Genomic DNA, 72,089 nt, shown 5'->3' with positions numbered 1-72,089 from the left:
GATCCGGGGTGTTTAAATCAGTACCTAACACAATAAAATACTGAAAAATCAGCATCTAAACATCCATTTAAACCTTAATTTTATCAACTAACATATTTCTTAGTAATCAAATTGAAACTATACATTAACCCGCAATCAACTACATTTACGCTTCCCAATTTGTCAGATCTGAGTTGTCAAACAATCAAAGTCAAAATTTCCTAAATCACATATAGTCAAAGGCTAATAAGGAAGGGTTTTAAGAGGCCAAAATATTTTTGGTAATAAATGATAAAAAATTATAAAAACAATAGCCCTCTTTTAGTGCTTTTAAGCACGCCGCACCACCACCAATGGTGGCAATTTAGGGCTATTTTGAGAGCTTAATAAAAATGACTTTGAAGGTTGGAAAATTACCCTTTAAATCATTAAAATAACCAAAATTCCAGATTTGGAAAATTCGGTCTTTTACACAAAAATTTGATAAGAAAACGGAAGGAAATAGGCACTTTCTCTACCAAGATTAGATGGGCACAATGGAAATCTTTGTGGCAACAATGGAGGTCAATTTTTGAGTAATAAAAATATCAGACTTAAGGCTGAAAAATTAAAAAAAAATAACAATAGTAGAGATGCAGAAATCAACAAAAAATTCACTATCAACAGAGGAGGGAAGGATGGGAAGAAGAGAGGGCTTGATGGGCAACACTATGATGGAAAAAAGGAAGAAAACTAAAAGAGGAAAAAGGGAGAAAGAGGGTGAATGGCTAGGGTAGGGAAATTTTGACTTATGGGCTAAAAAATACAGGAAAATTTTATATTTATACTTAGGGTTCAAGGCTTGGGCAACAAAAAATAAGGAGAAAGAGAAATTTTAGCAAAATTTAATCAAATTTGCAAGGGAAAGGAATTGAACTCAGGTTTCTAAGCATATTGCACTACCTTCTTATTTTCTCTTAACCACTAGGTCAATTACTCATTAATGTTATAACTTTACAATATTTATTTTAAAAACAAGGCGTGTTACATACTAGGGGTTTGAAGAAAAATTTACAAAATAATAGAAATGGTGTGAGAGAAGGGATTTGAACTTGGGTTTCAGAGACCATTCCATTAACACTTAACCATTAGATTTTTTTTAATGCACAAATAATTTCAAAAATCAAGGTGTGAGAACTTTCTCTTTATTAACAAACCAAATTTTGCTAACCCCCGATTTCTGGGATGTGACACAAGCCATGTGAGTCACACAACTTTGTGACAAATCGTGTGCTAGGTTCTGTGAGCCACACAAGTTGGGTTAACTGGACCGTGTGGGCTACACAGGCGTGTGCAAGGTTATGTGGGCCACACGGGCGTGTGGGCCCATTTTTTATAAATTTTAGTTTGGGCCATGTTTTGAAGTGCATTTCATGGTCAGTAATTCTGTAAGTTTGTTAAGTGATATGTATGATGTTAGCTAAAATAAAATTGTTATTCTAATTTGTTTGCATAAATTCTAGGGCATGTTGCCTTATACAATGTGTTTCTGATATGTAAATTAGTGAGCATCATTGGTATGTTTCTGATTAGTTTAGTATATACAATTATTGATAAATTATGTTTTGTTCAATTTCCCATAGCATGTGTCATTGTAGGTTTTTTTATTTTTTATTTAAGTGCTTTGTAATTATTGAAATATGATAAATTTGTTCTGCATAGCATGAAATTGCGTGCTTACTGGTTTTTGTTAAAAAAACAAATGCATGTTCAACATGGTTACTATTTTGATTCTGTATATGCATGGCATGTCACATTGCATAGGGTTGGGTTAATATAGTTAGGTGGAAGTTCTGACAGTTTAATGATTTGTACTATCTGGTGGATTAACCACATATTTGTTTTGGCAACTTGACTGCAATTTAGTAACTTGACCACATATATCTGATTTGACAGTTTAACTGCAAATTGATAAGCCATCGTTGTTGGGTAACTCGGGGTGGTAGGTCATCGTTTCCTGGAAACTCGGGATGACTTAATTGGTGTGTTTTTTGAGGGACGAGTTCCAAAGAACTCTAATTTGGTATGTAGCAGAGTTGGGTAGGAAGTTTTCTGAAAAATCCACATTTCGTTTTCCAAAAATATAATGCATTGACATAGCCATTCATGCACAATTTTTGCTCATTTGAGTTCGATGAAATTATGTTCGATGTTTTGATCTGTTTATTAGGTTTTTTGTGTTTTTGTTTGAGTTTTGTTATACACTGAGCTTTATAGTCTCACCTATTTCATTTCACCATTTTAGGTAATCGATAGAATTAGGAGTGGGCGGTATCTAGGAATAGGGGTGAGAAAAATTCGATTCGATTCGAAAAAATTGTAAAAAATTTGAATTTCGAATTATTCGAATCGAGTTAATCAAATCAACTCAATTTTTTTTTCGAATTTCGAGTTCGAGTCGAGTTAAATTTTCGAATTCGAATTACTTGAATAATTCGAATAAACCGAATATAAATTATATTTTTTTAATTTTTTAATAGGCTTTTACTTAATTTAATTACTTTAAGTCTTTAACCCAATTGCCAATTGCCAATTTCCCCAAGCCCAAACATTTTATTTTTTCCTACTTCCCCATGCCCGTCTGCTCAAGCCCCAAAGATTTATTTTCCCAATTCCTCCCCCAAATCACCCCCAACAAATTCCATCGTCCACCGAACTCCCATTTATTTTTCTTCTTCTCTCTGTTTCCATTCCATTCAAAGTTCAAACCCTAAAATTTATTTTTCTCAAAAAACCCGAAAGTAAACCCTTCTTCCTTCTTCTTCTTCTTAATTATTAGTTTATTCAAACCTTCAAATCAAAATCCTTACCTCCAAACCGAGTTACTATTCCTTCTGACCGAGGCAATCTGTTCTCTTCCATTGTAAGCTCGAATTTTTTGCATCTTTAAAGTTTTTCTTGAAATATTTTTGAATTATTGAATTATTTTAGCTCTATTTGCATCTGTTTCGCTCTATTGAATGATTTTCCACTTACCTGTTTGCTGTTGTAGAATGGGCCACAGCACAATCATCATCGAGCTAATTTTTTAAAATGAAAGAATTTAACTTATTTTATTTGAGACTTTGAGCGTAGCTACTGAAATCTCTTGGTAAAGCCATTTTTGGCTTTAAAATAATTAAAAATGAAACATTTAATTGCTATTTGCCTTTTTTTGTTTTGGAAGATGTAAATTTTTTTATTATTATTAATAACTAAGCAGGAGCCAGGAAGCACTACCTAATATAATTTTGTAATAATGTAATATTAATTAATAGAGAAAAATGTTAGCCAATTAATTTCCCAAAGTAATAATATAATATTAGTAACAACGTAATATTAATAGAGAAAAAATGTATAAAATGTACTTCTTTTTAAAGGATTTTGCAGCTTGCTAATACAATTCAGTAAAATAACATTAAATGATGAATAAAATATTCGATTATCATATTTAAATTATAAATAAAAATTAAAATATTAAATACCAGACCTTATAAATAAAATAACACTCAACCAGATTTTTATTAATTAATTTAAGTTGTTGTACTATTATATTAATTTAGGCTTCAATTAACTAACTTTAAAGTTTAAACTGTGGTTTAACAGACTTTTTTTTTGTTTACTTTATGCTATTGTACTATTATATTAATTTAGGCTTCAATTAACTAACTTTAAAGTTTAAACTATAGTTTAAGATACTTTTTTTGTTTAATTTATGCTATTGTACTTGTACTATTCTATTAATTTAGGCTTCAATTAACTAACTTTAAAGTTTAAAATGTAGTTTAACATACTTTTTTTTGTTTAATTTATGCTGCTGTACTATTATATTAATTAATTTTTAATTTAATCGATTTATTAAGTTTGATTTTAAATTAATTTTTGGTCATGGTTAGTGATTGCAACAAATGTGTACTTGTAGATGATTGATCCAAAGCGAGATGGTTCAACTCAAAGTTCACAAAATTCTTCCCCAAATACAGATGATCAAACAACAACCAAGGAAAATGTTCGAAAAAAGATTACTCCAAGGGCAGCTTGTTGGAACCATTTCACCAAATTTGTGACTGAAGAGAGGGAGAAGAGAGTAAGGTGCAATGCATGTGATGTTACTTACACAATGGAATCAACTTCGGGTTTTACAATGAATTTGAATAACCATTTGACAGCATGCCTGAAAAGACCTCGAGCTAATACTTCTAATCCGAAGCAATCAAAATTAACATTTGTGAAGGTTAGCTAAGAAACAACAGATTTATCAACTTGGGTGTTTGATAAAGATGTTGTTAGAAAAGCATTGGTTCGTATGATAATTATGGATGAACTACCTTTTAAAATTGTAGAGGGAGAGGGTTTCAAATACTTTCTTTCTATAGCATGCCCACGGTTTAGTCTTCCATCTCGTTGGACAATTAGAAGGGATTGTCTTGATTTATTTAACTCCATGAAGAGTGTGATGAAGAATTGTTTTGAAAAAGATATAAGTAGAGTTTGTTTGACGATAGACATTTGGACTTCATTGTAGAGGATATATTATATGGTTTTAACAGCACATTAGGTGGATGATGAGCGGAGGTTGCAAAAAAGGATTATAAATTTTTGCCCAATATATGCTCATAGAGGTGAAAGCATAGGTCAAGCCATTGAAAAATATATTCGAGATTGGGGGATTGAAAGGGTCTTCACTATTATGGTTGATAATGCATCCGCCAATAATGTTGCCATTGAATATTTGAGAAAGAAATTGAATCATCAAAATGCTTCTATTGCAAATGGAAATTTTATTCATATGAGATGTGTTGCACACACACTTAATCTCATTGTGCAATACGGTATTAAGGATGCTTCTGTGTTTGTGGATTGAGTTAGAGGTGCTGTAAGGTATATAAGAGCATCACCATTGAGGTTGACAAAATTCAACCAATGGGTAAAAGAAGAAATGATAGATAGTAAGGCTCAATTGTGTTTAGATGTGCCTACTAGATGGAACTCAACATATATGATGTTAAAGGTGGCCGAAAAATATGAGCGTGCATTTGAATCATATGTACGTGATTACCATAATTTTTTTTCTTAACCTTACTGCTGGAGATGGAGTTCCTGCATTTGATGATTGGGAAATTGTTCGAAGAGTTATAAAAGTATTAGAGCCTTTTTATCATCTTACATTGAAGGTGTTCGGATCTTTGCATGTTACCTCTCATTCACTTTTTGAAGTATTGACGGATGTGCATTGTCTTTTTGATGGGTGGCAAGATTGTGGAGATCTAGACATAATTTCTATGACTTCCAAAATGAGAGAGAAATATAATAAGTATCAGGGTGAAGGAAACAAAATCAACATGCTAGTTTACTTGGCAATCATCTTTGATCCGCGATGTAAAATGAGTTTTTTGGACTTTGGGGTCAACTTGCTTTTTCCTAATGTTGTTAATGACATTATGAAAATGATTGATAAAGAATTACATTGCTTGTTCAATGAGTATTCTTCTAATGTCGGGAGAATTGAATTATTTGAAGGTTGATCTAGTTCTTCGACAAATATTTACAGTTCAATGGAAATAGATCAGTCGAAAATGAAAACGGGCTTGGCCAAACAAAAATACCTTAAGGAGAAGAAACAAGTTGGATTAGAAAGCAAATCTGAGTTGGATAGATATTTGGATGAGGATGAAGAAGTAAACAATTCAAGTTCATTTGATTTACTATTGTGGTGGAAAATGAACAGTCCTAGATTCTCTATTCTTGCACAAATGACTCGAGATATTCTTGCTATTCCTATCTCAACAGTTGCCTCGAAAAGTGCATTTAGCACGGGTGGACGTGTTCTCGATAGTTTTAGAAGTTCCCTAACTCCTTTCATGGTCGAAGCTTTGGTTTGCACACAAGATTGGCTTCGAAAATCTAATGATGCCATCAATCTTAAAGATTATGTTGTTTAACTTCAAACCATGGAAGATGGTAATATATAAATTTTAATTTATAAAATAAACTTTTGTATTCTTTATATTAGTAAGCATTCCCATAATTTAGCTAACACTTTTGTTTTTAAATTTGCTAGACTTATCCAAAATACCCGAAGATTAAGAAGGTAATATGCTTAGCATTAGTTTATAAAGTTAAATGTTTATTATTTTTTATTATTTAACTAACTCATTCAATACTTTTACTAGATGATTCAAGATTATCAATGGTGTTTGAAGCACAAGAAGAAATTTAAATGATTCTATAATGGTTTTTGAACTGATGTGTTATTGTTATTAGTTTGGTTTGGTTTGTTATTGTTGTTGGTTAATTAGACTTTTGTTGTGTTCTTTTTTTTTTGTTTGGACTGGTGTAGGTATCTATTGTATTTTGGACTTTTGCTTATGTTTTTTTTTATAATGTCATTTACTTCGAATCATGCTATTTACTTGGCCTTTTACTTATATTTTTTTTATTATAATCTTGTTGTATTATTTTTGTTGTTTATTTGGAATCATGTTGTTTATTTGGGTTGATGTTGTGTTGCTTTCAAACATAAACTATCACCTCTTTAAATCATATACAAATAATTGCAATGCATGAAGCAAGTCAAGAACGTGTTTGGCTAAGGTTATTGACCTAACATATCTAGAAGATATGTGATTTGCTTTTACAGGAAAATATGTCAACTATCTTATATGAAGATAATATAGCATATATAGCTAAATTGAAGGGTGGTTATATCAAAGGTATTACCAATCACAGCATTTGAAAGACTAGTATACAAGATCGAATGCATCAACTCAAAGATGTAATGTGATGTTGCCATAAGGGGGAGTCTAAAACACGTTGTACTCTTTTCCTTTAGCCAAGGTTTTGTCCCATTGGGTTTTCCTGGTAAAGGTTTTTAACGAGGCAACTTGTAATAAGAGATTGTGCACTCTTTTTCCTTCATAAGGTTTTTATCCCACAGAGTTTTTTCCAATAAAGTCTTAACGAGACACATTTTTATTGATGGACACCCAAAGGGGAGTATTGTAAACCCCTTGATAAATGGATGTCCATAATCCCCAAAATTATCCTTTGTAACCCTTAAAATATGAATGTCTATAACCCTTAAATTCATTATATTGTAACTCCTAAATCATTTATAAGGTACCTTAAAATTGGTCATCAATGCTTTGTAACTTATGGTTTTTGAAGCCCTACAAGTAAAGGGCATGTACAAGCCTACTGGATGCCAATATGAAAGTTGAATCATCTTTTTATCTTCTGTTCTTCTCTCTTGCTCATTCTATATTTATTTTAAATTTTATAACAATTAATTTTTTAACATATAAACAATGTTAATTGTTTCTTTAACAATTTTGTAAATGATACATATTGCCATAAACATTTTATCAATATTTTAAAAATATTTTTAATTAATATGTTTAAAATTTTAAATTAAATTATTTTAACATTGTTAATATTGTTAACATATTTCTAATAGAATTTTAAAAAAATATTGTTTTAACAAATGTATTTAAAAAAATTAATTTTTTTTAATTATTTGAAAGACTGTTAAAATGTATACAAATTTAAAATTATTAACATCATATTTTCAAATTTTTTAAAACTAATTATATTTATAAATTATTTTCAATAAAATAGTTTTTTTCAAAAAAATAATTTAAATTAAAAAAGTCTATATAAAATGTATGTAAAATATAATTAAATTTAGAATAAAATTTACAAAATATTGGTGTGTAGGGATAAAATGAACTTATGAGAAATTAACGAAGGCTTAAAGGTTTGTATCAATGCCAATTTATTCGCCTCCACCTATATTATGGTGTGCAAAAAAGTTATTGACAAATGAACCTTGAGGATACAATGAAACCCAATGATTGTCAATGTTTTGCATTGACGGGAAAAATCCACTAAATACTGAACAGAGCATAACAATGATATCAATTTCTATAAAGAATTTCTACAATAATTCTTTATATACTAATCTAAGAATATAAAAGATGGTGTAATTCTTTATAGAACAATCTAAGAATATAAAAGATGGTGGGAAAATAGAAAGAAACTTTGTTTCTATGTTTTTTGGTATGTCATGTAACAGCCTAAAATTTCAGTGGTGTCGGAATAATTGTTCGAGATCACTAAATTCGACAATTGGGATTAGGAAATTAAAATAAAATAATATTTAGAAGTGAGATAGATGTTACAAATATTTTAAATAGGTGAAATTAAAATTTAATGAGAAATTATTAAATAAATTAAGTTGAAAACGAGGTATCGAGATCTCGATCTCGTAAAACCAAGCCAAAAATATTTTTATAAATATTTATGGAGTGTTACTAATATGATGTTAAAATTTTGTTAGAAAATTTTATCGTTTGGATGATTAATTAAATAAAAAGAACTAAATTGTAAAGGTGTAAAACTTGTGAAAGTGATTAAATAGCTTAAGTGTCTAATGAGGAAGGACCTAAAGAGAAAATTTTCCCAAGGGAGATATTTTGGACGGCAATAGCTGAGAAAAAGTCAGGAAATTAGTGAAATAAGGGAAAACTTGGAATATTGCTAAGACTAACTAAATAAAAGTTAGGACTAATTTGGAATTATCTAGGTTTTTCTTCATTTTTCTTCTTTCTCATCAGCTAAAAACGCCATAGGAGGCCTGGAATAAGCTGGTTTTTCATATTTTTGCATCATGTGAGTTTAATTCTTGCTTTTTCTTTGTAATTTTTGTATTTTTAAGACTTTTACAACTAGGTCCTACTATTAAATTCATTTGTTTTTTATTTTATGAGTGAAATTGAAAGTTTCCATGAATAAGTTCTGTAATTTTATGATGATTTAGCATGGATTTGAAGTTTTAATCTTATTATATGATGATTTTATTAAGCAATTTTAGTGGAAATTGATTTTTTTTATGACCTAATTATGAAAAAGTTTGGAATTAAGATCTAATGCTGAAATTCTGATTTACAAAGGTTATTAAGTAGTTTAAAGTAATAGACTAAAGTGTTAATTGAGAAAAATTAGTTCAATTGGAGGGTTAATTGAGCAAGGACTAAATTGTAAAAATTTTAAAATTTGACGTAAAAGTGCAATTTTAAAAATTAAAGTGCATAAGCTGTAAATTAGAGTAGAATTTGAATAAATACTAATGAATAAATGGAAAAATTTTATATTATAGATAAAGAAATCGAGGATAAACGAGGAAAAGAGAAAATTTCGAAATAGTTCCAGAAATCTCTACAACTACTGCAAATTGTTCCGGGTAAGTTCGTACGGTTAAATTATTAAATTTCAATATTATTTTATGAATGGTGATTAATATTTATGTATGTTAATTGTTGAAAATAAGTAAATTATGTACAAAAGTTATGAAATTGAACTGAGTATTTCGGAGGAACAGAACGCAGGAAATGAGTACGATCGTTCAGTGAAAAAGATGAATTGAAGGTACATTGCCCAAGTAAACTGAGATTCAACATTTGTTGAGAATTATCGTGTTTGCTTTCCGTTTAGCTCTTATGAGCTTCCGTTAACTCATATGAGTTTCAGTTAACCCTTTTGGGGCTTCAGTTCAGCTCTGATGAGCTTCAGTTAGCCTTCGGGATTTCGTTTAGCACTTGTGTGCTTCAGTTAGCCTTCGGGCTTTCGTTTAGCACTTGTGTGCTTTAGTTAGCCTTCGGGCTTCCTTTTAGCACTTATGTACTTCAGCTAAACTTCGGGCTTTAGATCACGATGTACTTAAATCCGTAAGTCGTTCCTTGAATGGACAAGTTGGTAAGTCGTAAATGTAACGTGTGAAAAAAGAAATGTAAGTAATGTTATCATTATTTTTATTGACCTCAATTAAGTAAATTTTTTTAAAATGAGATTATGACTTACAGGATGAAAATAACTTACTTGAAATGTCCGTATGATTTAAATTTTGGAAAACTAATATTTGGTAAGATTTATAGTTAAAGTTGACGAACTTACTAAGCTATAGTCAGCTTACTTGTAATGTTTATTGCTCTTTGTAGATTAACGGGAGGGTCAGAGGATCGGATCATCACGCTCAAGTCACACTATCTCGATTTTCTGGTAGATTTTGTTATAAATACTTTAAATGGTTTATATGCCATGTATAAGAGCTTATATGACTATGTTTTGTATTAACTCATGAATATATTAGTTAAGTTAATATAAGTTAATAAATGATATGAATGGAAATTAACTAAGATGTTTAAATACTACTTGAAAGTATGAATGGATATAATTAGATAAAATAAAGACTAGTGATATTGTTATGAAACGAATGTGATTTGGATGAATATTGTATTTATTGAGTTGATGTTTGTGTTGAATTGGTTCCAAATTTGAAATTACAGGGAAGGTTAGATGTTTCTAAAGGGGTTATATTGAGTTTTTTTAAATAATAATAATAGGATGAAAAAAAATTTCTGGAGTACTTGAATAAGTCTCTATTCATTTATAATACGTGATTTAGGCCTTGAGGGTTCATAAAAGAGACTTAATGATTTAATTTTAATATGTTTGTTGTTTATTCATGAATTGTTTGTAAATTAACCAATATGTTTGGTAATGCCTCGTAACCCTATTTCGGTGACTGTTTAAGGTTAAGGGGTGTTACATTTATTGGTATCAGAGCTTCGATTTAGCCAATTCTCGGAATGGACATGATGTGTAAAATGTTTAAAAATACGTGCCATATAAATCTATGATAGTGTGATGTGTATGATCCGATTTAACCCTTATTTTTTTAATAGACTGTAAAGATGTCGGATAGGCCTGAAAATTCTGAACAGGAAAAAGCAAATAGTAGAGTACAGATATCTGAACAAGGGACAAGTAGTGATATTCCAATTTCCTTGTTGCGAGAACAAGAACTTAGAAACATGACTATTGGAGTAATGAATCAGTGGTATATTGAGAGGATGCAGGAAAGAAATCATACCCAGCAACCTCCTCCTCCTACAGTACCACCAGTAGTACCATCGGTTGCTTCTCCACCTCTTCCTCCGGTAAATGAATCAAGTACGAGAACTCTGGTAGAAAAACTCAAAAAATTTAGGGCTGAAGAATTTCGGGGCAAGTCAGATGATGATCCAACAAAAGCTGAGTATTGGTTGCAGAGCACGATAAGAGTTTTTAAAGAAATGGCTTGTTCTCCAGATGACGATCTAAGGTGTTCTGTTTCCTTGTTAAAAGAAGAAGCATATCACTGGTGGGAGACAATAGAAGTTGTGGTACCAGCCGAGAAACTTACTTGGGAATTTTTCCAGGCTGAGTTTAAAAAGAAATATGTTGGTAAAATATATTTAGACAAGAAGAAGAGAGAATTTCTTGATCTTCGACAGGGAAATCAGACAGTAGCTGAGTATGAGAGGGAGTTTGTATACCTTAGCAGATATGCTCGAGAGATTATTCCTATAGAAGAAGACATGTGCGTTCGATTTGAATAAGAGTTGAATGATGAAATTAGAATGATGATAGGTGGTACGGAAATTTGAGAATTTGTAGTTTTATCAGGTCGAGCTCAAAAGAAAGGCGTCTCGCGGTCCTTCATGACGCTAGAGTTGGATTACACTTTAGAGTTGACGGGTTTTTGGAGTTAGCTCACCCTTGCGGGATCGCAACCCTTTGTCTCGTCTATTGTAGCACATGTGTCTCCCAGGGCATAAGGGGCATGATGACTTGATGTCATCCTCACCTTCCTCCGGCTTATCACCGGCAGTCTGCTCAGGGTTCCAAACTCAACGGTGGCAACTAAACACGAGGGTTGCGCTCGTTGCGGGACTTAACCCAACACCTTACGGCATGAGCTGACGACAGCCATGCACCACCTGTGTCCGCGTTCCCGAAGGCACTCCTCTCTTTCAAGAGGATTCCTGGCATGTCAAGCCCTGGTAAGGTTCTTCGCTTTGCATTGAATTAAACCACATACTCCACTACTTGTGTGGGCCCCTTCAATCCCTTTGAGTTTCATTCTTGCGAACGTACTCCCCAGGCGGGATACTTAACGCGTTAGCTACAACGCCGCATGGGTCGATACGCACAGTGCCTAGTATCCATCGTATAGGCTAGGACTACTAGGGTATCTAATCCCATTCACTCCCCTAACTTTCGTCTCTCAGTGTCAGTGTCGGCCCAGCAGAGTGCTTTCGCCGTTGGTGTTCTTTCTGATCTCTACGCATTTCACCGCTCCATCGGAAATTCCCTCTGCCCCTACCATACTCCAACTTGGTAGTTTCCACCGCCTGTCCAGGGTTGAGCCCTGGGATTTGACGGCGGACTTAAAAAGCCACCTACAGACGCTTTACGCCCAATCATTCCGGATAACGTTTGCATCTTCTGTATTACCGCAGCTGCTGACACAGAGTTAGCCGATGCTTATTCCCTAGATACCGTCATTGCTTCTTTTCCGGAAAAGAAGTTCACGACCCGTGGGCCTTCTACCTCCACGCGGTATTGCTCTGTCAGGCTTTCGCCCGTTGCGAAAAATTCCCCACTGCAGCATCCCGTAAGAGTCTGGGCCTTGTCTCAGTCCCAGTCTGGCTGATCATCCTCTCGGACCAGCTACTGATCATCGCCTTGGTAAGCTATTGCCTCACCAACTAGCTAATCAGACGCGAGCCCCTCCTCGGGTGTATTTCTCCTTTTGCTCCGCAGCCTACTGGGTATTAGCAGCCGTTTCCAGCTGTTGTTCCCCTCTCAAGGGCAAGTTCTTATGCGTTACTCACCCGTCCGCCATTGGAAACACCACTTCCCCTCTGACTTGCATGTGTTAAGCATGCCGCCAGCGTTCATCTTGAGCCAAGATCGAACTCTCTATAGGATTATGATAAATCAGACAAAAAAATGTAGAAAGAAAAAGCAATACAAGAGCAACACGGAAGCAGAGCTTGACCAATTACCAATTTATGGAAAAAAAAATCAAATTCAAGTTTGCATAGGTAGATAAAATGGGTTTTACACTTTTTATTTTGATGTAGTTTTCATGTATAGATAGAGATGTATAAATTATAAATGTAAGACAACAAAAAACTGGGCGGAGATAGAAAAAGAAAGACTTTTTTTTACGTTTTTTTGATTTCATCAATTCGATTTATATATCTTAATAGATATAGATCCTATTCTATCCTATAGATTTGAATGGAGATATAAAAAAGAAAGGTACCAATAAATTAAATACAAATTCTTCTCTCTTTTTTTCTGGATAGTGTATAGAGTATAAATAAAAAAAGGGTTATATCATATTATTTTTTTGTTCTAGAATAGAAGCATTTTATGGGATTTTCCCATCTTTATTCATTTTTTATGCAATTTGTATTGTAGTATATATATAATTATAATTTACAAAATCTATAGGAATAGATAAATAATGACATCAAAAGACCGATCGATTTGTTTTAAAAATAGATGTCTTTGACATCCAACTATAACACTGAATAACATTTTTTTGAATGGCAGTTCCAAAAAAATGTACTTCTACATCAAAAAAACGTATTCAAAAAATGTTTGGAAAAAGAAAGGATATTAGGCGGCCTTGAAAGCTTTTTCATTAGCCAAATCTCTTTCTACGGGGAATTCAAAAAGTTTTTTGTACGCCAAATAAATTTGAAGTAATCTGAATTGGTTTAACTCGAATAGGATACAAAGGTTTTACTTTTTTGAATTTTTGAATATCATTTTTTATTTCCGGGGGGGGGGAATTCTTATTTTCCCCATCGCCCATTTGTATTTGTTATGTATCTTTGCGTACTTACCCCTAATAGAATTGTTTGGGATTCAAAAGTGAAAGAAATCATTTTATCTACTAATAGTGGACAAATTGGCGTATTACCAAATCACACGCCTATTGCCACAGCTGCAGATATAGGTATTTTGAGAATACGCCTTAACGACCAATGGTTAACGATGGCTATAATGGGTGGTTTTGCTAGAATAGGCAACAATGAAATCACTATTTTAGTAAATGATATGGAGAAGGGTAGTGACATTGATCCACAATAAGCTCAACAAGCTCTTAAAATAGCGGAAGCTAACTTGAGGAAAACTGAAGGCAAGAGGCAAAAAATTGAGGCAAATCTAGCTCTCAGACTAGCTAGGACACGAGTCAAGGCTATCAACACGATTTCATAACGAGTTGGTTAATCGAAAGAATTTCTGTAGAAACAGAACTTTCGTTTATACATCCCATTTTAATTCTGCCGATTAAATAGAATCAAATACAATCAAAAGTGAAATCAAATTTTGATCTAACGAAAAATTTGAAAATTGAAAACGGAAATAGAATAGGATGAAAAAGATAGAAAATCAATAAAAGAATGTGGGTAGAAAAACTTATTAGACACCGAGATCGATGGTATCTAATAAGTTTTACCTACTATTGGAGTTGAACCAATGACTACCGCCGTATGAAAGCAATACTCTAACCACTGAGTTAAGTAGGTTATTTATTATCATAAGGAATCATAAAGAGAAAGAAAAGGGACCTATTACATCGATGGATTATAAATCCAATATTACTTCTAAGCAATACCAATCAAACTGACCAAAAGGGTATGATTATGATGTTGGATCATGTAATATTCATCTTGACAAGAAATTGTCTACATAATATGATAAAATATGTATCACAAACACAAGGGCTATAGCTCAGTTGGTATGAGAGGGAGTTTGTATACCTTAGCAGATATGCTCGAGAGATTATTCTTACAGAAGAAGACATGTGTGTCCGATTTGAATAAGAGTTGAATGATGAAATTAGAATGATGATAGGTGGTACGGAAATTTGAAAATTTGTAGTTTTATCAGATCGAGCTCAAGATAAAGGCATCTCGCGGTCCTTCATGACACCAGAGTTGGATTACACTTTGGAGTTGATCTAACTCTGGCTCACCTAGAAAGGCATTCTTACTGGCCGAGGATAAAAGCAGAAGAAGTGTACAACAGAAAAATGCAACGAGAAAGAAGAAACAAAGAATTTTATAAGAGAAGCTCTTCCAAATCATTTTCAGCATTTTCGATTAAAAAGTTTAAGGAGGATTCCATTTGAGCTACATCGGCACCTGAACGATCGAAGACTAGAGTAACTCAACCTGATTGTGGAATATCAATCAGATCAATTGCCAGTGAAGCTAGTGTATAAAATACTCTCAAGTTTAAATGTCAACATTGTAGAAAATACCACTTGGATGAATACAGAGGTAAAGTAAGAGCTTGCTACAAATGTGGAGCCACTGATCATTTTATCCAGAATTGTCCTCTGTTACAAAAAGATAAAGAAGAACAGAAGGAGAAACAGATGGCTACTTCTTAGAGAAGTAAATGTGCGAGTCAAAGTAATGCTGCAGAAGCTACTCGTTCGAGTGTAAAAGATTCTGTTGCTCGGTCAGAGGTTAGAGCACCAGCACGTACATACGCCATCCGAGCTAGAGAAGAAGGCACTCCTCCAAATATTATTGCTGGTACTTTCTATCTCTTTGATGTTATTGTATATGCATTAATTGACTCAGGGTCTACACATTCTTATATTTGCACAGTATTAGCATCAGAAAATAAATTGTCTGTTGAACCTACTGAGTATGATGTTCAAGTTACTAATCCGTTAGGACAAAGTGTGATAGTAAATTTAGTGTGTCGAAATTGTCCATTGAAAATAAAAGGTTGTGAGTTCCCTGCTGATTTAATGTTGCTACCCTTTTGGGAATTTGATGTTATACTGGGAATGGATTGGTTGACAAAACATGATGCTGTGATAAATTGTCGCGAGAAGCGGATCAGTTTGAAATGTCAGACAGGTGATATACTTTCTGTTGAGCCTAAGAATTCAAATGATATTGTCAAAATTATTTCAACTTTTTCGGCTCAGAGGTTAATGCGGAAGGGTAATGACGTATTTTTAGCTTACATCCTTGATACTCGAGGATATGAACCAAAACTAGAACAGTTTTCGGTTGTTAATGAATTTCCTGATGTATTTCTTAAAGAATTACCGGGTTTACCACCAGATCGGAAAGTTGAATTTGTGATTGATGTGGTACCGGAGACAACTCCTATATCAGTGACACCATATCGTATGGCACCAGCTGAGTTAAAAGAGCTGAAGACATAGTTGCAGGAATTACTAGACAAAGGGTTTATAAGACCGAGTATGTTACCTTCGGGTGCACTAGTCTTGTTTGTGAAAAAGAAAGATGGATCTCTAAGGCTGTGCATAGACTATAGGCAGCTAAACAGAGTTACAATTAAAAATAAATATCCTTTGCCTCTCATTAATGATTTGCTTGATCAGTTGAAAGGTGTTGCTGTGTTTTCAAATATAGATATTCGATCCAGATATTATCAACTGAAATTTAAAGAATCTGATGTGCCAAAAACTGCCTTCAGAACTCAGTATGGTCATTACGAGTTTCTGGTAATGCCTTTTGGTTTAACTAATGCCCCTGCTGCATTTATGGACTTAATGAATCGGATTTTTTAGCCTTATTTGGATAGATTTGTAGTTGTGTTTATTGATGATATACTGATCTATTCAAAGACAGAACCCGAGCATGCTCAACATTTAAGGATAGTGCTACAAACTTTGCGAGAACAGCAATTATATGAAAATTTTAGCAAATGTGAATTTTGGCTTCATGAGGTTGGATTTCTGGGTCACATTGTTTCAGCCGAAGGGATTCGAGTAGATCCAAGTAAAGTATCTGTAGTGGTAAATTGGAAAACTCCAATGAATGTAACAGAAGTACGAAGTTTCCTGGGTTTAGCTGGATATTATCGCCATTTTGTTAAAAATTTCTCAATGATTGCTTCGCCTATGACACGATTGTTACAGAAGAATGTTGAGTTTGTGTGGTCTGATGAATGCCAGCAAAGTTTTGATCAGTTGAAGAAGATGTTGACAAAAGCTCCAGTGTTGACTCAACTAGAATCAGGTGTGCCATATGTTGTATACAGTGATGCATCTTTGATTGGGTTAGGTTGTGTGTTGATGCAGTGGGAAAAGTGGTGGCCTATGCTTCTCGACAGTTAAAATCACATGAGAAGAATTATCCAACGCATGATTTAGAGTTGGCTGCAATTATTTTTGCTTTGAAAATTTGGAGACACTATTTATATGGTGAAAAATGTTATGTGTATACAGATCATAAAAGTTTGAAGTATTTGATGACGCAGAAAGAGTTGTATTTGAGACAGAGAAGATGGCTTGAGTTATTAGAAGATTATGACCTTGTTATCGATTACCATCTGGGGAAGGCTAATATAGTTGCTGACGCACTCAGTCGAAAATCATCTTTGTTTGCACTTCGGTCAAAGAATGCCCATTTGTTTGTTAGTGAAGATAGATCTCTAATAGCGGAGTTGAAAGCCAAGCCTGTATTTCTCCAATGAATTCAGGAATTGCAAGATGAAGATTCGAAGTTGGTATTAAAGAAACAAATAGCTCGAGACAAGTAGGATTCAGAGTATAGTATTGATGAAAATGGTATGTTATTCTATCGTAAAAGAATTTGCGTTCCAAATAATTCAGACTTGAAAAATGATATTCTTTCTGAAGCTCACAGTAGCAGGTATTTTATTCACCCTGGAAGTACAAAAATGTAGTGTGATTTGAAACAAATGTATTGGTGGCCTGGTATGAAAAGGGAAATTTGTGAGTTTGTAGCAAAATGTCTAATATATCAACAGGTGAAAGCAGAACATCAGGTACCAACGGGTTTGTTACAACGTATTATGATTCCAGAGTGGAAGTGGGAACATGTTACAATGGATTTTGTATTCGGGTTACCTGTGACCTTGAAGAAGAAAGATTCAATCTGGGTAATTATCGATAGATTGACAAAATCAGTACATTTTATTTCAGTCAGAATAGATTTTCCACTGGAGAAGTTAGTAGAACTGTATATCTCTGAGATTGTGAGATTACATGGGGTTCAAACATCCATTATTTCGGATCGAGATCCAAAGTTTACATCGAGGTTTTGGAGCAAACTACAGGAAGCTTTAGGCACAAAGCTAAATTTTAGTACCACTTTTCATCCTCAGACTAATAGCCAATCAGAACGGGTAATTCAAATTTTGGAAGACATGTTGAGATGTTGTATACTTGAGTTTGGTGGTTGTTGGGAAAAGTGTTTACCATTGGCCGAATTTGCTTACAACAACAGCTATCAATCCAGCATAAAGATGGTGCCATTTGAAGCTTTATATGGAAGAAAATGTAAAGACTCTATTGCATTTGTTAGAATTGAGTGAATCCAAGTTAGTGGGAGTTGATTTAATTCGAGAAATTGAAGAAAAGGTTTGGATTATCCGAGATTGTCTGAAAGCTGCTTTGGATCATCAGACATCATATGCTGACTTGAATAGAAGAGAAATAGAGTTTAATGTAGGTGATCAAGTGTTCTTAAAGGTGTCGCCATGGAAAAAAGTAGTACGATTTAGCAGAAAAGGAAAACTAAGTCCAATATTTATTGGACCGTATGAGATTATTGAAAGAGTCGGCCCTGTAGCATATCGGTTAGCTTTAACTCCAGAGCTTGAGAAGATTCATAATGTGTTCCATGTGTCTATGCTGAGACGTTATAGATCAGACCCTTCACATGTGATTCCGTGTACAGAAATTGAGCTTCAGTCAGATATGACTTATGCAAAAGAAGCAGTGAAGATTTTGGCTCGGGAAATTAAAGAATTACGGAATAAAAAGGTACCATTAGTTAAAGTATTATGGCATCGACATGGTTCAGAGGAAGCAACCTGGGAAACCGAAAAGTCAATGAAAACACAGTATCCAAATCTATTTTCAGGTAAGAAATTTCGAGGACGAAATTTCCTAAAGGGGGAGAGTTGTAACAGCCTAAAATTTCAGTGGTATCGGAACAGTGATTCGAGATCACTAAATCCAACTACTGGATTAGGAAATTAAAATAAAATAATATTTAGAAGTGAAAGAGATGTTAGAAATATTTTAAATAGGTAAAATTAAAATTTAATGAGAAATTATTAAATAAATTAAGTTGAAAACTAGGTATCGAGATCTCGATCTCATACAAATGAGCTGAAAATATTTTTATAAATATTCATGGAGTGTTAGTAATATGATGTTAAATTTTTGTTAGAAAATTTTATCGTTTGGGTGGTTAATTAAATAAAAAGGACTAAATTGTAAAGGTGTAAAACTTGTGAAGTGATTAAATAGCTTAAGTGTCTAATGAGGAAGGACCTAAAGAGAAAATTTTCCCAAGGGAGATATTTTGGACGGAAATAGCTGAGAAAAAGTTAGGAAATTAGTGAAATAAGGGCAAAATTGGAATATTGCCAAGACTAACTAAATAAAGTTAGGACTAATTTGGAAGTATCTAGGTTTTTCTTCATTTTTCTTCATTTTTCTTATTTATCATCAGCTAAAAATGTCATAGGAGGCCTGGAATAAGTTGGCTTTTCATATTTTTGCATCATGTGAGTTTAATTCTTTCTTTTTCTTTGTAATTTTTGTGTTTTTAAGACTTTTACAACTAGGTCCTACTATTAAATTCATTTGTTTTTTATTCTATGAGTGAAATTTAAAGTTTCCATGAATAATTTATGTAATTTTATGATGATTTAGCATGTATTTTAAGTTTTAATCTTATTATATGATGATGTTATTAAGCAATTTTAGTGGAAATTGATTTTTTTATGACCTAATTATGAAAAAGTTTGGAATTAAGGTCTAATGCTGAAATTATGATTTAAAAAGGTTATCAATTAGTTTAAAGTAATAGAATAAATTGTTAATTGAGAAAAAATAGTTCAATTGGAGGGTTAATTAAGCAAGGACTAAATTGTAAAAATTGTAAAATTTGGGGTAAAAGTGTAATTTCAAAAATTAAAGTGCATAAGCTGTAAATTAGAGTAGAATTTGAATAAATACTAATGAATAAATGGAAAAATTTTATATTATAGATCAAGAAATCGAGGATAAACGAGAAAAAGAGAAAATTCCAAAATAGTTCCAGAAATCTCTACAACTACTGCAAATTGTTTCGGGTAAGTTCGTACGGTTAAATTATTAAATTTAAATATTATTTTATGAATGGTGATTAATATTTATGTATGTTAATTGTTGAAAATAAGTAAATTATGTACAAAAGTTACGAAATTGAACTGAGTATTTCGGAGGCACGGAACGCAGGAAATGAGTACGATCGTTCAGTGAAAAAGATGAATTGACGGTAAATCACCCAAGTAAACCGAGATTCAGCATTGTTGCGAATTCTCGTGTTTTCTTTCCGTTTAGCTCTTATGAGCTTCCGTTAACTCATATGAGTTTCAGTTAACCCTTTTGGGGTTTCAGTTCAGCTCTGATGAGCTCCAGTTAGCCTTCAGGCTTCCGTTTAGCACTTATGTGCTTCAGCTAAACTTCGGGCTTCAGATCACGATGTACTCAAATCCGTAAGCCGTTCCTTGAATGGACAAGTTGGTAAGTCGTAAATGTAACGTGTGGAAAAAGAAATGTAAGTAATGTTATCATTATTGTTATTGAGCTCAATTAAGTAAATTTTTTTTAAATGAGATTATGACTTACAGGATGAAAGTAACTTACTTTGAATGTCCATATGATTTGAATTTTGGAAAACTAATATTTGGTAAGATTTATAGTTAAAGCCGACGAACTTACTAAGCTATAGTCAGCTTACTTGTAATGTTTATTGCTCTTTGTAGATTAACGGGAAGGTCAGAGAATCGGATCATCACGCTCAAGTCACACTATCTCGATTTTCCGATAGATTTTGTTATAAATACTTTAAATGGTTTATATGGCATGTATAGGAGCTTATATGACTATGTTTTGTATTAAGTCATGAATATATTAGTTAAGTTAATATAAGTTGATATATGATATGAATGGAAATTAACTAAGATGTTTAAATACTACTTGAAAGTATTAATGGATATAATGTTAGATAAAATAAGTACTAGTGATATTGTTATGAAACGAATGTGATTTAGATGAAGATTGTATTTATTGAGCTTATGTTTATTTTGAATTGGTTGCAAATTTGAAATTACAGGGAAGGTTAAATATTTCTAAAGAGATTATATTGATTTTATTTTTTTAAATAATAATAATAGGATGAAAAAACAAATTCCGGAGTACTTGAATAAGTCCCTATTCATTTATAATACGTGATTTAGACCTCGAGGGTTCATAAAAGAGACTTAATGATTTAATTTTAATATGTTTGTTGTTTATTCATGAATTTTTTGTAAATTAACCAATATGTTCGGTAATGCCTCGTAACCCTATTCTGACGACGGTTTGGGGTTAGGGGGTGTTACATGTCATGCAAATAAAATTTCACTCCTATTTATAGGAAGTCTCATGTCTCTTCATAGGGACATAACTACCCAACTGGATAGTCATATATTTAATAATAAACATAATTATTCAATAGATATCTACTTGAATAATTATGACTATTTGTTAATAATCAAATGACATAACTTTCGATTATTTATAACTTTCATTTACAACTATTGAAACACTATATATATTGAAAATGTTCCAACAATCTCCCCTATATTCAAAATATTCTAGTTTTTTATAATATTAGAAATGAATTGCATAAATGAAGGTGTCTTACGATTGAACCTTCACTTAATGAAAACATGTTAAAGTTAATTGAAATTGCATGGTAGATTATGCTTCGAACCAACTATTCCATTTGATTAACCGAACACATCTCATACAATGATTTCAACACAAACTATGCACAGTATCTAGGGACACTATTATGGCCATGTGTCAATAACCTCTTTTTATGACTATTGTCAGAGTCAAGCCTTTGAGCTCTTAAAAGCGACCACACTTCCACTCACATAGGTAGATCCCATCGAGAGTGTTCTCGTAATTACAACACTTTAACATATTTATGTTATGGGTATATTGTGAAAAATAAAATAAAATAAAATAAAGAACACACAAATTTTACGTGGAAACCCTTTCGTGAAAAAAAACCACGGGCAGAGGAAAAGAAAATTCACTATGTCGAAAATTTGAATCAATACAAGAGGAATAGACTATGTCTATTTATAGGCTTGTAAAGCCATATTCTAATAGGATTGAAACACCTTATCCTAATCAATATAAAATAGATGGAGTTTAATAAGGTTTAAAAACCTTATTCTAAAATAAAATAAAAGAAGTCTAGTTCTATATGGATTTTACTTTTATTTTATTTTCCATCGTATTTTATTTAAATAAGAATTTGGGTCACTTAATTCTAACAATCTCCACCTTGACACAAATTCTCAATGAACAAGTTCTTCATCGCGAACTTTCAATAAACAAGTTCTCCACCTCTTCCATAAAACCCCTTAAGGGTTTAACTTCAACAATGAACACCAACCAAGTCTAAGCAATGCTCAAACTTGGTTATAGGAAGTACTTAGTCATCATATCTGCAGGATTTTCATGAGTACTAATTTTGCTCACAACAATATCACCACGAGCAATAATATCATGAACAAAATGATACCGAACATCAATGTGTTTTGTTCTCTCATGAAACATATGATCTTTTGTAAGAAAGATGGCACTCTGACTGTCACAAAATACTGTACTGATTTGAAGGTCTTCATTAATTTCACTAAAGAGTCCCTTCAACCAAACAGCTTCTTTACAAGCCTCAGTAATCGCCATGTACTCAGCTTCAGTGGTAGACAAAGCGACTGTAGTTTGCAAAGTGGCTTTCCAACTGATTGCACAACCTCCGATTGTAAAGACATAACCTGTGAGAGATCTTCTTCTATCAAGGTCTCCAGCAAAATCAGCATCAACCCAATGACTCCATCTCTAGTTCTTCCAAACTGTAAGCAAACATCAGTAGTACCTCGTAAGTATCTTAAAATCCACTGAACTGCTTTCCAGTGTTCTTTACCAGGATTCGCCATGTATCTACTAACTGCACTGACTGCATATGATAAATCTGGACGTGAACAAACCATAGCATACATGAGAGATCCTACTGCACTAGAGTATGGAACATGTGACGTGTACTCAATCTCATCATCTGATTGTGGAGGCAAAGCTGATGAAAGTCTGAAATGAGCTGCGAAAGGAGTACTAACAGGCTTAGCACTCTGCATATTGAACCTGCAAAGAACTTTCTCAATGTACCCCTTCTGACTTAGGTACAATTTACTTGCTTTTCTATTTCTAAGGATCTCCATACCAAGTATCTTCTTTGCTGGTCCTAAATCTTTCATCTCAAATTCTTCACTTAGTTGGGATTTGACCTTGCTTATCTCTACTTTATCTTTTGTTGCTATCAACATGTCATCAACATAAAGAAGTAGATACACAAAAGAACCATCACTGTTTTTCTTAAAGTAGACACAACTATCAAAACTACTTCTTTTGAAATCATGAGAAGTCATAAAGGAATCAAACCTCTTGTACCACTATCTTGGTGACTGTTTCAAACCGTAAAGGGACTTTTTCAGCAAGCAAACATAGTCCTCTTTTTCTGAGACTGTAAAACCCTCTAGTTGTTGCATGTAAATATCCTCCTCAAGTTCTCCATGCAGAAATGCAATTTTTACATCTAACTGCTCAAGCTCCAAATCATGCATGGCCACAATACGAAGCAAAGCTCGAATCGAACTATGCTTAACAACTGGGGAGAACACATCTGTGAAGTCCACTCCTGGAATTTGACTGTAACCCTTTGCAACAAGCCTTGCTTTATATCTGGGCTCTTCAACTCCTGGAGTCCCTTCTTTCTTTTTAAACACCCATTTACAACGAACAGCCTTTTTACCTTTAGGAAGTTTTACAAGATCCCATGTTCTGTTTTTGTGGAGTGATTCCATCTCCTCTTGCATTGCAAACATCCACTTTTCTGAGTCTTCACAGCTAATCGCCTCAGAATAATTAAATGGCTCTTGATTCGCATCTATATCTTCAGCCACATTTAAAGCATAAGCAACTAGATCAGCCTCGGCATACTTCTTTGGAGGTTTAATTTCTCTTTTTGTTCTATTTTTGGCGATAGAGTATTGCGGTGAAGAAGCAACTCTATTCTCAATTTTTGTACTAGCTTGAGGAGTTGATTCTGTATTAATCTGATGCTCCACCTACTTTTGGTTTTCTTTATTGGAAGAGTCTTTAAGAGATAAGTTAGGTAGCATAGCAGTTTCATCAAAAATAACATCTCTGCTAATCACAACTTTTCTATTTTCAGGACACCATAACTTATAGCCTTTTACACCAGCTTTATAACCAAGAAAAACGCATTTAATGGATCTCGGTTCCAATTTTCCATTATCAACATGAGCATACGCAGGACACCCAAAATCTTTAAATCAGAATAATTAGCAGGATTACCAGACCATACCTCTTGTGGAGTCTTTTTCTCAATGGCAACGGATGGAGATCGGTTGATCAAAAAACATGCAGTAGAGGCTGCTTCTGCCCAAAATGACTTCGGTAAGTTGGCATTTGACAACATACATCGAACCTTCTCTATGATCGTTCTGTTCATTCGTTCTGCATCGCCGTTTTGCTGTGGAGTATGACGAACTGTCAAGTGTCTCATGATCCCTTCTGACTTGCACAATCTATTAAACTCATCAAAACAGAACTCTAAGCCATTATCTGTACGGAGGTATTTTATCTGTTTTCCCGTCTGTTTTTCAATCATAATTTTTCAAGACTTAAATGCGGAAAACACATCGCTTTTCTACTTCAGGAAGAACGCCCAAACTTTTCTGGAAAAATCATCAATAAATGTTAGCATATAATTAGCTCCACCTCTCGAAGGCACTCTGGATGGCCCCCACAGATCAGAATGAATATACTCCAACGTTTCCTTCGTGTTATGGATTCTTCTAGTGAATCGAACTCTCTTTTGCTTCCCAAAACACAGTGCTCACAGAAATTCAGTTTACAAATTCCTTGCCCATCAAGAAGTCCTCTTTTGCTTAATTCAGCCATGCCATTCTCACTCATATGCCCTAGGCGCATATGCCAAAGTTTAGTAATATCATCATCTGACAAGGAAGAGGAAGCGACAGCTGCATCACCAGTAACAGTAAAACCCTGCAAAACATATAACTTGGCAATTTTTCTCTGCCCTTTCATCACAACAAGGGACCCTTTGGAAATCTTTAAAACTCCACTTTCAGCTGTGTATCTGTACCCTTTTGAATCAAGAGTACTCAACGAAATTAAATTTCTTTTCAATTCTGGAACATGCCGCACGTCACTAAGTGTTCTGACAACTCCATCAAACATCTTAACTTTAATTGTTCCAACACCTGCGATTTTACATGAAGCATTATTTCCCATCAAAACAACACCTTCAGATATTGTTTCATAAGTTGTAAACCAATCCCGATTGGGACTCATGTGGAAGGTGCAGCCTGAATCAAGTATCAACTCCTCGCTTACTTTAGAATCATTGACAGAAGCGACTAGAAGTTCACCATCGCTGTAGTCTTCTACACCATCAGCTTCACCGGAATTTTCTGGTTGTTTTCCCTTTTGATTCGCAGCCTCCCTTTTAATCTTATTTTGTAGCTTATAGCACTCAGATTTAATGTGCCCTTTCTTCTGGCAGAAGTTGAAAGTTTTACCTCTGTTTGAAGACTTCGATCTACCCTTAGATTTACCACGAGGATTTCGTTCCTGTGTCCTACCACGATCATCATCAGCATTTCGATCTTGTCTCCCACGAACAATGAGACCCTCTCCCTGAGAGTCGGGTTTAACCACAAGATGCTTCATCTTATCATACGAGGTTAAAGAATCATAAACCTCATCAACTGTGAGAGACTCGCGGCTATATAAAATCGTGTCTCTAAAGGTTGAATAAGACGGGGGCAACGAACAAAGTAGAATCAACCCTAGATCTTCCTTATCAGACTGAACCTCCATGGCCTCCAAGTTTGAGAGAATTTCTTTAAACACTGTTAAGGTTTCGTGTACAGACGCACCTTCCTCCAAACGATGAGCATAAAGACGCTGCTTCATATGCAACTTGCTTGTTAGAGTTTTCGACATACATATTTGTTCTAGCCTCTTCCATAATGCAGCGGTAGTTTTCTCTTTCATCACATCCTGCAAAATTTCGTTGGACAAATGCAGATGTAATTGTGTTAATACCTTTCGATCCTTACGCTTCTTCTCTTCATCTGTTAATGTCGAAGGCATATTATCTATCCCTAGCAGGGCATCCTCCAGATCCATCTGTGCAAGAACTGCTTGCATCTTAATTTGCCACAACGCAAATCTGGTGTTGCGATCCAACAGCGGAATTTCATACTTCAAAGACGCCATTACCGTGATCGAGATGAATAACCCGGAAGCTCTGATACCAATTTGTGAAAAATAAAATAAAATAAAATAAAATAAAATAAAAAACACACAAATTTTACGTGGAAACCCTTTCGGAAAAAAAACCACGGGCAGAGGAAAAGAAAATTCATTATGTCGAAAATTTGAATCAATACAAGAGGAATAGACTATGTCTATTTATAGGCTTGTAAAGCCATATTCTAGTAGGATTGAAACACCTTATCCTAATCAATATAAAATAGATGGAGTTTAATAAGGTTTAAAAAACCTTATTGTAAAATAAAATAAAAGAAGTCTAGTTCTATATGGATTTTACTTTTATTTTATTTTCCATCGTATTTTATTTAAATAAGAATTTGGGTCACTTAATTCTAACATATATTAAGCGTATAATACTCATCATTCTCCTTATCATTACGGGTACCAACACTTTTTATCTTGGGATGATATATCATATATTATTTTATATTGCTAGCAGTCACATATTGATGATGTACTCCGTCTCATTGAACTCAAGTCTTGATGTTATATCAAACATTGAGTTGAGTTTTCATAATGGATGACTCAAATATTATAGGATTGTACATCATTCCTAAATTTTCAAATTTTCAACATAACTATGTTAATTATCTATACCACATGGTGAAACTTTATATTTATTTGTATCTTGAAAATTCAGAAGACCAATATCCCCGCCAAGTTCTATTATCCATTTTTTCACAAAGGAATATTATCAAGGATGTCTTTTCTACCATTGTCAAATTACAATGATCACTTTATCTTTTCTTATCATAACAATTTCATATTTAGCTACTTTATTTATTTCTTAATATCCAAGAAATTAATTTCACAATTACCTAATATATGAAATCATGCATCATGTCTTTTTCACCAAGTTATAAAGAGACCTTGAATCCCTTGGTGAAACTAAATAACATATTTGCTATTTGTCATAATTTCTTTTCAAAGTCAATACATGACTTTAAAACTTTTTTTTTTGCATTCATAGTCAAATAACGTTATTTTTCTTAACACGCTATACATATGCAAGGGGTAACATATATAGTCATATTAGAGGACCATCAATTGCCCAATCAAGTGACTATAAAATCACACATTTATTCACCCTTCACCATGGACATTGTCAATTATTTTTTGACTATGATCAAAATCATGTCAATAACATAAATGGGTCAAATAGCATTCATATTGCTATTTATACTCACGAGATCATCGATTCACAGTTTCTAAAGTAAATTTCAAAATTTACTGCTTCTAAAAATTTTATAGAATCACGAGATTATAAATCATATCCAACCATATATAAAAATCACATGCACCATCATAAATATGCATAATATAATCTCGATTTCAAATATATAACTATCACGTTATATATTCTCAGAAAAAAGATTTCATATCAGAATAGTGATCTTATTATATGAGCTAATGTTTTCCACTATTCTACATTGACTAAAAAAATTAACCATGCATATGCATATGACTTATTTCATTTCCATTTCTAGTCCAAACTTTATAATATAGAATAAAAAATTGTGAAATCATATATAAAACTCATTTAGCTTAAGATTATTTAACAAAAACAACAACCAAAATTATTTATATTATAGAATCACCTACAAACTTTCATTTTAAGTAATAAAATAATGTCTCATCAATATCATCTAAATGCTAGTTACTAATATCATGATTTAAATGAACAAATAATTTCATATCTCAAATTAAATATATATCACAAAAAAATAGTTTTATATTAAAATTTTCACTCAAAAATTAGATGGAACGAATTAAATTTCAATTTCTCAAATATATTGTCTATTTATAATGCTCTAATAGGTGTCTAAATGACTCTTTAAAATGATATTATTTTTCAAGTTGCACCTTTTTATTTTAAGAGATCATTTCAACCCAAAATTTTGAAAGTAATCATTGAATTCAATAATGCAATTTTTTAGTTTGGGAAAGCTCTCTCAAATGATCATAATGCTTCTATATTGGATAGAAGGTTGTTCAATTAATATTTGAACAATGTCATCACCAGTCAAAACAAAAATATTGTTTCGATCCATTAATAGATAATTTTCCAACCGTGCATTTTTATTCCATTCATCTTCATTCTTTCTAGCATGATATATAATATATATTATATAATTTTATGCCAATAATAATTAAGCATGTTAAAATATTATGTAACTAATAAACTAGCATTTTATTTCTATCAAATAAATAATTCACGAGACAATCAAATTTTAGGCATGATATGTTAAGTTCAGTATAACTTAACTTGACTTCGATGCAATAACATTTGTCAATAGTCATCCTCATAGTACCATGCTTGTAGTGTGGCATGTGAATACGCGATAAACAAACAAACCTTCTTTAATTTCTCATAAATTGAGAAAATAACTAATTTCACTCCTATTTATAAGAAGTCACGTATCTTTTTGTACGGAAATAACTACCCAAATAAAAACTCATATTTTTAACAATAAATATAATTATATATATTGGAAAAGTTCCAACACAAAATCTATATAAAATGTCATTATAAATTTTTTGAAACAATACAAACAATCACCCCCCCCCATGTATCTAACCAGTTTTATATATTTTAATTTAGATACACTATTAAGCCATGAATAGAATAGCCGGAGATAAAAAAACTAGTATAGTATAAGCCAGTGCCGTGTGGAAAAAGAGGGAATTTGGAATCGCAAATCGGTAGTTAAAGAGAAGAAAAATAGGACAAAAGCTTCGAAGAAGAAACAATGGGACGGTGGTGGAGTAAGTATGCGGTGGCGTTCATGGCGTTGGCCCTCTTCTCTATCTCCGCCACAGCGAGGCCCTGCAAGACCTTCCTCGTTTCCTCCTATTCCATCTCTTTCCATAACCCTAATGACCCTTCCTCCGCTGTCTCCTCCCGATTTGTCACCGTCTTCACTGAGATCGGTCAATGGAACCCCTTATCCATGCCTGTTGATCCCAAGCCCTCCTACGCCTTCAGCTCCCTCCGTGATCGTAGTAGGGACATTCTCAGCGTCGTCGTCGCTCTCCTCTTCGGCGTCGGCTGTGGCTCTCTCACTGCCGCCGCCATCTACTTGGTCTGGATTATCTTCACGGCCCGTTGCGAGTACCATGAGGATGATAAGTCTGACGAAGAATTTAGCCCTAAAAAGATGGGGTATGTTAACATTCCTGCGAATCCTGCTGTTAACGTTAAGGAAGCCCTTTGATCAAATACCATAGTTGTTATTAATTATTTAAATAAATTCTCGGTTTGATTGTTCAGTACTTCGGTAAATCATGTCTATGTCTGTCTATGACTTTTCATTTTATTTAAAGTGTCTTTTTTTAAAATATGTAATATGCAATCCAAGCACTTGTACTGTTATTGTATTACTCTGGACGCTATTTGCTGCTTGCTTTATTCTAATATGCTTTAATCTTTTTATCATTCTATGTGATGTCGATCTAAAGCCTTCATACAACATTTTAAGCTTATTATTAGTTTCTTATTGACCTATCTTTGATTGTGTAACGATTGCATCTTTGTTCTATGGTATTGTGAACCTAGGATTGTTACCTCTTGGATGCTAATTTTATTATATTTCATGCGATTGCCTGCAAACGGTTTGTCTCATCAATCGACTGTCATCTGCACTTCTTTGGCATAAAATTATCTGGTACATGAAACCAAAAGAGGTGCTTGTATGTTGGTGATGCAGTTCTGTTGCTCATGATTATGAATCTTCTTTATCATATATATATATCACCTTAAGCAGTGTCTGTATCCTCTGTTTAATGTTTCCTGCTTTCCATTTGAAAGATAAATTCAAAAGCACAGTGCCTAGAAATTGTTTCTGCAAACTTAAAGTTCTGTTGTCTATACAATTGTAAAGTGATATTAAGCATGGTAGTCTCTGTAAAACTTGTATAAACTTAATGCTTGGAAACATTTTTTTTCTATAATTGCAGTTACTTAAGGATGGTTTAGGTATGAGGCTTACTTAGCATTTAAGGTAAAATAACTTAGTCAGTAGAAAGTTGAGATGCTGAAGGAGATGTTAAGACTTAAGAAAGGTGATTAGTAAGTTCTGTATTGCACTATTGTACTTTTTTGCCTTTCGTGTTAGTTTAAACTTTCATGGCTTAATTTTATTGACTTCATTCTTTTTCTTAGGTGATGTATTTGTGTGCTTTTGATGCTCTCACACTTTGAGATGTTGAGAAAAATGAGGGGTATGATGTTATGATTAGGTTAGTTGTTGCAATGAGCTTGCATTTGGAATTCAAGAATCAGAATTCCAGCCATAAGCGTTTTATATACATATATATATGTTTGATAATATTTCAAGGGGAAAAGGGGATGAAGTATCATATGATATGAGGTTAGAATTATATGATTTAGGTATGTTTGATAGATGGATGGTTTGAGTTTGGCATGGTCTTTCTTTTAACGGCATTTAATAGCATCCTGTGTTCAAATTAATGGTCGATGCCTAGCTTTGGCCTTGGCTTTGCCCGTAGAGATTTCTATTTGTTTTGTTGATTGCTTTGCTATTATGATTTAGGAGGTGGTGGTGGTGTAGCTGTTGATATTTCTTATATTGGATTCGCAGGTGCACATTTTAGAGTGCACTATAACTGCAGTAGTGATACTGTAAGATAATGCCTTAGACCGTGGATTGTTTTTATTGTTAGTAGTATTGTCTACCCCGCCATGCCTGGGGGTTTTAAATCTTTTTTACAAATTTTATTTTAATTCATACTAAAATAATTTAAAAAAACTATAATTATTCTTTTTTGTTAATTATGAAAATTATTTTTATTATTTAAAATTGAGAATAGGCTTTAAATTAATTGGTGAGTTAATGTCTCGATTAATCATTTTAAATATATCATTTAAATATAAAAAATATTTTGTTGATATGATGTGAATACTTAATATTTTTAATCAATCTACAAGTGAAGGTGTGAAATTAACTATTTTAAGTAGATTATTTTCAAATAAAAGCAAAAAAAAAAAGTTAAAAATATTAAGTACGAATCTTAAATCGATTTGCAAATTGCTGGACGGATTAACTTTTTTATACATAATTTTAAATTAAATTTAAATTATTTTTCTCCTTTTAACTTTTTTTTAACTGGTTGGTTGTAAAAGTTAACATGGGAACCAACCAATTTAAATATATCATTTCAAATTAAAATTAAATTTATTTAATACATTATCAATATAGCTTTTAGAGTTCATAAGTGGGTTCTATTAGACCCATGTTTGATTTAGCGTATAAAAGAAAAATTAAAAAATTAAAAAAGGACATGTATCAATAGTTGAACCTTCTAATATAATTAAACATTTGATATTACAATATTATCTACGAAAATAAAATTAATTAATTAATTAAATTAAAAAATAATTTATAAAATGATTTTTCCCAAAATTGAGTCAACATGATAAATTATTTAAATATTTTTAAATTTGATGTCTTAAAAAATAAAATAATATAAGTTGACATACAACATAAAAAAATTTGACATAATGCAGAAAAAATATCAACTACCATAAAAATACATACAAAATAAAGCTAGCTAGCTAGTAGACCCACCTACAAAAGAAGAAAAAAACAGACACTTGCTTTGGTGTTATTTGTTTTTATGTTTGAAATGTTATAACGTGTAAATAATTCGTTTATATGTATATATATATTTGTCATATTTATTTTATTTTGTGTTAATATAATTTTTAATTTTTTAATTTAAGAAAATGTAAAAACTTAATAATGTAATATTTTGAGATTGTGCCACATTTTCACTTGAAAAAAATTTTCTTAAGTTTGAAATGTAATACTTATTTATCTAAATTCATTCTAGATGTATTTTTAATAAGTTTAAATTTTCTTTTTTTTTTATAAAATATCAGTTTTTAAGTTATTATTATTTTAAAAACCTATATAAATTTACAAAAAATAAATATATATATAGTTAAAAACGTATAAAAAGACTGTAACAGTGAAAATTATTAAAATTTTATAATATATAAATTAATAAAAATTATAAAAATATATAAGCATATAAAAGGACTAAAAATTTATAAATTTATAAAAAAAGTATAAATATATAAAATAACTAAAAAGCACATGACCATAGACAAAGATTGTCTAGATACATTTAAACCTAGTCATCCATAAGTTTAAGTCCATTCTTGATGCAAAAAACTTTTTTATATTCTTTTATTACTTTATATATTTAAAAATTTCATATATTTTTAATTTCAAAATAACAATAATTTGACTTTTTTATAAAAAAAGTTAAAATATATAAATTTATTAACAAATACATCTAGAATGAATATAGACAAATAGTTGTTAAACATATGTCCAAACTCATTCTTGATGTAAAAAAAATATATTTTTATTAATTCATATATTTTAAAATATTTTTAAAATTTTTAATTTATGTCTGCCGTGACATACTAAGATGTTGCCACATCTCTGGCGGATTGATTATCAATATCATGTTAGTACAAACTAACGGTTTTAGGGAGGAAGTATCAACTAGGTCCACAAAAAATTTTCAAGTACCAACTAAATATTTTTGGACAAATTCAAGAAACAAACTAGAACATGTATAATTGGCTCGCTTTCTCCCCTCAAATATATATATTGAAAAGCCAAAAGAATAAAGCATTTATATTGAATTTATATAATATAAAATGTATAATATACATATATTTACATTGAAACGTAAAAGATTTCCCAGAAGAAATAAAAAGAATCAAACCAGTAAAGCATTCTAAGTTGGCGTCAAAATAGGAAAATTCAGAAATGCATATTTATTTTACTAATGCATATCTGAGTCAGCCCTCTATAGCAGCAACCAGAAAAGATGCAGAAAGGAAGATTTTATAATGCAAATATCCTATCCTGGACTAACTTAAATGTACGTTCTACGGTAAGTCCATTGTGCAATGATGCCAACTCTTTTAACTCATGTCAAGCGTCTCTCTACCAAAGGTGCGTATACAAATGTTACAAAAGGAAACAATGCACTGCACTAAATACTTCACCTTTGTCAACCACGTGTATGAAGAAGTCCACGACGAAGAGAACCTGATAAACCACGCTGTCTCCCCCCCTACATTGTTAAATTAGAGGGTAAGCTACTTACTAGGTGTATATATATATATCACCAAATCAAATCCAGGGATAAATTAAACAAAACAAAAACCTTTTCACTGTTAAACATGTCATCTGCAATGGCATCCATTTTTTTTCTCTTTTTCTCCTCCTCAACAGATTCGGCCAAGTCCCCACTTCCAAATTCATAATCTCTAGGATCCAGAAAAGGAGACACAACCATGCACACAGATACGAAATAAGTTACAATAATATCCAATCCAAACAATCAAATATAATGTGGAATCCAAATAGAGCTTTGATCTAGGATCTTACTTGTAAGGATACTTTGAAAATGGAACAAGATTGTTGAAGCTATTTCCAGACTGAATGCTTGCCTATATAGGTTCACGAATATAAGACACACAATAATAAAGATTCGAACAGTTAATAATATTCCAACCATATACATGATGCAAGTAGAAGTCAACATGAACTCTAGTTTTCCAACTTATATTTACTTGGCAGGGAATTCCTAGCAGACAAATTACATGTCGCACAAATTGATGACTTGAGAAATCAGTAACAAAAAGGAAAAGGAAAAAGAAGCATGATTTTCCAGAGTCAGATCCAGTCCCAACCATAAAAAGAAGGCAGTGTTTCTATGTCTCAACAGAAAACCAAGGAGAATTAGCAACATAAAATCATGATGACATGATTACAGAATAAAACCTAATGCATGCATCCATGAAGACTGTTACCTTGCGAAAGCGCTTGTAATTTATAACACCGTTGTCTTCTTTAAAGCTATTTTTGGAAGTTATATTTACATCTCTGACTATTAAAACTTGGCTATAAACAATATTAGAACTTCCATATTCAGACTCGTCAGCCTTGTCTCTTCTTGCTGTCATACAACAATTATCATCTTTAGAGGTCACTTGGTCATCCTTCAATCTAATAGCATCCTGATATGTAGACACTTCCGCTTTGCTCACATAGCTAGGTGCTTCCATGGAAATTCCATCTCTGCTCACATAATTCTGGGCCCCTTCTTTACATGTAGTAGCATTCACATTAACTGATGTAGCCATTTCAATTTCCTCATCGGAATCTGCTACTACAGTTTCGTCTGTGGAGCAAGAAGAAGAAACAGGTACTGCAAAGAGATAACTCATTAGCCTAACCTTAATACTCATAAATTAGAAGTAAATGCTACTTCCACGAAATATAAGAACAGAATAAATAAGAGGAATCAATTCAAAAATAAAAAGTTAAAAAATGATTCCATTGAATCCAGTCAAAATTTTGGGAATGAAATCATCTATATGCATACAAATTGTAGTTAGTCATACTGCAAAACTAATATAATACAAATACTACAGAGAAAAAAACAGCATCACTAGGCACCATTTACAAACTTTTACAGCTAAAGAACCTTCACTTAAGAAGGGGGGAGGGGGGTGGGGGGAAGAGAAGAGTTTATCCTAAAGCAAACTTCAAAAAGTCATGGTAATCCAAAATTTTATGCATGTTAATCCAAAATCCATATCTAAACTCTCCTTTCCATCCTCCAAATAATAGTATCCTTACATGGATTTTAATAGTATTTACATCTGTTAATATTTATAATTTATCTTTATCATTGATTTGAAATTTTCCCATCCAAATATATCATATTTTATTTTGTACCAAAAGTATAGTGAAATGTCAAATTTGCACTTTATTATTATTTCTTTCTTTATGTTTATGCAGATTGTGTGCCTTATTAACTCCGTTAGCTAAATAAATAACATGCAAAACAAGCAACATCCCTAAAAATGTCATGATGTTTTTCTTTTTAGTTTATTTTCTCTAAATTGTTTAAAACTTTGAATTAAGGTTTTTTTCAAAAGATCTTTCAGGGAAAAAAAATCTTAAGAGAGAAATTGGGGAGAATGAAGGAGAGTAAGTGAACAGAGAGAGAGAGAGAGAGAGAGAGAGAGAGAGAGAGAAGGAGCACTGGCAGTAGATAAAAGGTCAGATCGATGTGATGTGCCTAGCATGAGGTACCCTCCCCCATTCCACCGTATTCTCTCTCTCTCTCTCTCTCCTTTCCTCCCCCTCCCCCTCCCCCTCCCCCTCTAATTTTCTATCCCTGATTTTGTTTCTTCTTCTTTCTTTCTTTTTTTTTTTTAAAATTTTCTTCTTTTTCTTCAGTTCATTTTTGAAGTTGTCATTCAATTTAAAAAATAGAACACTTTTTACAGACAAAGAATCGACGTGCAATTATCTGGATATAACATGAATTCATACCTGATGATGATATCAATATAGACTGATCCAATTTTCCACATAAAATAGCACGTATTAATGCCATCTCATCCACTCTATATGATAAACCGAGTTTATCCAAGTGATCAAACTTGTCCACTGATCTTCCAGGGATGACATATGTAAGACAAGTATTTTCTCCACACCCAAAGGCCTAGAAGAAAAATGTTCAATAGCAAGCCCACATGCAGATGACAAATTTGCAGGGTTATCACTTGGAGCTTAACCAATAAATCAACAGTAAAAACAGAAATAATATTTAATAGTCAATTACTGGGTAACATTCTATTGGCAGATTTAGATTAGCATCCATCAAATAAATTCAAGCACTGGCCTCCCTATTATTAATGTCGCTTCCTCATAACATTGGAAACTTGCTACTACACATGCTTGCGTTCTGTAATTCATGTTAACCAACATTCTTGCAACATCAACTGAACGCTATAAGCACTAGTTTTCCTGTCCTAAAACTCCTTCCTATTCATTTTATTGTTTTTGGGTATGATACATTCTTAGAGAAAAGAATCAACTGTAATTTAATTCTGCATGAGAGGTTTAATGGTCAGAGCACTCTCACCAAAGAAATATCCCACTAAACTACCTAAGCCATCCAACTTGTAGCTTACCTTTCAGGAAATTAACAAATAGGCAGCTGGTTAAGAGGCATAGAAGACAAAACTGTGGTAGGAACAATTCATTCGTTCACATTCACGAGGTTTGCCATCTTCTTAGTGTGTAGTGAAAACGGTTTGAGACCTTAAAAATAATACTTTTAGTAACCTAGGGCAAAATACCAAGACCATTCTTGCGATGTTCTCGATCCAATAAATAAGGGAACATAACATACTTCATGCAGAACAAGTAGGTGAAAGAGATAGAAAATAAGTTTATATGATAATCACAAATAGGCAGAAACAATTACAGAGGAAGTGAGGAAATAAAGGGAGAAATTGAAGAAAGGAGAAAACCCAACAAGAATCATTAAGAGCGTGAGCATCTCAATAATTGATATCTCAAAATCTCAACTATTCATCATCTAAAACCTAATTAAAACTAAAATAAGAAGATATTTATGGCTAAACCCAAAACCTTAATAAAATGCCAATACCAAATTTAACCCTAAAACTATTTTAACCTAACCATTCTAAAATATCTCATCTATACGATGATTAAACCAATAAAATATAAAAGAAATTCCTAGAAAAATTAATCTCTCAACTAGCATGACTCCATTGTTCAACATTGTTACAGCAAATTCATCCAAACATAAACAACTGCTAATTACATAGAACTACAGTAGTTTCAGTAACATTACATGCTATTTGTACAAATAAAGAACAAGTAGGTGAAAGAGATAGAAAATAAGTTTATATGATAATCACAAATAGGCAGAAACAATTACAGAGGAAGTGAGGAAATAAAGGGAGAAATTGAAGAAAGGAGAAAACCCAACAAGAATCATTAAGAGCGTGAGCATCTCAATAATTGATATCTCAAAATCTCAACTATTCATCATCTAAAACCTAATTAAAACTAAAATAAGAAGATACTTATGGCTAAACCCAAAACCTTAATAAAATGCCAATACCAAATTTAACCCTAAAACTATTTTAACCTAACCATTCTAAAATATCTCATCTATACGATGATTAAACCAATAAAATATAAAAGAAATTCCTAGAAAAATTAATCTCTCAACTAGCATGACTCCATTGTTCAACATTGTTACAGCAGATTCATCCAAACATAAACAACTGCTAATTACATAGAACTACAGTAGTTTCAGCAATACTACATGCTATTTGTACAAATAAAGAACAAGTAGGTGAAAGAGATTAGAAAATAAGTTTATATGATAATCACAAATAGGCAGAAACAATTACAGAGGAAGTGAGGAAATAAAGGGAGAAATAGAAGAAAGGAGAAAACCCAACAAGAATCATTAAGAGCGTGAGCATCTCAATAATTGATATCTCAAAATCTCAACTATTCATCATCTAAAACCTAATTAAAACTAAAATAAGAAGATACTTATGGCTAAACCCAAAACCTTAATAAAATGCCAATACCAAATTTAACCCTAAAACTATTTTAACCTAACCATTCTAAAATATCTCATCTATACGATGATTAAACCAATAAAATATAAAAGAAATTCCTAGAAAAATTAATCTCTCAACTAGCATGACTCCATTGTTCAACATTGTTACAGCAGATTCATCCAAACATAAACAACTGCTAATTACATAGAACTACAGTAGTTTCAGTAACACTACATGCTATTTGTACAAATAACAAAATTTTATAACTACTCCTGGTTGAAATGCAAATATCACCACTTCAAAAAGAACTTAAGAAGCCCCAAAACTTATTGAGACACCCTGTTCAAATTCAACCAAAAGATCTAGTTCAAATGATCAAATCTAAGTTACCTCCCAAACCTTTGTTGGAGGTCCTATGGGACTCATGCTGACATGCTTAAAAGAACAAAAATTCAGCCAAAGGTGACCAATGCTTAAGCTCTTTAATTCTAGGTGTTATCACAGTATTGATATTCTGTTTTAAAATACAACACAAATGAACAAACAACACTTGAATAATGTTTTCTATGAACTAGTACAACGAGAAAAAAAAATATATCAATTACAATAAAACAAGCCATAAAGAATATTTATGTCACAACAATGATTTTATGTAACTTCTTCAGAGATGACAGATTCTGCAACGCCGAGACAGTTGATAGTTTGTTGTAAAAGAAAACAATGAATAAGAAAACATGAAAAATGAAAGATACCTGACTACTTGAACAAATTTCTTCAACATAGTTAACCCTCGAGCCACTCACTTCCAGCAGAGACTGCAATCTATCCCCAAACTTGTACTACATCAGACAAAAGAACATTAAAATCTGTAGCATGCATTTCAATTCAATGTTCCTAGATACCAACTAGTCTTAGGAACACACATAAAAGTTTTTAGAAACTTTTCTTTCACAAATTATATTAATCCAAAGATTAAACGGTAAAAGCTAACTTAGGATAAAAAGGATACACAGGTAACAGCATGCGTTTCAAATTTGGAAATCAACATGAATGCAAAACATGGTCACTCCATAAAAATCTAGTGCTTACGGACCCAACTGTATGCATGAGCTTTTACAGCAATAAAACAATGATTTAGATAAATATTTAAGAGGCGTCCAATGACAATGAAAGTTGTTGGAAAACTGTGAAAATACTTCAATGCAAGGATTTAATTCACTGATTTTTTCCCTTGTATTAGGTATTAGATTTAGAGCATATCTTAGGAGAAATTAGTCGCAGATTTTTAGAAGAAAAAACAGATTTTTGGAGAGATTTTATTGATCATGTATTTAGTTTGTTTTGCTAATTAACGTAGGTTGTGTACTATAAATATTTAATAGTCTTTAGCCATTGAATATACAAGCCTCTTTTTAGTTTACAACATGGTATCAGAGTTATAGGATTCTTTTCCAGAATTCTTAGTTTTGACCTTCATTGTCATATATTTTGTGAAGCTTTGTGGCCTTCATTGCCAATTGATCACCTTTGTTTTTTTTCCTCTACCAAAAAAGAACTTGTTTAGTCAAGTCTTGAAAACTTTTGTTGGCCTATGTTGACTAATTGACAGCAAAAAATTAGTGTACATAGCTGATTTCTAGGAATTTAATATCCTTTTTCTTCCCATTTTGTGTTCATAAATATCTATGTATTTTTTCTCTTTGTCAATAAAGAGTGAAAATTCTTCAAATCTCGTTGCCTCCTCTGATTTTAACAAGGTATCAGAACTAAATTTCTAGATTTAAGAAGAATTTCTCTCAAAAATTTTCAAAATCCCAAAACCTAGGATTAAAATTTTTAGTACTTACCCCTTTAGGCCCACCATTTTTTCTCACTGCTCCCACCAAAGGAGTTGGAACCCATCGCCATTGAAACCCCGAATTCCGATGACTAACAGACCCGCACATGAGTCTTATGCACCTCCGTCAGCTTGTAAACTCTTCCTCACATGTCAGCGCATAATACCACTCTGCCAAAGTTCCTTCTTTCCATCCTTGCCATCAAGCTTGGTGCATATTCTCGGTCCTCCTCTGTTCTTGAGGTCAATTGGGGTTGGTTAGATATCCTTGTATTAAGCCACTATTTGGGTAATAGAATTTTGGAATTTGTTTTTGACTATTATCATTTTTTTTTCAAAGGAATATCCTTTTTTTTTGTTATTTGGTCTTTTCCCTGCTCCTTTTTTTTAAATGGTGGATGATAAAAACATCATAGCAACTAGTTTCAACAACCCATCATTACAAATTAGTCCCGCAAAACTCAATGAGAATAACTATCTTGCATGGTTGAGGTCATGTTTGTTATTCATGAAAGTTAGAGGATTGCGGGGTTACATCACTGGTGATACAAGAAAACCAGCATCGAATAATCCTACTTTTAATCAATACGACTCGAAAAACTCTTGTGTTATGGCATGGCTCATTAATTCCATACAACCCCACATTTCCGGAACATACCTGCTACTTGACAATATAGCAAAAATATGGAATGCAACTTCCCTCACCTACTCGCATGTTGGGAACGACATTCAAATTTTTGAAATCCAAAATAAGGTTCACATTACTAATCAAGGTGAGATGACAATTTCTCAGTATTTTTCTGAACTAGGTGGTTTATGGCAGAAGCTAGATTATTATCAAGATTTCCAAGCAGGGTGTACTAGAGATGCGGTAAAGTTTCAAAAGCTAGTAGGAAAGGAGTGAGATTATGATTTTCTGGTCAGGTTAAACAATGAGTATGATCATATCAGGGTTTAGGTCCTTAGAAAAACCCCGTTTCCCTCTCTTGAGCAAGCATGTTCCTATGTCCAGCAAGAAGAAAGCACAAGAGGTGTTATGCTCTATATAGCACTGGATGAGAAGGCTAGATGATCACTAGTCAAGAGCAACAAAAGGTTGGTAATTCTAAAAAAAATCACCAGCATTATGACTATTGTGAAAAACCACGACACCAAAGAAACTTGTTGGTAGATGCATGGTTGACCCACTAGTGGACATGGGGGAAACAAGGTAAGTCAACAAGGCCTCAAGCAAATTTGTCAGAAACCACAAATACTGTTAAGGAGACAACTTCCTGTTGAGAGCTTTTCTTCTAATGAAATTCAGCATCTTAGATGTCTTTTATCCCAAATTGACTCCACCTCTAGTGTAACATCCAACTGTGTGAAATTAGGTACTGCTTTTAGCTCCCACATTCCAATAAACCGTATTTTGTTCTTACTAAATGAATTGGAAATGAAGGAAGCTTGAGGCATACACTAATGTTGATTATGCCGGATCAATAACTGCTAAAGATTAGTGTCAAGATACTACACCTTCCTCCAAGGCAATCTTGTGACATGGAAAAGTTTTTTTTATAAAAAAAACACAGTGTAGGTCAATCAAGTGTAGAGGTTGAATTTCAGGTAATGGCTTAAGGCCTGTCTGAAATACTTTGGTTGAAGATCATTATTGAAGATTTCAAGATTAAGTGCAATGACCCAATGAGCTTATTGTGACAACAAATCTGCAATTAGCAAAACTCATAACCTAGTAAAACATTACCAGACAAAGCATGTTGAAGTCGATAGATAGTTTATCGAAGAGAAATTAGACAATGGATTGATATGCACACCTTATGTGTCCACACATAGAAACTTGTTGATGTTCTTATCAAAAGGTCAAGTAACTCAGTTTTCCAGACTATTTTATCCTAGTTGCATACAAAGAATACCTATTCATCAGCTTGAAGAGAAGTCTAGGAAAACTGCAAAAATAAATCTTCAAATGCAAGGATTTAATTCCCTAATCTGTTCCTTGTAATCAAGGATTTTTTTTAGAGCAGATTTTAGGCGAAAGTAGCAGCAAAGTTTTAGGAGAAATGGAAAATAATTTGGGGAGATTTTATTAATTATGTATTTAGGTTGTTTCCCTAATTAGCTAGGCTATTTACTATAAATCTGTTCCATCCTTTGTTGATAAATATAGTTTCTTTTCAGTTTATGACAAAAATCATAAGCAAGAAACCAATTCAAAAATGAAAAAACAAATGATACAGGTGTGTTTAACATATACTTTCTGTGGATTTGGTGGAATTTTTCTTTAATTGTTTATACGATGTCCATGTATGTCACATCCTCAATTTTGCTATAAGCTAATTTAGCAACGTGTCCAGCAAGCCATATATAAAATGGATACCCAAAAAATTAAATACTTTTCCACTTGTAACCACCCAATATTAACATGTGGATGTGAGAATCAGTGAACAAAAAGCAAAACCACCAAAGCAAAAGATGATTATATAAATGGCATCAACTTTCTTCTTTCCCTCCCCTTTTATGGTGGACTCTGGACACAAGAAAATAAAACCTTCAGAGCAATTACGAGTATGAAAATATTACCACATGTGTAGATTCTAAGAGAAAGGTGTATCCTCCCAAACAGTTTTCACGCATTTTTGGGTCTGAAACTTCAACAAATGCTCCATCCACCATAATTGTTGGAACATGGCTGAGAGCAAAAACATAAATTAGTACCTTTACAGTGGAAAAACTTCATGTGTAAAAATAACCCAAAAGATGTAACATTGAAATAATACTTACGAACAGCAATCAGGAAACTTAGTCTGGATACTTCTCTCAGCTACAAGCTAAAAAAAGTACAGTAGTAAGTACAATGAGATAATAAGTAAACATCAACAGTTTGAATTGGATCAAAGAAAAAGTTGTATTAATTTGATCAACAAAAATATTCTTAAATGTGTAAAAATAGCAAGGCAATTCCACAACAAATCTACTTGTACTAGATATGGTAGCAAATAGTAGATTCCACATTGTTTGATAATAATTGATTGAGAAAACTATCATCTTAATGTATCATCTTGGGAAGTTAAACACTTACCTTTACTTAATTCCTAGCTAACAAAGCCTTAAGCCTTTATAATTTCTTTCAATTTTTGCATTTTCCAGCATATCTTGGTCATTCAAGTAACTGGAAACTTACCTCTTCATGTACCATCATTTTTTTAGAATGAATAAAAGGGAAAAAAAAAAAAAGAAAAGAAGCAAGCCATTTGAGTTCAGAGGATGTTTACTATTTTCCATTTCAGTACTTTAGCCCTACATTTCTGTTTTTACAAAGTGACCATTTTGAAGAACAAGTACAGACAATGAATGTCAGAGCCACTCAACAAAGATAATATGCTAATAATCTAATTTATAATGATAATTTTTTTCTATTACACTAACAATTTTGCATAATTGAATTCAATGTAGATTAACATAGCAAATCTAATTTCTCTCACTTTTTGCATTTTCAGCATGCCTTAGTGATTCAAACAACTGAAAACTTACGTCTTCATGTACCACTTTTTGGAAAAAAAAAAAAAAAAGCCATTTGAGTTCAGAAAACTTTTAGTATATTCTCAGTATTTTAACCTTAAATGTCTGCCTTTAAAAACTGGTAATTTTTGAAGAACAAGTACAGACAATGAATGTTGGTGGACTCAACAAGGATAATAAGCTAATAATCTAATGTATTATGATAATTTTTTCTATTACATTAAAAACTTTTCATAGTTGAGTTCATTATAGATTAATTCACTTTTTCTTTTCCTTGAACAAAAAATATAGAACAATTTACAAGCATTACTTAGATAAGTTAACCTTGTCTATTCAAGACAGGAAAATATAATACAATTTACAAACATTGCTCAAATAAGTTGCTTCAATTCTTAGATCCATATCTCCATCTCCGTTTGTAATCCAAACATAAAAAAGGCACCATTTCAAGGCAGAAAATGCTAGCCAAACATATTAAAAATGTCCAGGAAGAGGTAGAGAAATCCTCACTAAACACTCTGATTATTTAAGTTGTTAGATACACTTCTATAACCAAAGGAGTATTGGGAAAATACAGATATAACACCTCAAGGAATTTTACCTTGCTGGTTGACTGGTAGCAAAATGTAAAATGATGATTTATACAACCACAAATAAAAGGAAGGCCCTAAGGCCTTCCACAATGGACACCGGTCCATTTTTTTCCTTCCACTTTTTGATATGAAAACATTATGGGTAAAGTTCAATTCTAATCCCTCTACTTTTTAGATTATAAGAATGGTTAAAGTTCAATTTGATCCCTATATTTCACTCAAATTTAAGATTTAATCAATATACTTTAATTTTGACATAATTTGATACCTCAACTTTTATAATGCCATTGGTTAGTCTAAATACTTTATTCTAATTAAAATGATGATGCGAATTTTTAAGAATTGTTAGCACCGTTAAAATTCCTTATTATATTCAAGTCTGTTACAATGTTATTTTTTTGTTAGGTGGATACCAAGTTTATTTTACTTTTTTCAAAATGTCATACCAACATAATAGAATTCTAACAGTGTTGACAAATAGACCTAAATTTTTAAATTTGAAAAGTAGAGAGACTAAATTCCTAAAAATAAAAGTATGGACACTAAATTTCAAATATGCAAAGAGTTCAAAAACTTTGAGCAAATTGTAACCTTTAAATTTTTACACTATAATTTAGTCAAGAAATAAATAATTAACCCAACGCGAAGCGTGGGTGGAAACTGTACTAATTTGAGACTAAAGGTCAGCATACAAATTCTTTCCTTTAGTTCTCTCTTTACTGAATATTAATTAGGTAGTCTTTTCTAATTATGTCTGGGATGTTTGGAAATAATCTCCTCTTTTACCAAATTGAGAGTATATAGTCTTGCCTTTCATTGAAATACTGAGTTTAGGAGCAAACTCTAGCTTCCATGAAACTTGAAGAATATATGTTACACAGTAAGGAACAAAATACTTCATTCCTAAACCTTTGTGCGATCAAAGAACTAAGCTCTCCAATTAGGTTTGGCATCTTGAATTCAAATAAAGATCTCGAACATTTATCATTAATTCAGTAAACATCAGGTAGGACTAAGATCCCTAACATTTGGAGTGTGGAAATCTTATAGTCAGCTAATAGCAACCCCATAGACAAGACCAAGAAGAAAAATAAGCACAATTCTTGAATATTTCAAACAAAGAGATTCATAAAATAAATATGGCATTTTGATATTAAGCATTCTCATCCAATCAAAATTACATGCCTACATAATTATTAATTTTGGTTGAACAACTTAAAATCATCATTACAATTAAAGGAGATAAGATAGGGTATTTGACTATCTGTACCTCAAGCCAACTAGTACGTAAGAGCGGTTTCTTAGCCACAATTGCATCAAGTAGATCCCTTTTCAGGGGCACATGTTGATCAACAATCACATGTGTACAATCCTCACTGTAAACATGAGTAAGACGAGCACCTTCATGACATGGTAATGATAGTCAGCCAAATATATAATAAGAACTTTTCTCTCATCAAAAAGCAAGCTGAGCTTAATACAAAATCAATATTATATTCTACATACTAATTGGCATTGGCATAGTTGTCAGTGCAAGAGGATGTGGGTTCAAGTGCACTGAAGCGCCTTTAACCTCCTATTTATTAAAAAAAAAATCTACATACAAAAGGTAAAGAATTGAAGATTATGATTCTAAGATTTTCACCATTCTACCGTATTTCCTAGTGAACAATTTCTTTTTTCAGCATCCTAGCAATGCAACAGCCATCCAAGTAAAGTCAGTACACCCCTTATTTGGTCAAGCCAAAATTATTGACAATAAAATGTTAGATACCAAGTAGCCTAAGTTGTTGAACTCTAAGACTCAAATAGTGAAGTCTTTACAATGAAATCACATGAACAGAATCCTATTCTTTTGGCCAATTCTTCCTTCCAATTAGTGTTTCTCCCCAATGACTTGCAAAATCCACAATTAATTTCAACTTCAACGCACCTAGTTTTGAGAGAAGTGGATCATAGTTTTTTCTAATTGTTCAATTTATCGCTCATGCTAAACAAGGAAATAACGACAACATTTCCTAACACCCAGATGTTAGAAGCATGATAAGCAAAAATATTTGAGGGTAGAACAAAAGGACTCCAAGTTTCAATCCATCAAATTTAATTATCAGTTTTGGTTTCCCTTTCTTAATTCTAGACGTAGAGGCAACATTAAAATTTTCTGAATGTGGATAAAATAATTTAAAAGGAAAAAAAAAGAATAAAAGATAAGTTTTAAAGGTGAAATTATAGGAAAAAATCTTTGTGAAGATTGAAGCCAAATGATGGATTTTAACTAACCAATGGATGAAACTTTGTCCTGAAGATGATGATTCATCTGGGAGGCCTCAGCACAGCAGATATAGAGTACAAGCGGCACATAAGAGAATCTAAATAGATACAAGGGGCAGAGAATTTAGAGAATTGATACGAAATCACTGAATTCATTGAAATAGGAAAATTATTGAATTGGCAGTACCGAAAGGTTGCATTTCCTGTTCCAAAAGAAAGGAGGTCCCCATCTTCTAATGAGGTCTGTTTATTAGGAAAATGATGAACTTTCTTGTTAGAACTAAGATTCTTGTTAATGAATGTCCCGTACTTTGACAAATCTCTGATTCGAACTTGACATGATTGAGTCATTTCATCAACCATTATATGAGCATGGATTCTGGACACTCCCTTGTCTTTGTGAATGATGATATCACACCCTTCAACAAATCAAAACACACACACAAAATGAGAGAGAGAGAGAGAGAGAGAGAGAGAGAGAGAATCCCAATAGCAATTATCAACAATAATTAGCATTTAGCAATTTCCTCACAAAGAAACAAAAGGAAAAAAAGCAAATTAGATCACCTTTTCGGCCGACAGAATACGTTCCATTCTTGAAAATATAGTACTTATCTTCTTCTTCTTCTTCTTCTTCTTCTTGTTCAGCTGCACAAATAGATTAGGGTTTCGGTTGTGAGAATAATCCAATACAAAAATGAAGCAATGGTAACACTTCAATTAAGCTTTACTTGCCTGAGGAGGGATCGACGGGAAGCAAAGCCCAAACCATTCTTTACAAATTACTACCTACTGGATTCTATTAAACCAAAGTTAATTTGAAGTTTAAACCAAGTTTTCTCTGCAAACTCCAAACACAAAAAACTTTGCGATTAGTTGCTACGGTGTTTCTGGCTTTGACCGATTAAGGAAAAAGAAACATATATCATCGAGCTCAAAGCTGGACCCCCGACTACAACTGATCATAGCCGGGCTGCCAAGTTCGGCTCAAATAAAAATATTAAATTTGAGTCTCGTTGGGCTTCGCTGGATTGTATTAAAAACTAATTAATATTAATTTTTATATAAAAATAAATTTAAAAAATATAATTACATCAAATACCTCATATACATTAAAATAAATATTAAAGTCTTTATAAAATAAACATATAATATCCAAACAATAATAATAAAATATAACAATATAATACCAAAATGACAACAAACAATAACAAAATAAGGGTGAAAAAGAATTTACACAAATTCGGTCCTAGCTCGAGCCACAAAATCTTATCTGAGAAGCGACCTGTTTAGAAAACGGGTCTTATTTTTTATCTAAGTCTATTTTTTGAGCCTATATTTTTACCAAGTCCACCCCGACTCCTATCTTAATAGTAAATAACTATTTTAAATGGTAAATAGTTGAACTAATTAATAGTATTATAAAAATGGTTAAAATATGTCACAAGTCTCTGTACTTTTTAAAAATTAGGAATTTAGTCATTATACTTTTTAGATTTCAAATTCAGGTTCAACTAGTAACACTTTTTTTTTGGTTAAATTCATTGTTGTGATATTTTTCAAATAAAAAAAATACTTACTTGATAACTATGTAATTAAAAAATGACTTTTTAATTGTAACAACACGTTTTTTTGTGGTGTCGAAAACAGTAATTTCGGGACCACAATTCTAACAAATGAGTTCGTAAATATTATTAAATATGATATTATTGTGAACTTCAATTTTATAAATATTATTAATTGCTCTGTTGGTCAAGGTACAAGTGATTAGTACCGAAAGTTAGTGGTTTTAGAAATGGAGGTATCGAGACTTCATTTCTATAAAACTAGCACGTAAATTATAGTATTTAATATTTACGGAATTATTATATTAGTGAATTGAAGTTTAGTCCAAAAATTTTAAAGTTTAGATAACTAATTAAGGAAAAATAATTAAATCGTAAAAATCGTAAAACTTCATCGTTGTTGATATTTCTTAGCAAAAAGGCTTAATTAATTAATGTAGATAACTCCTTTTAAATAAATGGGACGGTTAATTCTTGATAAATTAGTGAAATTATAAAGTAAAAATAAGGTTAAAATATTAGTTAAATAATTATTAAAACATGAATAAAAGAAAGAAAGCCATCATCTCTTTCAATTTTTCTTCTCCACCCAATTCCTCCATTTTTAGGCAAAGAGTGAATCGGCCAAGCTTTTGAATCTTGCGTGTAAGTCCTTTTGAAGCTATTTTTCGTAATTTTTATATTTTTTATATCATTGTAATTTAATTTAGTTAAATTTTCTTCCGTTTTCAAAATCGTTAAAGTTTAGTAACTTTTTTATTAATGTTAATTGAAGTTTTTGAATGCTAACGGTAGATTTTGAAGCTTAGAAATGAAATAGGACTAAGTTGTAAAAGAAATTTTGCTAGTTTTAAATTCAGGGACTAAAATGAAAATATCTCAAATTTGGCATGAAATTTCTATAAATATTGATCTTAGAGGTTAGTATAAGGATAGAATTGAAATCGGATTGAAAATTGGGGCTTAAATATGAAAATTATGATAGTTTCGATTTTATGGACTAAATTGAATAAAAAGAAAAAATTAGGGACATCCAAATAATGAAATTGAGCTGATATATGTTTATAATAGGGTGATATAAAAGGGTTGAAATTGATAATTGAATTGAATAATTGTATAGATCGGGAATTGGACCAAATTAGAATTAATCGAGAAAAAAGGCAAATCTGTTTATTAGTCCTTAGAGAATTGATCGTTTGTTGTTTTTTCCAGGTAAGATCATACGGTATGTTTGTGTTAAGTTTTTATGTACTTAAAATCATAATTGTAAATATGTTTAATTGAAATTTTGATTGTTTATGATTTGGTACAAAAAGGTGAAATATGGATTAAATCATAAAGAAATGACAAATTGACTAATAAATTGAATATAATGAATTGCAGACTAAGATTGATTAGTTGAATTGAATCAAATTGATATGATTATTTTTTATCTTCGAGATAGAGGACTAAATTGAAAAGATTTAAAAATATTATATATTGTTGTAATTACAAAATTGGCTTTGTGATAAGATAAGTTATAATGTTATGCATAAAAATTGATAATTGGTTGATGACATGACAACATTGACTTAAGACATTGGTGCATAAATTAAATTGAGTAAATTGTTACCCTATTATCTGTTCGGGCAGAATCAAATATAGTTGACATGACATAGGATAGGAAGAATTCAGAGTTATTTCGATTACATGTCGATAAGGCACTAGGTGCCAAATTACTTCGATTATGCCGATGAGACACTGGGTGCCAAACACATTGATGAGTGCTGGGGGTAAACTATTTACTTCAACATTGTCCAATGAGGCACTGGGTGCCGAATTGGTGTGATTGGTTGGATCCGTATATATGTTCGAGTCCAAGTTAGATTAATAGGGAAATAAAATGAAATTTTAATAAATGATATTTGTATTGGACTGATATTATGAATTGATGATTTGTCTCCATATTGTGACCAATGGATATTGATGACAAATGAAAAATCATACGAACCAGTTCTACAAGCCCAAAGGGCTGATATAGAAATGTGATGAAACAATGAATTCGATTCGAGATTCGAATAAGGAAATGAAATAGTAATTAACATTAAAATTGAAATTGGATGTATAATTGGTAATATATGGAATGATATAATATTACGAGAATCATTTTCATATGGTTAAATGTTGAACTAGTTTTGAGAATGATATTGAAATGTTAATCTAGGTGATGTGGTTTATTTCATATTGAAATGTTATATGATGAGGTTAAATGTTAACTCACTTTTTTTATATTTGATTTGCCATGATAGGTAAACTTTACCAAGCTAAGTAGCATGTAGTGTTTAATTATAACTTTAGGTAAGTTACTTGGTTTAATACCTGTGAACTTACTAAGCATTTGTAATGCTTACCCCCTTGTTTCCTTTTTCCCTGTAATGCCAACTTGGGGAACGTGTCAGGCGGATCGTCGAGAAGCTCACACTATCATGTTGTTGATTCGGTAATCTTTTAATCGATTAAACCTTGATTTTGTGGCATGTATATAGGTGATTTGTTTTTTGTCAATCTTGAATGTGATTTGTATTTTGAATGGTTATTTGTTATATACATAGGAGTTAATGAATGTGTTTACTTTGAATGATAATTTTGGTTTAATGAATGTGTTTACTTTGAATGATAATTTTGGTTGAAACTGTGTTAAGTGCTTGGTTTTGAAAAAGTTAATACTTATATGTATATATGTGTTTGCTTGGTAACATGTGGTGACATCTTGAATGACTTTTAAATGGTATGATTGAGCATGAAATGGTTTGGTTAAATGATATTATTGAATAGCTATTTGAAAAAGTCGAGTAAGTTGAATTGGTATAAGTTGGATTGTTATGTTGGATGTCAAATTGGGGAATTGTTGCATTGAATGGTTGAAATGGTTAAATTGGTTGTTTGGGCTTGCATTTAGTTTTGTTTTGTGCAGGTTTGAATGACCAAATATGCATTGTTTGAGCTGGTTTATCTTGAGACCAAATATGCACATAATGACATATTTTGTACCACATGGCCTGTCCACACGGTAGTGTGTCAAACACGGGTTGAAGACGCGACTATGTGTCCACTGGAATTTAGGAAGCATTGAACCCACATGGTTCCCAATTGTCACATGGGCTAGTCACACACCCATGTGAGTACTGTAGATTTGGGTCATTTAAGTTTCGCACGATCTCAATTCGTTACACAGTCCAACCATACGGCCGTATGACTTTTGATGAAATTTTACAATTCGGTCCACACGGCTATGTGACCCTTATTTTACATGATTATCTTTAACTTTTAGAAATGTACCAATTTAGTCCTTGTTCATACTCGAGTCTACAACAGAGATTTCGTAAACTCAATTAAGGCTCGGATTCAATTGTGTATCTCAACATCTAAGTATTTGTAACATGATTGAATATTTGAACGACTTGTTTTTTGTATACTTGACCAAGAATTTTAAAAATGTTACAAAAGGGTCCATATTTGATCTAGGGCTGACTCTAAAGCATTCATATACTCGTATAAGACCCGAGAAAGAATGCTCATGTTATTTAATGTTATAATGTTGATAAGATTGCATGATTGATGAAGTAAGATGATGTTTTTACTGTGAATTTGTTTGTAGTTGCTCTGGCAACAAAAGTAGCACTTTATTACTCGATTAATTGTAACGTTAAGTAATTAAGTGGGCCTCCTTATTGGATGGTTTTGACAACTCAACTGAGAGCAGACTTCATTCTTTTCAGTAACCATCTTCCAAGTTGGGTTGAATTGAATGTATGAACCCAATTAGTGAGCTTGTCGTCCACATGAAGTAGAAATTAACTTGTATTCATGTGTGATATTATTGACTCCCACATGAATTAATTTAGTGGTCCAACTACAGCACATTGAGTAAAAATTAACATGTAGTATAAAATAGCAAAATTATATAAAATTAATACTAATTTCTATAAAATTACAAACTTCACTCAAATTATGTCTAATGTCTTAATATGAATTTAAATGGCTCAATTGGCTACCTACGTGCTCAGAATTTGCATAAATTATGAGTAAAAAAGTGCTAATAAAACCTATAAAATTTAAACGTATCATATACTCAACACACTACCTTTTGGTTCCTTATCTATTTGAACTCAAGTTTTTACCACATCATCCACTTCTAATTAATGTATGTCACACTATGAACGTCACAAGTGAATAAATCCATATGGATTCAAGATCTATTCTACTAAGGCCATCCGCTTCGATACTCAAAACAAAGCATCTCCCCAAGTGGACTTGATAGACAACATATTTGTTTTTCAATCGGTTTACTCATTTTCGATTAAACTAAGGACATGTTTAGGTTCATCTACTAAATTTGTCTTCCTGTATTATGATCTGACTACATAATACCGCTTAATATTAGCTAAATATTAGATAACCAGTAAGTTAATATTTGCTTTCATTTTGCTTTGCATGCAAAAGTCATTAAGGACAATATACAGAGGATATTAATGTAATTTGTAGATAATTTTGTTAAATCAATCTATTAAAAAAAATACAAGTGTACAATAGACCGTTTGACATTAATGTTTGGCAGGTTGAGAAAAATGATGTAAAATTTAAGGAACTATCTTCATGGTCGCAACATTTTCCTGTCAGCGTCTTTGTTTCTACAGTCATGGCTCTCCCTTGCTGAGGTCGTGACATTGAGTCTATCGTCTTCAATGTCGCTACATTCTTTTATTGAAATCGCAATGTCAAGTTCTTGATTTCGTGGTCACGACTTAACCCAATTCAAAGTCGCGGCATCAGACTGTTGCCCTCAATGTCACGACACTCATCCTTCAATGTCGTAGCATAACTCTTATATTAGTATTTTTTTCATAAGAGCTTCCGTAAGCTTCATTGGAATCCAAGATTGAATTAATAATACTTTTAAAATTTGTAAAATTTATTTATTTTAGTAAATGCATGACTAAACTCAATCATTTGCATGGTTTGTCTATTGAATATTGAAATGAAATCATAATTGCTTCAACAACGAAGATGACATCTCATATCTTGAATCCAACAATTAGATCAGGCATGGAGTGTTTCACCACATGATTCACATTTCTAAATTCATTGTCTAATTTAGGAAATAAACCTAATCCACTCATACTATTAACATAACACAACCTTACATACCTCACATTCAAAAATATATATACAGAAACAATTAAATTCCATTCATTTCAACATTCGATTTAAATATGCCTTTCACAAGCATAACATTTCCCAACGAGTATGCCCTTTTTCATAAGAATCTCATATATAATGGATTACAAGGCAATTAAAATCTGGTTTTCATAAGAATATCTCATATATAACGGATTACAATGCATTTAAAATCCGGTTAAGTTCTTCAATGTGTCACCTGATGGACAACTATGGTTTAAACTTTTTTTTTTTTAAATCGTAATAAATCCGTTTCGAATATTTTGCGATAAATTTGATAAAAAAATATTTGAATATATTTGGTTCATAATAAACCATGTCAATTAGGATTGAGAAAAAAAATTAAAAACCAATCCAAACCAAATTATTTGAATGATTTATAAAATATAAGTTTAAAAAAAATCACTCAAATTGAACAAAATTTTATTATTTTATTTATTTTTGTAATTAATTTTAATTTTTATGATGTAAAAAATTATATTTAAAATAATAAAAATAACTTAAAAGTTTAATATAATTAGCATTTCTCAAGAAAAATACCATATCGAATTTATTAAATTATTTTTATATAAAAATAATTTTTTAGAAATAATTTTTTTAAACTTTACAAATAACATTCAAAAGCTGTAAAATAAAGCTTATTTTATCAAAATAAATAAAAATAATATCCAAAAGCCATAAAGTAACATTCATTTTCTCAAATTAAGTTCAAAATTTCAAAATAAAAAATTAATATGAAAAAATCAAAAACCAAAACCATCTCAACCTTAATCTTAATACCAACTTGCTTGCATGTCAATTTTACCCTCTCAGCTATAATCATCATTTTATATTATATTACATTATATACTTTGTATATATATATTGTACGTATTACATGTACAGATATTATATTATACGTATCCCACACACGATCTGTTAAATCTTCTACTTGTTTAAGCCTTGGACCCTAAGCTCAACTGAACAAATTACCTAAAAAATTTACTAGTGGTGATAATTAAGGATAATATTTAGTGCTTTTATAAAAACATATATTTGTGTTGAAATTTCAAAAAGAAAAAAAGACACCACAGTTGGACTGGTATTATATACAAATTTTTATATAGACTTTTAAATTATTTTTACTATTTTAAATATAAAATATTTCTACATATTATAGCACAATTAATTAAGAAATATAAAAATGAAAGTAGGAGGCATAATATAATAGCACAATTATTATAACATATTTGCTTTAAGTTGGACTGATAATAATTTGCCTTTGATATAACAATATTTAATCTTTCCTTGGAATCTACGCTGTAAACTTAAGAAACAACTTGGTCAAGGCAAGGACGGTGATAAATAAGTCTTTGGAGATTGTGGAAATAAGTTTGATTCTGATAATACTTACTATTACTCTCAAGTTGAGTGCCATGGCAGAGGCCGTTGGGAGTTTAGTATTCAAGGGAACCAACAGATGAGAGTTTACCAGTGCCGGTGTCAGTGCCGGTGCTATTCATCCTTTGACCTGGGGTTGTGGGGCTAAAAGGCTCTGCCCGTTGCTCGCCCATCTTCTGCACATCCTCAGGTGAAAGTATCTTTATGTACCAAACATTATTCACAAATGCCCTGAATAAGAAACAAATTAATCACTTCAACAACCAGTCTTTTATTGCGTAAATTGATAATCAAGCAAATATCATCAATTTGAAAAACGTTGAAAACAATCAATCAAGCTACTACTAAAATATAATAGTTTGGTTAAGAACTAGAATTCAAGGGGTCTTGGAGAAGGAACAAGTTTATTGGACACTGCTTAAGGAGTCGTAAAGAGATGACAGACTTTTCCAATAAGTTTAAAATTCAGCGTGAATTTTCTTTTTAAAGAAAAGGAAAGAAAATCCATTCAATACTAAGCTGACCATTTGGACTAGGAACAATCAACAATCTAAACACACCCAACCAAAACCCGAATGACAGAAATCCTAAAGAATGACCCAAAATTATCTGTAGTTAAAATGTTCCGAGTCTTAAACTTGATAATTTAGACTGAAATGATCTGGGTTCGAATAATCCAAAACCTCAAACTCAATTCTAAAATGGCTCAAACCCACTCTACTTGCTACCTCTAGTTCAAACAAAAAATCAGCTTCGAGACTACATATTATTTGCTTAGTTATTGATGAACTTAATAGGAAAATTGAACTTATGCCTCTTTATATGGATTTAGCAATTTATAATACACAACATTTGAAATGCAACTTCAGTAAGAGCAACAATCAGATGTGCCGAAAAGTAAAAAGGCATAGTAGATTCAATTATTCAAACCTTGAAACGATTAAAAGGATCTCAATTTCATTGAGTATAGCAAAAATAGGTTAGAAAATGCAGTTTTTCACTTGTGTGACTCCAATCCAACTAGCATATCATGCATGCATGTCTACCTCTGCTTTACTGTTTGACTAATTTATCACCACAGAAAATACTTACTCCCATGGGTCGTCTCCAAGGAGAAGAATATCATTCTCCCTGTCGACAAATACAAGCTGCCAGCCTGATCTTAAAGGGTCTTCCAACTTCCCCTCAATTCCAAACATCTGAGCCAGCTCCTCTCGCAGTTCATGGTAACTGCTGAACCTGGAGATGTCTAACGAGCGTCCCACTGACCCTGATTTATAAACCTACAAAATAAATAATAAAGAACCATCATCACTATAATCTTAAGCATACTATGACTGATATGAAAATAACCTTTAGAAACAGAAGCTCATACATACCTTGACAAATGTTGGAGTTGGGGTCGGTGGGTCAACTTGCCCTCTGTTCTGCAGCTCTGAAGAGTCTTGCATGCAACCATACAGAGGATTCTGGAATGAGGAGTCCCCTAATGGAATTGAGGGCACATCAGCTTCACATGAAGATGTTGCAATAGCAGGCATCATTGTGGGAAGCAGAAGGCCATATAAATTGTTATTACCAAAAAGAGCAGAATTCTGGGCACCGGAGTTGCCAATATCTGGCTTTATTATAGCATCTTTTCCAGGAAACACTTGTGGAAGTGATGTAGAGCTACCAAAGGCATTTACCTCTGAATGGGTATACTTCGGAGCCCAGGACCGCTGTGTTAACTGCCCAACTAGCATTGACTGACCGGATCTGGAAAAGTTCAAAAGATTTGCACTGCTTTCAGGACATAATGAACCCAACATATTCTGGACAGGGGGGACTGATCCTGAGAACTTTCCTGAGTCTATAAAATCCGTTTTCAGAAATGATGAAGGCAAATTTGCTGGCTGCCTCTGCAGAAGCTGATCACTTTGAATCATGTTATGCTGTTGCTGAGCCTGTTCCTCCGGGTGATTGCTTACTTGTTCCCGTCCAAGGACAGAAGGCAAGTTCTCACTTAGAATTTGGGATTGTACCTGCACAATGTTGTGTGGAACTGATTGTGAAACACCTCGTTGTTGCTGCTGCTGCAACAGTAAACTATGGCTGCCTGGCTGTTGAACATACGGCAAAGATTGTTGCAACTGCTGTCTCAGTGGATCCCCACTTCCTAGGTTCTGCAACCCATTGGCAAGCATGGCTTGGTACTGCAGATTATGATCATTTACAGGGAAATTTGGATCTATTCTCTGCTGCATCCACGGAAATGTGCTGAAGGACTCCCCAGATCCCCCTCTTAGCCACATTAACCCACTAGATACATCATCTCTGTTATCTGAAAGTAGACAATTATGAAGGTCAGGTATCCACATAAACAGATAAAAGAAATAATAGTTACAGACATGTCACCCATGCATCATGATCAAACTGTCCACAGTTAAGGTAAACAATGAAAATCACCATATGCAATAGAAATAATCCAGCCTAATGAGTTGTAAAACTGGTGGCAAACTTGAACACTCTAAATTATGCAGCACATTACCCTTCAACGAGTAGATGCTACACTGATACAAGTTCAATTAAGAATTGGAAAGGCTTTCCTTCAAAGATTGATTCTGTTGACTAATCCTAGGCAGATTCCTAGGCCCTAATTTATGTCGACTAATCTTAGGCAGATTCTTAGTAGATAGTTGATTCTATTGCGTTTATTGTATCTTTCCTAGTTAGGCTTCAAGATTGTGTAGAAATACCACTGTAAATTATTGTAAAAAACACATAAGAGGATCGCCAAAATCCTTTTTCTCAAAAATCTTCATGGTACCAGTGCCTTAAATACTAATTTAGGGTTCCAATTGATTTTTTTCCCCTAATTCTCTTAAAACCTAGAAAGCCAAATTTGCTACTCCTCCCTCTTGACTTTTTTTCTGTTTTCACCCCCAGCTTTAGAGGAGTCATAGCATCATCAATCAACCCACCAACTCTAATGACCATCCTCTTAGTGCGTGCATCTCACGTGCCTCCCAATGCATTCTGATTAGTTGTTCACATGCCGGCACATGTAGCTCACCCGTCGGAGTTCTTTCTTCCGATCATCACTGTGTTGACTTCAATGCTGCATTTCAGCCTATCCCTGCTACAGTTGGCTCTATTTGGTGTTGATAAGAAAGTCTATTGTTGGCTCTTGTTGTCAAAGGTATCTCATTTCTTAGTTGTTGCGCTTGGCTATATCTCTACATTTTATTGAAAAATTGGTGGATGATCCTAAAAGAGCCGCCGCTAGTTTTGATAACCCTTCGTTGCAAATTAGCACATAAAACTTGATAGGTCATATGGTATCAAGTAGTCTCCACAAGCTTGGCTTGAGTGATTAACAAAGATTGTAAAGAATCATGGTTTCTTACAATGCCAAACAAACCATACTATATTCATCAAGTCTTCTCCTGAAGGGAAAAAGACAATCCCTATTGTAGAAGTCAATGATATCATGCTAACAGCTACAAGAGACCAAAGACTTGGGACAACTTAGATACTCCCTTGGCACAAATTTGGCAAAATCAAGAAAGGGAATCTCAATCACTCAACCACTATGTTCTCAATCTCTTAAAAGGAACTATGAGGCTTGGGTGCAATCCAGCAAACATTCCCATAAACCCTACCAACAAGATGGAAATGGAGGATGGAAGTCCTCTTATAGAGAGAGGAAGGTACCAAAAACTTGTAGGAAAACTACTACACTTTAGCTCACACTAGACCGAAAATTATATTTGTTGTAGGTATGGCAAGTCGACTCATGAGCAATTCAACTGAGAAGCATTTGAAAGCTGTGTATTGTATCTTTTAATACCTAAAAGGAAGTTTCTGCAAGGGATTGTACTACAAGAAAACATTAAACAAAGACAAAGATGCATACACAAATGTTGATGGGCCAATTCCAAGACAGGCCAGAGATCAACTAGGAGTTATTGTACTTTCATAAGGGGGAACCTGACTACAGGGCGAAGTAAGAAGAAATCTGTTGTAGTTCAAAGCAAGGGCGAAAGCTAAATTATTAGAAATGTCACATGGTATCCGTGAGGGAATCTGGATACAAAGGACGCTGAAAGAATTAAAGATATCTATTCAAAGTTCCATGAAACTTTTCACTGATAATAAAGCAACTATAAGAATTGAGAAAAATCTCATTCACCATGATTGAACTAATCATGTGGAGACTGATCCCCCAAAAGACTTGTATGTCACTGATAATAAAGCAACTATCAAGCTAAGCCTACACACCTACAGTCAATAGACTATGAACATTTTTACAAGGCATTACCCCAAAATACTTTCAAGAACTTGAAGTCCAGGCTTGACATGATAGATATTCAAAACACAACTTAAGGGAGAATGAGGAAATCAAGGGATGTTTATAGGTGTTATGTAGCAATTATGTTGATTAATGTTAGTACAGAGACTTTAAGAATAATTTGTTGACCAGTGGTTGGGAGAGATAATTTAGGAGTAACTGTTGCATTTTGTATTAGTGCCCATTATTAGATCCTAATAGCATGCTTTGTAATAGTTTTATGTTTTAAAATTTTAGCATGTATACATATAGGCTATTGTAACTCACAAAATGTATATTAAAAAGTACTCTTTTTCTCTCAAAAACTCTCCTTCTCAATGACTCTTAAAATTCTCTTTCTCAACAAGCAGCATTAGAATATATAGCTTCGACCTTTTTTTTAAAAGTACCTTGTATGTCACATTTTCGAACATGGCTACAGAGAAGTAACCCTTTAAGGACTCTCTAAATACATGAAAAAACCTTAGAAAATGGAACATGCCCTTGTTGGACACATACCAGTGTGGTTTAGGAAGAAAACAACAATAGAATTAAGGCTGAAAAACAAGATAAAGGATGAAACTCCTTAAAACGCAGGGCTATTAAAACTTGTAGTTTCTGAAAGGTACTAATTCAAAGAACATATTAGGGTTGGCTGTAAATTTATTTTAAAGCTTATTTATATTAGGGTGACAAATAAACATTTAATCCTAACTCTATATTTAACCCTAAAGAAAACTTATAATTCTAGCCATCTACCTATATGTTTAAAAACTAATAAATAAGACAAACTAAAAAAATTACATAACACTAGTAGCTTTTGCATCTAATATCCATACCCATCACTCACACCCAAGTAAAATAGTCATTAGGTTTAAAGCTTTGAGCAGGTTACAACAATATATCTCATGCAAAAAAAAACTCTTGCATTGCAAAGCCAAAGCCCACAATTTCATGCCTCAACTTCTTAAACAAGGTTTGAAGTTGCACATGTGTATATATATATATGTATGTATAAGAGAGCAGGTAATGGCATATTGGAACGAAAAGGAATAAATGAAATAAAGCATTATTTAAACAAATTCTCATATTTATATTATTAAAATATTCATATTTTATATGATAAAACATTTATTACAAAATATTTATAAATTGTAATATATATCTATTATCAAAATATTAATATAAATTTTTAATAAAATATTAAGAATATTACATAAAATTTAAAATTATTTTTTAGTATTAAATTTTATTAATAAATTAAATAAAACTGTATATTAAAAATTTTATATGATTAAATATAAATATTTTAATATTTTTAAATATTAAAATTATTTTTTATTAATATAATAATATTTGGCTTTATTCAAATTATTTTTTATATAAAAAATCAAGTTTCTCATAAAGAATTGTTTTCCGAAGAATGATTTACGCTTTCCAAAAGGGATTTTTCAAAAGAGGAAGCCATTTTCCAAAAATAAAAAGGAATTTATTTTCCGTTAATCAATAAAACAAGCACAGGAAAATGTACAAAATATTTTTCGTAAGTCACTTCAATTAAAAAAGACATCCTTATATTTAGTCATCCCCACCCCACCCCACCCTTCCCTTCGTTCTTTCTCCTGTCTCCCCCCCCCCCCAAGGTTATTAAGCACTCTTGCCTCAGCCAACTAACTGATCTTAATTTCACAGCTTCAAAAGAAGACAGATTAATCAATCTCAAATGCATTAATTGTTTTTTCCCTTTAAAGTCAACCAAATTTCTTTTAAAAGGGGATTAAGACTAGAACCTCAAAAAGAACAATACCATGCAAAGATGAGGAACCAGGCTGCCAAGGGCGTTTCAATCTAAGGGGAAACAAAGATGGATACATTGGAAAAGTTGTTAAAGGCTCAATCTCCCACAACGATACCCTCGGCTGCCTCTCACCTGCTGTTGATTCGTCCCAACCAACCTACACAGCGAGCAAGAAATCAAATTGCAGGCAATTAAAAATTTAGGAGCAAAATTTTCTTCACCCAAATTAGTAGTTAAATATAGAAGACACATGCATTTAAATTGCCATGCATTCTAATGGGATTTAAAGTAACTCTAATAAAGGTTGACAAGCCTCAAGTTCAGCATTTTGTATGGTATTCACCTTTGAAAACACAGAAAAAGAAGAAAGGTGATTTTGGGCATACACTTGAAAGTGTTAGAAGCTCAACGCAAATAGATGTAATAGATGCGTAAGCAAATAAGTACTTCTTGGCTATCCTATCTGATCCATTGATGATACAAAATACAATAAAACATGATAAAAAAAACTAAGGCACTTTTGGATACTAATTTGGAGGCTATAGCAGAATAAAGGGCATCTCTCAAATTGGTCCTGATGAGATGCTGCAAACATTAACATGCATAAATGATACTGAACCTAAAGGACTAATATGCTAATAACAAGCATAATGCAAAACATTGCCTTCAAACCCTAAATTTTAGACTACTGCAGGAGAAAGTGCATAACCCAAATCATGCCCAAGGAAATGCTGCAAATATAAATAATTAGTTCAAAATTAATTAGCAATAAAAGCACGAGTTTGAAGATACTTCTGAGCCGATGAGTATACCATTTATTTTCAATCATATTACTAAATTGATATTTAAAAATAATTACAAATTTCAAACAATTATTTTTTAATTGTTATGATTAAATTTGATCATTAATTTAGTATAAATATCTTTCGTATTTACTTTCTTATAAAGTTCCAAATTTGTATATTATTTTAATAGTTTTATGTATTAATTCAATTTTCTATTTTCTTATTTTTTACACATTATTTTATTCTCTCAATTATTTTTTCGAAACTAATTGACCTTTAGTATAAATTAAGTTAATCTAATTTAATTAGTACAAAAATATTATTTTGAAATTATAAAAAAATATTATTTAATGAACTAAAATATGTATAAAATCAAGTGCAACGCATGTGACAGTAAAAGCTAGTACTATTAAGAGCACAACATTGCTCTTAGCACAAAGCCACCACCATTGCCAACCAGCACTTTAAACCAATTCCCAACATTGAAGTTGTTGAAATAGCAATGTCAGTAGAATATAAGTTTTAAATAGGTTGAACACATTACTAGACTCTTTTTGATAGTTTCCAGCTAATAGGATCCCTTTTGATTTTAAAAAAAAAGGCATAACTCAACATATAAGCCTTTAAAGATGTTACCATGCACATAAAATGATTGGTTTAAAGTTGAATTAGGCCAAATGTTGGCATAACACAGTAAAACTAGTGAGCCCTGATCAACTAAGAGGCTGGAAAGATAAACAAAAGTTTTTTGTGGTGATAAGAGGTGAACATAAACATAAAGTAGGGTTATAACGGGCCTGAACCACAAAACTGCACAGGCAGAAAATCAAGTTACAGGAACATCAAATCACACGATTTATTCTAGTTTTTTTTTTTCATTTCTTTATATTTCCTTTTTTTCCCTTTTTAATCATTTTTATTCATTGGAGAAACAAAGCAATGATACCCAAACCCAAATGCCAGTTTTACAAAATAGAAAATGTATAAAATCTAAGTCTCAGTTTTAATGAACTGTTGCTGAGTAAACAAAGACTAGAGTGTACTAAATCATGCATTCAAGAGAACATATGCTTTTCTTCCCGTTTAAAAATACTACTACCTTTTTACACGAACAAATGAACAAGAGAGATTAATTCCAATGAACTTTCAATTTTCTTGGTATGTCAGGAACAATGCTCCAAATGAAGACCAACCCGTTAGTAGATAATACACAAAAATTGTCATACTCATTGGCACTCCAAAAAGAAAACACCCTTATATTCAGACCAAGATATTTCTCATCAATTTACCATCAAATTTACCTCATAAGAGCACCTGAATTATTCAAATTACCAAGATCATCATTCTTCTTTCCTAAGATTTGCATGACAAGTTTAATCACTTATGAAGGTGAATCAAGTAGAACCCTTAGCCTAAAAGGACAAAGACGAAAAAGGCTAAAAGTTCCAGGATGCCCTAAAAGAAAAACAAGTCAGCTTATGTTTTTATTGCCCTTGATTTGAACCAAAACTTCTATTTTTATGCAATCACCTAACATTTCAACACAATTAAAACGTGTAACTTACATACTATTAAGCTTTATAAAGTTGCAGGCTGAGCAATAGATATTAGGATCTTTCTGCACTTTTCTTTCAGCAATCAACTTGTCCATTGTATTCCATACCTGCTTGTTCTTTTTTTTTTGTTTCTTTCTAATTTATCTCCCTCATTTTTATTTCTTCTTCCACAACTTCCTTCAACACCATCAACAAACTTATCGTTGATAGAAAATGAATAGATGGAAAACTTTTCACGTCTCTTTTCTCACCTTTGTCCTATATCACCTACTCTCGTTAAAAAAGTAAATCCACAAAGTATATAAACCTTAAAAGTATTAGCGGTACCAGTTGATCACATTTGAACCTACATTTTCTAGAATTTAGCTCAAATAAAAAATAATATAGTTATGCAATACAAAATCAACCACCTATATTTTACACATTTCACCCTTACCATTGAACCATCATATATGCCTGCACATCTTGAACAGATTGCTGCTAAAATTGAATTTATTGTTTGATTTTTTGTGGATATCACACTTATTTGGCAACAAGTATTTATGGGTTTTTACCTTGTGCATAATTTCCTTACTCTTTTAGGTGTTTGAAGCCATGGTGGAGAAGACAAGGGAGGGGAAAGTGAACGAAGACAGTAACACTTTTAAAAATCGATTTAGTTTATTAAGACTTAAAGTTTATTAGAACTGGTCAAAGATAAAGTAATATAAATTATGACGATTACAATTTAGAGAAACATTGACCTATAATTTTTTTGATGCAACAACATTATCATTTAAGTTCATTTCTTTATCAATATTTTAGAGTTAAAATTAAATAAATTTATTAATAAAATATGTATCAGTTTTGTCCAAGGCCCAACTATGTCAGATCTAGCAGTTCACCTAGCTCATGGGCAAGTCTACATGTACCTTTGATTTTTTTTACTTTGAACTCTAGAAACTGCAAAATCAGGCTTATCCAAGAATCTAGTACAGAAGTAAAATAAAGACTAGATGCACTTGGATAACAATAATGTGTCAAGGTTGAAATGGTACAAGTTGCATAAAAGCAAAAATGCCTGAAATTAACCTCCACCTGAGATAATCCGAACTAAAGATTATTATACCCACTTGTGTGCTACCTGTACTCTTATTTGCTAATCCAACAACGTCAAACACTCATTCCTAACCTCTGTTTCATTCAAGATTCTAACATTACATAATCATTCAATTAGCACTGAATCCCCATGAAATCAAAGACATCAGACAAGAAATCATGGACGTTAAACACATAAGTTTTCTTAGACATGCATAATAAAATAGAATATGATATTATCCATCCCAAACAATAAAAACCATCTACTATGAGATCCATGTAAAAAAGTGTTAATAATTACCTTCACAGACCGCCAATGGGAATTTGGCCAGCGAACTTGATCCAAATCACTTATGCCAGTTACTGTACCCATATACCTGGAGAAAAAAGAAAAAAAAAGACATTCATATGAGCAAATAAACATGCAACATAGAAACAAATGCTTTTTGGTCCACACTACTGAGCTACACCCTTTAGCACAGCAGTTTCAACTGACAGACAATAAAAACCAACTAGCAGATACAATAGAAATAGTGTATACTGAAACGAGTATTTCATTAAAGAGTGCAATTTATATTCAGGGTTCTTTAATCAATGGTTGTAAAGAATATGGGACTCCTCCTACACCAAAAAGGGTAAATATGTTACTCTCTTAGTATCGGTCCTTGGTTTACAACTATTGTTAAAAAATTTTAGACTATTCCATTCTTTCCTGATTCTCCTATCTATAATCATGACAGGGAGCAAGATATTTTGTAATGTACTATGACAACAGTTGAACCAACTGAGACTACTAAACCACCTATTACTAAAGTGTATTATTGTCGCTCAGCAAATTGATTCACATCCATCCTCCACTAGTTTCCTAATTAATCCGATGCTTTCATCTATGTTCCCTAATTAATCCTATGCTTTCATCTATTCTATCTAGCAATATTCCATAATCCATTTTATTTCCTTCTCACTGGTATCCAAGTTGAACCACGAATTTTAGTTTTACTCTTTTTTTCCTGTGATGTTAGTCCTCAACTCTCTAAATTAGATCCTAAGTATTTCAACTGTGTCTTTCTAAGATACCCCTCGTCATCAAAAAGGGTATAAATGTTACTATCCAGCTTTAGGTCCTTAATTAATGTTACATTTTTTTAAACTACTATTTATAATTCTAAGGAGCAAGATATTTTGGTAATACACCATGACAACTGTTGAACCCACTATGACCACCGAACCGCCTATTACTCAATTGTATTCTCATTGTTCTCAGCATATTGACTCACATCCTCCACTAGCTTCTCCATCTGAGGATCTCAATCTTGATCTTCTTTTGCTCAACAAGAAGGTAAAGGACAATTTTCATGCCCTATTTCTTCATTTGCATCTTATGAGCATTTGTCTTCTCCTTTGCATTGATTCATTGGTTCTCTAGATTTTATATCCGCTCCTAAAACCATCAATTAGGCTTTGGCACATCCTAGGTGGCTAAATGGTAATGAGTGTACTTAGCATATGGTGGAAGAGGCAGATGACTTTATATGATAATGGTACTTAGCTTATGGTAAAGAGAGCTATTAACTATAAATGAGTGTTTATTGCTGATCTTGATGGTTCAATGGCTTGTATCAAAGCTTGTTTTGTTTGTTGATAACTGGTTTGCTCAAGCAAATGGTGTTGGTTATTTTGATACTTTCTCTTCAGTTGCTAATTGTTTCTCTTGCTACTACTAATGATTGACCTTTACACCAATCAATTTTTCAAAAACCATTTTTAATGGTGATTTGCAAGAAGTGTACATGGAGCAACCACTTGGCTTTGTTGCTCAAGAGGAGTTTGGTTAGGTCTGTAATTATCTTTATTTGGATTACATCAATGTGTTTGTGCTTGGCTGGGTGATTAGTGAGGTTATTCAAAAGTCTAGTATGAAGAAGAGTACTTGTGATCATTATGTTCTACAAACAAAGTAAAGCAGCTATTATACTTTTAGTTGTGTACGTTAATGATATTGTTATTACTGCTAGTAAGAATGAAGGTATCTAAGCTCTCAGACCTGTTCTTCAGACATTTTCAGATGAAAGACTTGGGTATGTCAAAACATATTCTTACTTCTGGACAAATACAAAACAGTTGGGTGCTAAATCTTATAGTGTACCAGTGATAAGATCACAAGCGAGTCAGAAAGTAAGCAAAAGATTTGATTAAGAATATAGATGGCTTTCAAGAACATGATTATATAAACAAATGCTAATAATCACACAAGATAAACCACCAAAGAAATACCTAACGAACCACTAAGAACTATTATACCTACAAACACATGATTCTTCTGTCTCAAAAAGCATTCTGAAACGCATCCCAGCTATTATACTTTTAGTTGTGTATGTTAATGATATTGTTATTACTGCTAGTAAGAATGAAGGTATCTAAGCTCTCAAATCTGTTCTTCAGACATTTTCAGATGAAAGACTTGGATATGTCAAAACATATTCTTACTTTTGGACAAATACAAAACAGTTGGATGCTAAATCTTGTAGTGTACCAGTTACAAGCTCACAAGCGAGTCAGAAAGTAAGCAAAAGATTTTAACAAGAATATAGATGGCTTTCAAGAACATGATTATATAAACAAATGCTAAAAATCACACAAGATAAACCACCAAAGAAATACTTAATGAACCGCTAAGAACTATTATACCTACGAACACTTGATTCTTCTGTCTCAAAAAGCATTCTGAAACGCATCCCAACTGAAACACGTGTGTGGAAAACAGCCTTGATGTATTTTGAAAGGGGTATGACAAACTCAGATGGACTCGCCCTGAATTTAAGGAGAAAAGAAAACATGTTAAACACATTCAAAATAATGATTAAATTAAAGAGGTAAGAAATCATAACACCTTGGATTATAAAATACTGTAAAACAGCTATTAGTTGCAGCAGCATGAGCTGCAGCAGCAAGGAGTCCAATGTGCATGCTATCACTAGATAAAACAGATGATGGCATAACAGTTTGTGGGCGAGTGGCACGGCGAATTCCCAAAAGAAGCTGGTTATTTTCATTCCTATGACAATGATTGACAAGATGTGGTCAACAACGCATATTTACATACTATTACCCTCCTAGCTTTCTCTCTCGCTAAGTATCCCAATAAACTACATGTACTAGTATAAAACAAACAAAGGCATATTCAACAGCAGAACTAGGAAAAAGGAAAATGTATACCAAATAAAAAGAACAGAATCCCCAGCAACAAGTCTCTTGGCACTAACAAACACACTCCAGCCTGTAGTAAGAAGGTGTCTTTTAGGCTGCCCTGCAAGTGTGACATCACGTCAACTTAAATAGAAAAACAACAGTTATAATTTTGATGGGCCGTATTACTATGCAACAAAAGACAATCTAAACAGTAATTAACATGAGTGCAATGCAGTTCACAAAAAGACATTACAACTAGGGTTCCCTCAACTAAAAACACAAAACAACCAGTTGAAGAATATTAACACACTGCAGCCAGTACTAAGATGGTGTCATTTAGGCTGCCATGCAAGTGTGACATCACGTCAACTTAAATAGAAAAACAATGGTTATAATTTTGATGGGCCATTTTACCATGCAACAAAAAAACAATCAAAACAGTAATTAGCATGAATGCAATGCATTTTACAAAAAATATGGTACAACTAGGGTTCCCTCAACTACAAGCAGAAAACGACCAGTTGAGGAAAATTAATAAAGTAGTACCTCCAAATTTATAGAATATACAAGTTAATCAACTCAGATGGAAACTTCGGGTACATAACTTCAGTTTATGTGTTTTGAGATTTTAAGTTTATTTAGCAGTTGTTTGGTCCTAACCCTGCAATGTTAAACCACATACTGACGGGATTTTTGTAACATACAGTGAAAACTTGAACATAGATGTAATTACAAAGATGATCACACACCATGGCAGTAACTTCCTCAACCCCGTAAAGCATACATAAGTGCAGATTCTAGCACTGAACCCTTAAATTGAAAAACATTGACCATTCCAGTCTATCAGCATCTTTCAATCAATCTCAGATCTAGCTTCTAATTTTCTTAAATTTGAACAAAGATGGTTTACCTCTTTGAGTACCTTATAGATTCTAGGGGGAAAATTACTTAGAAATTCATGTTTCGACAACATGGACTCAAAGAGCAATGTACCTTTACTCTATGGATCAGCCTTAATTTTACACAAGATCCAACCATGAGTTCCATGAATTTTACTTTAGAGCCAAGTTGAAACACATACAGCAAAAGCATTGTAGCTCTAAACCAAGGAGAATTGTATCAGATTAGTAAAAAGAAAATTCTTAAAACCATATGCGTGAGGCATTTTGAGAAACTTCCACAGAATGTTACTCTTTCTTAAAGCATTAAAGTACTACTTACAAAAGCCCAATGCATCCAGCTATTCACCAAAGTCAAAGAAAGTGTTATTCAATGTCAACATTAACACGAGCAAATGCCACACTTGCCCTAATCACTAGTTCATGGTTAACAAAGCTCATTATGACTACAAGAAATAATACGATACCCATATTAACAGGGGCTGTATGAGATTTGGCAAGTTCAACCAATTGGTTATGACAAGAAATTATATAAGCAACAAACAACCTATAAGAATACTTGATATAGGGTTGTCAACAGCAAATGGCGAAAAAAGTGCTGGCCTAAGTGAAGTCGGGTGCAATAAGTTTATGTGTGTTTTGGAAAGTGTGTATAATATGTTTAAGATATATAATTATGATAATGAACTCTAAAGAGTGGTCCAGTTTATCTACAAAACATGCAATTTTTTGGTGGCTAGTATGCATTACTTTCCCATAGTCCCATGTATGTTATTGGATACTCAAATAGTGGGAAATAGAAAGTATGATACTAACCCCTTTCTTACTAGTAAAGATACACATAGGCAAAAAAAAAAGTTCAAAATAAATGAAACTAGAAGGACTTCAATCAGGCAGGTCTTTTATGCCTATCAGTGCCCAGGTGCACCACACATGCTCCTGATGAATGAGCCTTGCCTAAAAGAGTCAGAGATGCTTCTGTTGTCTAGCAATAAGGCAGAAGGCATACACGAGCCTAGGCACACACCATAATAACACTGCTTGATAGGAACAGCAATTAAAACTAACCTCTAAAGATATGTCTAAATTTCCACTCAATGTCATGGAGATCCCTTGCAATGAGTTCCTGAGCAGGTGGTTGCTGCGAGAAATCCTGCAAAAACAAATAAGGAACACATCAGCACCCATAAAACAGTAACAAGGTAGAGATACAAGAAAGACAATACCAGTGGAGGAAAGACTTTCTCAGCAGCACGACGAGGAACAGAAAAACCACCATGGGTACTAGTATCACTTGCAGTAAGTGTCTTGCAAAAATAATTTGTTGGCTGCTTGCTTGGAATTCCCAACTCCATTGGAAGAAATGTATCCTTCTGCTCTTCCTATATTCAAACATAGATGAGGGAAGACCAAAAAGGTCCAGAATAGTATATTGAAAATTAAGAAAGCGATGCTTCTTACTGGTGTCAAAGGCTGTAGCGTCATTTGAGCATATACTTCATCTGTCTCAACATCAGCCTGAAATAACACATATAATCTGTTACAAGTCTTGAGGCACTCCATCACCGGAAAGGAAGAGAAGAGGAAAGTAACTGACATGCATGGTAACATTGTGGAGCTGGCATATCAACTGAGGAGGCAAATTAGGGTAATTTGGAATGTGGGCGTCAACCTCCTTGTTAGTGGTGGCTGCTACCTGGAATGTTATTTCATTTCATTTCCACTGTATTTTGTAAGTAACAAAAAGCAATGCCCAGAAAGAAAGAAAGAGAGATATGATTAAGCAAAAGAGACGAACCTGCTCGCTATGACCCTGAGGAAAGTAGACCACCCGGCTCCCCACGGTGGGGAGGCACACCAGTGGGCCAGCGCAGGCGTGCCATAGCTCTGAGTTCAAGCATTTGTTTTCCCCTAATAATTGATGAAACCAAATCAAAATCCATGAAAAATTATCACTTAATTTTTTTTTTAATTTCTTTTGTAAAGAAAATAAAGTACCTTCATGAGCGGCCTGCTGACCCAGGCCTGAAGCAGAAAGCTTCATATCAAAACTTAGCTTTTTGTTTGGAAAAAGAGGAGAGAAAGAGGGGAATTGAAGTGTTACTCTAAATTTACAAGTTCCAACAAAAATCCTAACCCTCACTCATATAGCAGAGGAAATGGAAACCCTAAAACTCTTAAAAATAAGAAAGAAAGCGGGAAAAGGGAAACCCATTTTTAGATCTTTGGGTTGAAAAGTAGGAGAAGAAGGAGATAACAGAGTTTCCTCTTCTTCTTCCAGAAAAGCACCATCGCCACGGATACTGAGTATCGCGATCACCTCACACAAGCTCTGAAAAACAAAAGAAGCAGAAAAGAAAAAAAAATCTAAAAGGTAAAGAAGAAGAGTGTATTTATAGGGAAGCCGACCAAAGCAGGAGTTGGAGCAGTACGTAGAGAGAGAGTTCGGAGGAGAGACAATCTGAGCCGTTGGCTCATCCGTACGGAAACATCCTGAACGTTCATTGCAGGTCTGATATGACAGCAGAGCATGTGCCACCATCGCTGTCACAAGTACGGATTGTGGTATTAATTAATATTATTATTTTCTTTAAATTTTTGAATGTTGATTGACGAGAGTCAACATCCAAGACTCAAAAAAGCCATGGATAGAATTCAATTATTCAATTATTCAATTATTCAATTCAAGGAATGAATTCTTTTTTTTTTTAATATAAAAGGGATGGTTTAGACTTTAATATAACTAACATTTCAAATCGGTGAAACTGTTTTTTTCTAAACCAATGTATCCTTTTATATTTTTTTACCATTATTTTTTCTGATCCTCACTTTTAATAATGTAATTTTAAAATTTTAAATTTGAGTTTATCAATATATTTAATATTTGTTAGTAACGAAAGGTTCCCTTATCATTCAGTAGCTTTGACTGAGGATTTCAACTAATTTGTTTTTATCTTCATCTTAATTATATTATTAGTTATTAAACTATGATAAGTTTTTGTTTGTTCATTTAATAAAAAAATTACAATTTAATTACTAAATTTCAAAAGTCATTTAAGTCATAAAACTATTTAAAAAATTTTATTTAAATAACTAAGCTATTAAATTTATAAAAAAAATCCGCAAATGAGCTCTAAGCAATGATTCGACGGTTAGTATGATGGTTCAGTACTCATCGACGAGTAAAAAAATATACCTTAGATCCAAGTCAATTTAATAGTTAATGTCCAAGATTAAAGAAAAAAATAACTAAATTCATGACGTCCAAAGTTGTTTCATAAAAAAAAGTTAAATTGTAGAAGAGAAAAAAATCTTTCGATTGTCGCATTAAATGCAAACGAAGAGAGCCATATAACATCGAGTTTAACAATTCGATAACTTAAATAAAAACTTTTGAATAATTCAGTAACCAAATTGTAACTTTTTTTAGTTAAGTATTAAAAACAAAAATTACCCATAATTTAGTAACTAATGGTGTAGTTTATTTTAAATTTTGTAGGGATAAAGAAATATTTAGATTTCAAATTTGACATTTTTTCTCACTTTGGTCTATGAACAATTTTTTCTGTATTAATCTTGGAACTTGACAACTTTTCTTAATTTGATCTTTAAATTTGGATTCCCTTAGACTATGATGATATGGCACTTTAATATTGTGTCATAACATCACCTATTTTTTTAATATATTTTTGTAACCACCTAATTAATGTTGGAAAAGTTAAGTTCAAACTGAAATTAATAAGATGGGTTGCCTGGAAATTTAATTGGGAAAATTATAAGTCAAATAGGGGTTAAGAAATGAAAACTTGTTAGTGAATAAGCTGATTAATTCATTAATTAGATAGTACAATGATTAAATCGCAAGTGTTTTAAATTATAAAATTTAATTGAAGAAATATTAGAGAGTCTAATTGAGTAACTAAACCTAAGACCAAATGGCAATTAATCCACATAAAGGATGGATTAGCGGTCTTCAACCTTGTGAACTTATTGATCCCACCATAAATTAATCTTAAGGCTTAATGGCAATTAATTTTATAAGTGATCTTAATTAATTAAAACTTAGTGTATTAAGATTAGGGGTGTTCAAAGAACGGTTAATCGAATCGAACTAGTATTAATCGAATTAACTGAAACCATTGAATTTGTTCTTAATCTTAAAGGATTAATGAATACCACCATAGTGTAGTAAGATTTGATATAAATTCATTGTGAAATTATACAAGCTAATAAGTTTAGGTATATTGTTAAAGAAGAAGCCATTGAATTTGTTCTTAATCTTA

The 72,089-nt window shown here is 32.5% G+C and overlaps 3 protein-coding genes and 1 pseudogene across 5 annotated transcripts; 1 reads left to right on the top strand and 3 right to left on the bottom strand.

The window, feature by feature from the left end:
- Window positions 1-11,561: 11,561 nt before the first annotated feature.
- Window positions 11,562-15,402, bottom strand: LOC107922127 (uncharacterized; annotated as a pseudogene).
- Window positions 15,403-29,106: 13,704 nt separating this feature from the next.
- On the top strand, window positions 29,107-29,571 carry LOC121211361 (uncharacterized). Its single transcript, XM_041084115.1, has one exon. It carries the CDS (start codon window positions 29,107-29,109, stop codon window positions 29,569-29,571), a length of 465 nt encoding a protein of 154 aa, XP_040940049.1.
- Window positions 29,572-33,017: 3,446 nt separating this feature from the next.
- Window positions 33,018-46,983, bottom strand: LOC121210865 (nijmegen breakage syndrome 1 protein). Its single transcript, XM_041082701.1, has 13 exons — window positions 46,764-46,983; window positions 46,596-46,676; window positions 46,216-46,447; window positions 46,038-46,126; window positions 45,028-45,158; window positions 42,427-42,473; window positions 42,226-42,334; window positions 38,561-38,647; window positions 35,749-35,920; window positions 34,215-34,612; window positions 33,790-33,851; window positions 33,566-33,668; window positions 33,018-33,472 (listed from the first exon to the last, which is right to left on the bottom strand). The coding sequence occupies exons 1-13, from the start codon at window positions 46,798-46,800 to the stop codon at window positions 33,410-33,412; spliced, it is 1,611 nt and encodes a 536-aa protein (XP_040938635.1). The 5' UTR covers window positions 46,801-46,983; the 3' UTR covers window positions 33,018-33,409.
- A 7,026-nt stretch (window positions 46,984-54,009) lies between these two features.
- On the bottom strand, window positions 54,010-70,174 carry LOC121210864 (auxin response factor 8). Of its 3 annotated transcripts, XM_041082699.1 has the most exons (15): window positions 69,805-70,174; window positions 69,605-69,717; window positions 69,404-69,502; window positions 69,268-69,324; window positions 69,033-69,188; window positions 68,875-68,959; window positions 66,935-67,025; window positions 66,609-66,773; window positions 66,407-66,529; window positions 64,020-64,095; window positions 60,310-60,457; window positions 55,770-56,513; window positions 55,570-55,676; window positions 55,283-55,473; window positions 54,010-54,421 (listed from the first exon to the last, which is right to left on the bottom strand). In XM_041082699.1, exons 1-15 carry the CDS (start codon window positions 69,848-69,850, stop codon window positions 54,247-54,249), a joined length of 2,376 nt encoding a protein of 791 aa, XP_040938633.1. In that variant the 5' UTR covers window positions 69,851-70,174; the 3' UTR covers window positions 54,010-54,246. The 3 variants fall into 3 exon arrangements, with proteins under 3 accessions (XP_040938633.1, XP_040938632.1, XP_040938634.1); XM_041082698.1 differs by having other exon boundaries at window positions 55,570-56,513; XM_041082700.1 differs by lacking the exon at window positions 69,805-70,174 and having other exon boundaries at window positions 55,570-56,513; window positions 69,404-69,529; window positions 69,605-69,721.
- Window positions 70,175-72,089: the final 1,915 nt, after the last annotated feature.

Source organism: Gossypium hirsutum, chromosome A12 (assembly GCF_007990345.1).
Source record: "Gossypium hirsutum isolate 1008001.06 chromosome A12, Gossypium_hirsutum_v2.1, whole genome shotgun sequence".
In the NCBI taxonomy this organism is placed as follows: Eukaryota; Viridiplantae; Streptophyta; class Magnoliopsida; order Malvales; family Malvaceae; genus Gossypium; species Gossypium hirsutum.
The sequence above is the reverse complement of the archived record's forward strand: the minus strand, read 5'-3'. Positions and strand labels throughout refer to the sequence as shown.

Coding starts and splice junctions, on each gene's coding strand:
- LOC121210864 (XM_041082698.1), bottom strand. CDS start 69,850: ATGAAGCTTTCTGCTTCAGGCCTGGGTCAGCAGGCCGCTCATGAAG. Junction 66,530..66,608: donor ACAGTATTTTATAATCCAAG/GTGTTATGATTT, acceptor CCTTAAATTCAG/GGCGAGTCCATCTGAGTTTG. Junction 55,474..55,569: donor CAACTCCAACATTTGTCAAG/GTATGTATGAGC, acceptor TTTATTTTGTAG/GTTTATAAATCAGGGTCAGT.
- LOC121210865 (XM_041082701.1), bottom strand. CDS start 46,800: ATGGTTTGGGCTTTGCTTCCCGTCGATCCCTCCTCAG. Junction 46,448..46,595: donor GTATTCTGTCGGCCGAAAAG/GTGATCTAATTT, acceptor GATTTGTTGAAG/GGTGTGATATCATCATTCAC. Junction 33,473..33,565: donor ACATGTTTAACAGTGAAAAG/GTTTTTGTTTTG, acceptor TTAACAATGTAG/GGGGGGAGACAGCGTGGTTT.
- LOC121211361 (XM_041084115.1), top strand. CDS start 29,107: ATGGGACGGTGGTGGAGTAAGTATGCGGTGGCGTTCATGGCGTTGGCC.